Genomic DNA, 67,932 nt, shown 5'->3' on the forward strand with positions numbered 1-67,932 from the left:
TGAATCTGTGCACCAGGAGTAAAGGCATAAAGTTATCCAAAAGCAGTGTGTAAGACTGGTGGAGGAGAACATGCCAAGATACATGAAAACTGTGATTAAAAACCAGGGTTATTCCTCCAAAAATTGATTTATGAACTCTTAAAACTTTATGAATATGAATTTGTTTTTTTTTTTTTGCATTATTTGAGGTCTGAAATTTCTTCATCTTTTTTGTTTTTTCAGACATTTCTCATTTTCTACAAATACATGCTCTAAATGATAATATTTGTATTTGGAATTTGGGAGAAATGCCTGTAGTTTATAGAATAAAATAACAATGTTCTTTTTACACAAACATAAACCTATAAATAACAAAATCAGAGAAACTGATTCAGAAACTGAAGTGGTCTCTTCATTTTTTCCAGAGCTGTCTGTATTGTAAACATGGTAAATAAATGTGATGGATTTTTGCTAAAACTGTACTAAAATGTAATAAAGCGCTCCCTGATTTAATGCTATAAAGTAGCCTTCCTCTGACAGTGAGGAGAACTCCTCCACAGCGAGGTTAGCTCATATCGGGCTGAGGTCAATGGAAATCCAGCGATAATAACACAGTTCTGGAGCCGTTTCCATTCCGGTCAAGTGGGACTTCTTATCTAGGCTTGTCTGTACTTACTGAGTCTTTGAGGCCTGTGATCACAGGCTGCTATTCTCCAGAATACATCACAGAACAGTGTGTGTGGTGTCTGTGTGTGTGTGTGTGTGTGTGTGTGTGTGTGTGTGTGTGTGTGTGTGTGTGTGTGGTGGGGTGTGCATATGTGTGTTGGGGTAATACCATTTGCAGTAATACCTGCGGTTTTCCCAAGGAGAAAACATTTAGTTAGAACAATGGAGACTATGAGAAAAAAAGACTGAGTTTTAAAGAAACAGACATGCATGAAGTCACCAGTTCATACAGCTGCAGAGGGAGAGAGAGAGAGAGAGAGAGGGAGAGGGAGAGAGAGAGAGAGAGAGACTGTCTGGTTGAGGCCAAACCAAAAGTTCTTTGAACTCTCAGAAACCAAACCCGGAGTCAGTCGGAACGTTTCTCGTCCATATGGTGACACAGTTATCATAACTGCTAAATGAAGGGCTGCGTCTTCACAGGAAATTACACTCTTCTCCCTCAGACAATCTTACATTTACAAACCTTTATATACTGTATATAAGCTAAATATTGCATTTGTTTTGTTTGTTTTCTGTAAAAAAAATGTTGTTGTTTTTTTTTAATAAACAATTTCTGTATTTTAACAATATATTACAAAATGTGGCTGTAAAAATCACTCTTAACATGAAAAAAAAAGATATATATATATATATATATATATATATATATATATATATAATATATATATATATTAACAATATATTTAGAAGATTACCAGGGATAGCAAGTAATATTTATTAATACACAAAGAAAACAAATAAACACACATATAAACCCAATAAACCAATACTAAAACAACAACAGATACACAGAGTACACTTTAGACTGAAAAAAACAAAGAAACACGCAACTTGACTGACCTTTAACCCGAACAAGAATCGACAACGGAACACAGAAACAAAAGGGCTATATGTACACAGAAGGAGACAGTAAAGAGGAAACACCTAGGAACAGGTAACTAGGGGGCGGAGCAACCTATAGTCACAAGGGAAACACAGGGCTGGGAAAAGCAGAGGAACACGCAGGGCCACGTGCAGGGGAGCATGTGGGGAAAGAACACATAAGCTGTGTCCTAATTCAGGGGATGCATCCTTTTAAAGAACGCAGCCTACAAAGACGTTTCCTTCAAAGGATGGGTAGGCCGTGACGGCAGTACTGAAACGGGACCCTACAGAATATTTCCTGTTTCCTGTTTGAGATTCTACCCACCGCTACCGAAGTCAAAACTGAGAAATGATGGAGCCAGAGATTTTGATTCTCGTTTTGCTTCAGACCACAAAATCACAAATTACTTACGTCCATGTTAATTAACTGTGCAATTATTTAAATGTTTCAAACGTGAACTGGCGGAAGTGAACATAAACAAATTCAAGAGCATTTGAAATTAAGTAAAAAAAAAAAGAAAAAATGCATATTTATTACCTTCATAAAACTGTCTGATCAGCACAACCTAAATATGTTTATGTTGTTTATTTCAAGTGTGTATACATATGCACACACTCGTTTCTGAGGAAAAGTAGAGCGCATTCGTCGGCCGCATTCGAAGAAGCCTTCGAAACGGGACAGCCTAGTCGCACTGCTGTGATGTAATCTGGCCTTAAAAAACGAGTCTAGTGAAGGATGCAGCCCCTGAATTTGGACACAGCTATAGACACAGAGGAAGCAGGTAAATAAACATGAAAAAAATAATCAAAAAGACAGGGAACAGGGTGCGGATATGACACTTTTATTTTTTTCCTGCAAAATCAACATAAAAAATTAGGTACCACTTTAAAATAAGACTACTTTATAAAGGGTTTATAAATGGTTTACAATTAGTTTATTAATGGTTACTAATTAGGTTGTAAATGCCTTAAAAATCATTAATAATCAGTTATAACACATACGTAGAAAGGGCAACAATGACCTGTTGTTTGCCAAATAGTGAACCCATAACCATCTATATTGTTGCCCTTTCTACGTATATGTGTTATAACTGATTATTGATGATTTTTAAGGCATTTACAACCTAATTAATAACCAATATAACTTTATAAAGGTAGTCTTATTTTAAAATGGTACCAAAAATTACATTTACTATTTTAAATTGTTAGAAAATAAATAGCTACAAAATAAATAGCATTTCAAACTGGATACAAACATAAAACAGCTTTCCTTGAGTCTGAACTAGTAGCCAATCCCAGTGCTAGAGGGCGGAGCTTTCCTAAAAAGGTTGGGAAACGAAAAAAGCAAAACAATGCTTTTACCGACTCACACAGACTCTTACACTCATACACACACAGCTCTCAGTCACTCATACACTCATACACACACTCACACACGCGGTTCAGTGCTGCACGAGCGCAGGAGGTAGCAGCAGTGTGTGAGAGGCAGTGTGTGTGAGGCAGTGTGTGAGAGGCAGTGTGTGTGAGGCAGTGTGTGAGAGGCAGTGTGTGTGAGGCAGTGTGTGAGGGTGTCTTGTGGAGGAGTGTATCGGGGTTTTTATCTCTATCGGGCTGAAACAGTGTTATTTTTCTGCGCGTGGAACCTCAGAGCGCGCTCGAGCCCGGGCTGAGTTGTGCGCGCGGGGCTGCAGGCATGGCTGTGTGGATGCAGATATATTAATTTATCAGAATTTGAGCTGAAAAACTCTCTGTTTCCTCATTTTATACTGAATAAAGTCTGAGGATGGGCTTCTCTACACTACTGCTGCTGCTACTACTGACACCCGGTGAGTCCTGCTCTTCATTCAGCACTCCACTGCTTAATAACTGCACTGCCTGATAGCAGAGAACGTTTAATAAACGTTTATGTTTTTGTTGCATTACATTTTATAATGTTGATGATGATGATAGAAGAAAACAAACAAAAATAAAAAGCATTTCTAACTGGATACAAACGAATACAAAACCAACAACATATCAACATCTAACAATATTAGACGTTTTTAACGTTGTGATAATGTTAACATTGTCAAATATAACAGGTGTTGATTCTGGTCACCATACACCAAAGCTAAAAGTTCCTCTTTTTGGCTTGGAAACATAGTAACGTTTGGTTACTACATTTGGTTTTATGTCTAACGCAGGAATTGAGCTAAACGTTCAATATTCCATCGCTAATGCATTGAAACTACGTTGATCTCACATGTCAGAATTGTTTTATTTGTGCATTGAACGTTGATTCAACGTTATGTTTTTATGTGTTTTGATACATGTTTTATATGTAACATTTTGCCTCATAGGCATCAGTTTGTATTATAATTCTGACACTGAATCAACGTTTATTTAAATGTTTTAATTGGTTGGACTGAGCTCTGAAACTACACTCACATTAATTAATGCTTTTATATGAAAGGTGCTTTCTTCTGCACTGCAAAACCAACACTGCACAGTCTATAAGAATAGGATATAAACAATATGTATGTTTATATTATATGATATTTAATGCAAGTAAAGTTTAATACAAACTATACAAACAAAAATATAATGTTGAATCAATGTTGTAAAATCCATATGCACAAATTAAACAATTCTAAAATGTGAGATCAATGTAGTTCCAATGCACAATTAGCTTTAGCTCAATTCTAACATTAAACATTAACCAAATTTAGTTACACCAAAATCCAGTGTTTTACAAACTACAAGCCAAAAAGAAGAACTTTTAGCTGTGTTGTATGGTGACCAGAACCAACCTTTGTTATATCTGAGAATGTTAACATCAACACAATGTTAAATTCAAACACAATGTTGTTAGATGTTGATATGTTGTTGGTTTTAGGTCATGGTGTTAAGTAACTAAAATTAAATAGTGGAAGTTGATGTCAACTACATGTTTGTGTTGACCGTTTGTGTTGACCGGATAGGTATACAGTCTGATGTGTTGATTTTTGATGGATATGTGACTTTATTTCCCAACAAAAATGTAACATCTGTCTAACTCTGGGTTTTGAGGTCAATCCGATTTTATTTTCAACCTAAATTCAACATCTGTCTAATGTTAAGAGTCTGGTGTCTTTTTCAAGTTGATGTGTGGTGCCTGTTAAGGGTGTTTGTACATTTGTGCTCTTTTTCTTTTTACATTATTTATTTTTAACAAATCATGTCACTACACACTTTAAAGAGAACGTATAATCTTCATTTGCCTCTTTTTACTGTTTGCTGTTTTTAAAGTTCCTTTAGACTAAGACCTAGAAAGCAGCCCTTTCCTTCCAGAATTCACTTAATGCAGTGTTATTACCTATATTGAAACTTCCTTTTTAAAAAGGTTTTGGGGGATGAATGAATTTATGAAAAATCTAACTTTGGTTTACCTTACCCTTTTTTATTTTACTTTATTTTATTTGAAAGCCTTTTAGATTCTGATTTCTTAGTTTTCTTCCTTTACAGTATTACTTTCTTTATAGTTTTATGAAATCGGTTCATTGTTTTGTTGCATGTTTGTCTTTATATCTAAAATTGTTTTAAGGTTTAGTTCCATAAGTCCACTGATGTTCTCCACACCACACACACCACAAGACCTTACAAATGTGAAAAACAAGACAACTGTCAAACCATGTTTTTCAATGCTTGTGTTAATGTGGTACTAATTGTATCATATTTCCTGCTCATGTGTTACAAAAACAGTGTACATAGGTACAAATCGTCGCCGTCCAATGAAAAACAAGTATCTCCAAAAAAGCAACTTTACAGAAGAGAGAAAAAAACTTCTAAACTTTCAGTGGAAGTCAATGTAAAAATGATTTATTTTAGGTCATTTTGAAGTATTTCCATTGGTCTGTTCATTAAGAAAGTTTGGCACAGTTCAAATTATGTAGTAAACTAAAAATCGACAAAAACAGAGATACTTATTTTTCATTGCACAGCGACAATGGAGAATTTGAATTCATTGTACTTTATTTGGACATTTTGATGTCTGGACTGGCACATTAGTATTTTGATATGTGTCAGTAGCTTTAATTGTGTATTCAGCTTCAATAGCTAAATTTATCTAAAGAAAGAAAAAAATGTCTTTTTTAATGGAAAAAATAACTCTTGCAGATTGCAGAAGTTCTGCAGTTGCACAGATGTAGCTGCAAGTGTGTGTGTGAGTATATATGTGTGTGTGTGAGTGACCTTTGCCATTGACCCATGTTTAATTTTTCTCCCAGTGGAGGTATTAATCACAGGTTGCACAAAGCAGATTATTTCAATAATCGTTATTTTCCCATATGGTTGCTGGGGCCTGTTTTTTTCTTCTTGCCCGGGTTCAGAAGGAGAATGTTAGGTTCTGTTGTAGTGTGTAGGTTCTGTGGTAAGAGTGCTATTATATTTAAATCATTTCTGTGTGAGAGAGAGTGTAATAAAGTGCACTCCCTGGGGCTCCTGGGCAGATGAGGGCTGTTCTGGCACTGAGGGGAAGCGTAGATTACTGGACTGCCCCTGACCCGTTCCATCTGCCAGAAATGACAGTGGACGCCAACGCCTGGTCGCCACTTCAAATGGGGCCCGGAGATAAAAACGATATTTTCAAATCCACTTAAACTCTCGAGTGTGTTTAAACGAATCTAACGTTCAATTAAGTGGCGCGTTATTGCAGCCTTTCCTAGCAGCCATAAAACTGCCGACGTCAGGCCAGATTAGAGCGTGCTGTAAATTTATGAGGGGGAAAACCTCAGGATGAGGTCAAAGGAAAACCAAAGCAGGAACCTAAAGCTCGGCATCGTGTTGTGCTGAGAGATTCTAGTGCAAACTGCAGCTCGCTGCGTGAAGCCAGGCCTAGCGCCCGGTCTATACCTGCTAAACACCAGAGCTGCTAAAGCTGCTAGCATCTACAGAACAGGCAGATCTACACAGAGCAAGATGTCAAAAATCGTTTTCTAATAAAGCTCTTTGTAGATTTTCCACTTGGCCACTAAAAAAAAACACATTAGTCATAAATGCACTCCATGCTTCAGTGCTAATGTAAGCTAGGGCTGCACGATATTGGAAAAATTTTAAATTGCAAATGTTCTTTTTTTCGGCGATGTACTGTATAGCGCAATATTAAACAACGCAGGGCCAATGACGTCACCAGCCCCCACCCACGCCCTTGGGGAGCATGTGTAGGGTAGTCTACCGTTGCTAGCAACACAGTGCTAATCGTTTGTGCTTCTCTTTGATGCATTTAAATTAATCAGCTCAAAATGTCGTTCTGTGCTTTCTGTTGCATAACAGGGTTTCGATAAGTAAGAAATGCAGACAGAAAACATTTCAACTACTTGTATTTGCTGCACTTACACTTTATTATTCCATTTTATATTATACTGCACTATATCACATAATCTGTATAAACTACTGTATACACTACTGTCTTCCACAGAGTTACTGCAGTAAGCGCTTAATGCACTTTACCATATATTATACACTTTGCATACTTAAAATACTTACTTGTATTTCATACTGTTGTTTGCTTGTTTATTTTGAGCTTATATATAATTCTGATTGGTTTTATCCATCTATCAATATATTCTATTTATATGTTGATACCTGCACCGAGAAAAACATCCTGTACCTTTCTGTACTTGGTAAATAAAGATTCTGATTCTGATGAAAGTTAAGAGGTATTTAATGCTATTACGAATAAAAAACAGCCAAAAAACCAACATGGACAAGACTTTGTCGACTGAAGGTTCTGAATGATGGATTCATTCATTCATTAGACTTTATTAGAAGACTAATAAGCAGTTATTTAAGATTCAAGATTCAAGAAACAAGTTTTCTTGTACAAGAAAAAAGCAGAACATATACAATAAAGCAAAAAATGATAACTACAATTAAAAATAAATGGTGTTAAATTTACATCCAGGATGGAAATATGTACATGATAACAGTAATGTGTTGTGGATATTATTTACAAGTAAGTACGTGATTATCTACAGCAGTGAAATATATGCCATTATAACATTTTTGCAGTAAAGTGAACATGTGCCTCTGAGAAATGTCCTTGTTTCTGAGGTAGCTTCAAGAGTCTGGTAGCAGTGAGGAATAGCCTTCATAGCCTTTATAAGCAAGTTAATGATTGATTATTTAGATGGGTTCCTGCTCTAGTACCATATAATAATCAGATTTAAAGAAATGAGTCTCAGTAGTATCAGTATTGGACTGATATCAACAAAAAAATTTTTAATTGAATAGGGAAAACTAAATGTGAATCTGTAATACATCACAAACAAAAGGTTATTATCTGTGTGCAGTGGTAGAGTGCTGGACTAGTTGCAGCATGAGAGCCTAATTTTAGATCGTAAGTGAAGCCCTTCATCTATCAGAAAAGAGGAGTGGAGATGGTTTAGTGTCATCTCTGTATCTTCGCTTGGCTGGCACCCAGCGGCTGTTTAAAGCGAGTGTTCCTGTGCCAGTGTTTGTTCTCTGTTATTCTGCTGTTTCTTTATCTGTGGAGGCATGTTAAACTCTCTTCTCTTTACGCTGTTTATTTGTCTGTGTTTGTTTCTAATGACCTGTTATCATCAGTGGCATGTCTTTTGGTTTTTCTACGCATGTTTGTGCCAAGTCTCATGCCCGGAATGAGCCGGATTCCTCCTGTAATTTGGGATTTGGCACAGGCAGTTACTCTCTGTGAATGGAAGGACGTGTTCTCTTAAATACGGCTTAGAAAGAACAAAGTGTTTCGAGGGGAAATCTAATCAGACACCTCTTGTAATTGAATGAATGAATGCAGCGCTTGTAAGTGAATACATATACTTACTCCTGTGCACATTAAACTCCATTTCTTTTCATTTATGTATCCATTTAAATGCCTCCGGGCTTATAAAAGCCGTGTATATAATCTGTATTAACGAGGGGCTAGTAAAAGCCGCTCTGCGAGCGCTCGCTCTCTCTCTGGCTCTCTCTGGCTCTTGGACGGAGCAGATATGGAGAAAGAGCGAGACATGGTAAAGAACTTTAGGACTGGATGGAAGCGGCTTGTCACTGAGGTCCTGCTTTCCTCCGACTCTGGGCCATTCTGGAGCCTGTCTGTTTGTCAGCCGTCCCAGAACCGTTAGCTCACCGATGGGACCCGGCCAACTGGAAATGTTCTTGGTGGTTGGAGCGTGGGGAGCTGAGTGGGTTCTTTGAATTAGATAGGCTAAAGCAAAGGCTTGGGAAAAAAAGGGTAATGGACCTCAGGTTGGAGCAGACAGGGTGGCTAAGCTCTTGGCTCTGGAGGTTTTGAGGTTTGTCGGGCTGATTTGTGTAATGCTGATAAATGTTAGGAATACAGTGAACAAAGTAGATTGTCAGGGCACTAATGAATAATTATATGTCTATTAAAACTGAGGCCCACACTGTAGATTCTCTCAATACTAGAATTTTCAGTACATTTTTGATACAGCTTCTAAGCCTCTTAAGCCATCACTGTGATTAATACTAGAGGTGGGCGATACTGGGAATTTTGGTATCGATCCGATACCAAGTAAATGCAGGGCCAGTATTGCCTATATCAATACCGATACAAATACTTTTTTTAATATTTTAAGCTTTATAGATCCAAAGGATCCTAAATTTCCTTCTGGATAAATAAAGTATCTATCTATCTATCTACCCACCTACCTACCCACCCACCCACCCACCCACCTACCTACCTACCTACTTACCTACCTACCCACCTACCTACCTACCTACCCACCTACCTACCCACCTACCCACCCACCTACCCACCCACCAAAGAGAGCAAACTGAGGGGTATTTATACTCAAAAGGCCAGGTGCAGTAATCAGTAGCTAGGCGAACCATAACGTCGTAATGTCACATGATCCAATGAGTCATTGTAGTCCTGAGTGAGAGAATTCTGGGAAATGGAGTCTTTGTGTCCTTCAAGAAATTAATCAGATCTCTGACACATTAGGCACAAAATCAGATTTGAGTCACTTCAGTCTGGTAATGTGAACATGTAGAGATTGAGCCAGCACCAGGAGAATGCAGATTGGCCAGTGATCTGAGGCTTTCATTAACATTCTTCAAAAGCTGTACACTGAGCTGAGGATGTTTTGGTGGAAATATTTCATTTAGTTATCAGTTCTTCCTTCCAGTGACTCATCAGTGCACTATTTTTACTACGTCCACATGCTCAGCCTCATACAGTATATCACTTTACATTAATATGGCTAGGCTGCGTCCCAGCTTCCAGTCAGCTTGGTTTAAATTCAGCGTTTGGCCTTGGATAAGCAGCCTCCGTCTAACCTCAGAACTGTATCCACCTCCGGAGCGGCCTCTCTCTCTCCAGAACGTCACGCTGCATAAATCCTGAGCTCTCCATAAAATCACGGAGAGGCTGTTTTGCTTGGGAATGAGAAAGGCCCGGGTGCTAACATGAGGTTCACCAGCCATTAGGAAGTCTCTGGACAGGAGACATGTCAGGTTGCTGTTGTTTACATAACAGAACTCTCTGTGTTTTCCGGGACTGGGCCGATCCGGGCTGGTTTTGGGTGTCGGAGACTGAAAACACTTGGCAGGCGATCAGTGTTTTGAGTGCAGGTGCAAAATGCAAACAAATAAGTCATCACTTCAGTTTTTGAATCAGTTTTTCTGATTTTGCTATTTATATGTGTATGTTTCAGGAACAAGAATTTTTAGTTTTATTCTATAAACTACGGACAATATTTCTACCAAATTCCAAATTCAAATATTGTTATATAGAGCATTTATTTGCTGCAATAACAAAAAAAGATGCAGAGCTTTAAGGTCTGAAAGCTCTGCATCTTTTTTGTTATTGCAGCAAATAAATGCTCTATAATAAATGCTCTATAAGACTGGTGGAGGAGAACATGCCAAGATGCATTAAAACTGTGATTTAAAAAACAGGTTTATTCCACCAAATAAACCTGGTTTTAATCACAGTTTTAATGCATCTTGGCATGTTCTCCTCCACCAGTCTTACACATTGCTTTTGGATAACTTTATGCCACTCCTGGTGCAAAAAATCAAGCAGTTCAGCTTGGTTTGGTGGCTTGTGATCATCCATCTTCCTCTTCCAGAAGTTTTCAATTTGGTAAAATAAAAATAAAAAACTATTTTCCAGAGCTGTATATCAAGATCTCAAGATCATGATGATCAATAGTCTATGATACTTCACAGCATCTGTACTAAAGAGGATAAAATACTCCTAAATTATGAAATACCAGGAATTATTTAGGATTTATTGGTGTCCGTTTTACAAAATTAAACAACCAGTATTCTTCACTGCAAGTTTACCTTTTATTTGATTATAGCGCCACCATGTGGAGTAATTTAGCCGTAACTTTAGTAAGTCTGATTGGTTGGTGAGTCTTATATAGTTTATAGTGCCTATGTTTTAATTAAAAATATTGATATTTGATGCCACATATTGCTAATATATATATTGCAATATTAATAGTTTGTCCCACCCCAATTTTTATGCACTATATTCTTATACTGGGGATGCATTGATGTGTAAAGGTGGATATACATACAATTCAGAATTCAATCACATTGGAACTTATGTGTATAATAATTAGTTCTGTCTACATAAGCACACATAATTAATTTAGAAAATGTTTAGAAAGTGCTTTTTATCAGTTTTTACTGGTATTTATGTCAACACAATGTGTTCAGAAGGTAGATTAATTTATTTTATTGAGGTTAAAATATGGATTAAATCTCATAACAAACTCTTTTAGAGTTAAACATATTTGAATATACACTAAATCCCATTTACATCCCGAATGCCATGTATTTTTAAACACCCTGTTCACTCTATAAGACACTTCTACTTAGTTGTTCTGCCTTGTAGACACAGTACAGTCAGAGACAGAAGTTCTGAATCTGTTGCTGCACAGTTTACAGTGTTGGTCATCCTCTAGTTCTTCATCAGAGCCCACAGGACATTATTGATCGACTATTCATAGTCCAGCAGTGACACTGTGGTGTTTAAGAATTCCAGCAGCACTGCTGTGTCTGAACCACCCCCAAACACTATGAAAGAACAAGGTAAAAAGGAGAAGAATAAAGTGAGCAGAGAAACACATACAGAGGACTACAGTCTGTAATTAAAGAACTACACAATGTCCTAAATGATCACTGAAGCAGAAAAAAAATCAGATTCAGCATAAAAAATTGTGTCTGTACATTTTGTTTCCCAATTCTTGCTGGCTGTCTTGCTTGGTGCGATGGCTGTTTTGAACATTTGACACTATCTGGGTATTATTTCCCAGTGTTTGTACTAGGTTTGAGACACAGCAAGCCATTCAGTATTACTGAAACCTCTGTGGAGCAGAGAAGTGATTCAATCGATTCCAGTTGAGAACTTTACACCACACTGTTTCCACAGAGAACTCAGTGTGACCAGCGGACTTTGAAAAACAATAAAAACAGAGCCCAAAATGGAGCAAAGTCAAGCTTTAGATGTTTATGGATGTCCCAGAAGTGGCTAAATGACGCTTTTAACCCTGGTTCTGACCTATGACTGTTTTGTTTGAAGGGCTAATCCCAGAAGAACACACTGTTTGTCCATATTGCCTTGAAGCAGCAAAGATAGAATAACACTGTTTTTGTATGGCAATGGCAACAATTCTTAATGATGACTCCCATTCTGAAAATGATCAGGGCGTGTGAGAGAAATCCTCACTTGGCTTGGAGGAGCGCCCGAGTGCCTCAGGCTCTGGAAATTGTTTTAATTTTGGATGGCCTGTGAAGATCTGTGCAGCTTTTGTTGTTTCATATGGAGACCTTATGTGAGACGTGAAGGTGCTTTCAAAACCCACCTTGTTTGGTCCAGAGCTTCAGACTTATCAGTTTGGTCTAATCTAAAATAGCAGGTGCTGTGATCCACACTCTGGATGAAAGGATTAAAAAAAGGGATGGTCTCAATTGGGATTAACTGAACCATGATTTGGTTGGTTTGTCGTATGAAAACACATTTTTGAATGGTTTGCACTTTCAAACCACACACAATCTTCTTCTGTAGAACAATAGAAAAAGAAAAGAAACAACCAGTGTTGCCCTTCAATAGCAAAACCAGCAGTTTGAGCACAACAGATTATGCCATATTTATTCTTGAATATATTGTAAAGGCTATTTTATGCTTCTTCTTTGTAGGACTAGTTTAGTTTACGATACATATTACGATCCACATGTGGATCTGGCCTATTTCCATATTGTACTCGGCAATTGGGGTGTTGGAATATGTTGCTCGAACTGATTCCCATATTATACTTAGCAACCGGGGTGTTGGCACATGTGGCTTGGGCTGATTCTCATATTATACTCAGTAACCAGGGTGTTGGCACATGTGGCTCAGACCGATTTCCATATTATACTCAGCAACTGGGGTGTTGGCACATGTGTTTTGGACCGATTCTCATTCTCAACCAGGATGTTGGTACATGTGGCTTGGGCCTATTCCCATATTATACTCAGCAACAAGGGTTTTGGCATTTGTGGCTTGGGCTGATTACCATATTATGGGGTGTAGGCACATGTTACTCATCATGATTCTCATATTATAGTCAGCAACCGGGGTGTTGGCATATGTGGCTTTGGCTGAATCCCATATTATACTAGGCAATTGGGGTGTTGGCACAAGCAGCTCTGGATGATGGTCATATTATACTCAGCAACTGGGGCAATTAGTTGCCAAGCTGCAGTGTGAAACCAAAACTTACTGAACTAAATGCAAACATAATGTAACTAACTCATCAACCTTGGTTCAGACTTGCTTTCTTCTGGTCTTTTAGCTATAAAAAGGTCCTAATCATGTGGCTATTTCTATATATATTTATATTTGTATTATTATGACATTATTATATTACACTGTCTTTCATATGAACACCTTTCTACATCAGTGAACAGGGAGCATCAGAGCACCAGCATATGTTGAAGTGAGTAGCTGATGACCCTAATTTTCTCAGTTTGAGACTTTCAGTGAATGTGAATGTTCTCCTACGAGATCATTAAAAAGTGTTGCTTGCATAATCTCCCAGTGGGAAGAAGCTCCAGTGCCAATTTACCCAACAAACAGCCTAATCAGGATTACATTCCAGCGCATACAAAGGAAGCTGGCGTAGAAATCAACTCTAACACAAATGAGTGTATCATCTGGTGAGAAAACTGGAACAGGCTTCGATCAGAGGGGTCTGGTGGTGTTAGAACAATTAGAATTGCTCCACAAAACTTCAATGTTTAATCAAACTGCAGTTAATTAACATTGGGATGCACTAGAGGTTTAAACATCATTGCATTCGGGAGTAGCCAAAATGAATATGAATATTTCTTAATTTTGGTCGATACCTTTAGTGTTTAACTAATTAAATATTAAAGGATTGTTTGAAATGTAAGTAAGGATTGATGGTTCACATGAACAGACATCAAACATCCTACTAAATGTGTTCTTTCTGTATGTGTGATTTCTATATTTCCAGGCTGGACGGAGAGTTTGTCTCTCTATGCATCGAACGGTCGTTCTCCTCGGCTGGCCCTGGAGAAGAGTCTCAGCTGGCCCTCCAAAGACATGCAGTGCCAACATATGCTGAAGCATCTTCACAATGGTGCACGCATCACTGTCCAGATGCCCCCCAACATAGAGGGTCATTGGGTTTCTACCAGGTAAGCACTAAGTACAGTATATTTGTAATTTGTTTTCCCACATATCATATTTACATATTTACAAAAAACTTAAATGAATATATTTAGGCTTTGGAATCACACTTGGCACATTATTCATTCAAACATGGTACAGATCTCAGTGTGTTTTAAGGAGGAGTATATTAAGTTTTCTACATATGCTTTGTTAGCTACATTAGCCTCTATTAACAATAACCCATTATAACAATATAATAACAGTAATAACAGTGCCTCGATTACTTCAACAGCTGTGAGGTACGTCCCGGCCCGGAGTTCATCACACGCTCCTACCGCTTCCACCACAACCACACCTTCCAGGCTCACCAGTTCTACTACACCGACAACCACTGCACGTCTCCCGCCTACACGCTGGTGATCCACGGCCGCGTGCGCCTGCGTCAGGCGTCCTGGATCATCCGCGGCGGAACGGAGGCCGACTACCAGATCTACCGCATCCAGGCCGTGTTCCACTCCCTGACCACGGCTAAGGAGCTGAGCCAGAGGCTGGAGAGGAGCTGCGGAGGCTCCAAAGAGCCCGGCCCCTGGGAGCCCAACGTCCTGTACGAGCTGTGCAGCGAGGAGGGCGGCTGCGACTGCTCACGGGGGCTCAACTTCGCCATGCATGAGCTGCAGCTGCTCAGAGTGGAGAAGCAGTACCTCCATCACAACCTGGACCATCTGATAGAGGAGCTGTTCCTGGGGGATATCCACACAGAGCCGGCACAGCGGCTGTACTACAGACCCTCCAGCTATCAGCCGGCACTGCAGAACGCTAAGGTAAATAAAATGTAAAAAAGTGATTTTTTAAAATAATTTTATTTCAAATTTTTCACGTCTTCTCCACAATTTACACGGCCAATTACCCAACCCACTCATTAGGACTCCCTCCTATTATTAGTAATGCCCCAACACACCCAGGAGGGTGAAGACTAACATGCCTCTCCGATACATGTGAAGTCAGCCATCAATTCTTTTCGAGCTGCTGCTGATGCAGCATTGCTGAGCAGCATCACAGCGCACTTGGAGGAAAGCGCAGCGACTCGGTTCCGATACATCAGCTCACAGACGCCCTGTGCTGCAGACATCTCCCAAGGAGTGATGTGGGGAGAGAGCGCCATCTACCCACCCAGAGGGAGCAGGGCCAATTTTGCTCCCTCTGAGCGCTGGAAGCTTGATAGCAAAGCTGCATGAGTCGGAGTTCGAACCTGTGACCTCAGGCTCATAGTGGCAGCGCTTTAGACCACTGGACCACTCGGCGCCCCAATTTTGGGTGTTTTAATGGAAAATGGTTCATAGGCGTCGATAAGAAAATCAATGTTATATTGTGATATTTTGTTTTGCTGTGCCGTATCTATTTCACTATCAAGGCACAGTATTGATTTTTAATTATTAGTTTAGATGTAAAGACTGGTGTCAGACTGCATCACAATATGTTGCGATATATTAAATTGGAACCCTTTATTGTGGTACAATATAATGTCTACAACACAAACACTATTATATACTTATTATACTGTTGTAAACAGTTGTATAATTATATGTATAATTGTATAACCTCTATGCTTCTTTCGGCATTTTACACACAGTATTTAGTCTTGTAAAATTGGGATAAATCCAAAAAGACTAGGTTTTATTTTGCCTCTCGATGAACCTTTCCACCACAAACAGATTGCAAGAGATATCAAAACTGAAAAAATTAAAAATAAAATATTACAAAACAACAATTTAAAAACATTTGTTAAACATGTAAACATTTACCTTATCCATGCTAGTAATATTCTAGTTGTGAATTTACTTCAGGTACACAGATAAAAGCAGTCAGTCCTTTGTTAAACAAATAAATGCATTACAATGCAGAGCTTTCAGACCTCTAATAATTCAAAGAAAACAAGTTTATATCATAAAGTTTAAGAGTTCAGAAATCAATATTTGGTGGAACAACCCTGGTTTTAATCACAGTTTTCATGCATCTTGGCATCATGTTCTCCTCCACCAGTCTTACACACTGCTTGTGGATAAATGTATGACACTTTGTATAAGAAACTCATCACTTTTAAGTGGTCTCTTTTATCCAGACCTGTATTTGCAGACTGAAACATGCATTTATTTCAAATGCAAATGAATGACAGGATATACTACACCAGATCCGGATCTGTCTTTCAGACACTGTCTGCTTTAAGCACATGCACTCATTTCTTCTTTCCATATGCTTATAAAACGCTGGAGGGGGGAATTAGAGACTGCCTTGACTCTGCATCAGTCAGAGTGCATGAAATTGTTTTAATATTGCAGACCAGATTAAATTCACATGTATGTGTCTGTGCATGTGTGTGTGTTTCTGTGCATGTGTGTGTGTGTGTGTGTGTGATAGTGGAAAATATGACTTTCCCTACTGAACTAAGGGCTGATGCAATTACTTGAGGGTGGTGTCCACCGCACGTCATATGAGTAGATGGTGCGCGTACTGTATGTGCATGTCTAGACAGTGAAATTGATCAGCATTGTAATGTATTGTATCATAATGAATAAATTGATTCACTCCTAATGGCATCTCATAAAGAACACTTTGACCAAGCCCTCCGAAATTCCCCCACAAATATGAGTGAAATTGTTCTGTTTGGAGATTAGATGAGCATTTCAGTGGGCTTTGGTCTTGGCACGTGCATCTGTCGCCCATGATGAGCTCCATATCTAGTTCCTCGCCCTCCTACGCCAGTGTGTGAATTCCAGACCGGCTGCCTCACTTTGAGAAATAGTGCAGGTCACAGTGCACGCCAGCAGAGTGTAAACAGCTGCGTAAATACACCATACCGTTTCCATACACTTATTTAGGAAATGATGTCGGAGCAAACGATATAGCAAAAATATTACATCATGATACTTAAGCGAAAAAGAAGTTTTCTTCTCCTATTTTCTCCCCTACACCAGGAGGGTGAAGACTAGCACAATACTCCTTTGACACATGTGAAGTCAGCCACCACCTCTTTTCCAACTGCTGCTGATGCAGCATTGCAGAGTAGCATCACAGCGCTAAAACTCTGAGAAAAGCGCAAGGACTCGGTTCTGATACATCAGCTCACAGATGCAGCCTTGTGCTGATCGACATCACCCTAGGAGTGATGAGGGGAAAGAGCGCCATCTACTGTACCCACCCAGAGATAGCAAGGCCAATTGTGCTCTCTCAGGGCTCCAGCAGCTGATGGCAAGCTGCATGACCGGGATTCAAACCAGCAATATCCCCTAAATTTGTATTTGTTTTAATCCCCTAGCAGGCTTTGGCCAGTACGGGCAACAAGTGTATATGATACAAAACCTTTTTTCTCTGCAGTAAAATAAGTTCTTTACATTCTGAAAACTTTGAGAGCTTTGGAGATGATTCCTACAGGACACTTGGAGAAGCTGTTAGTCCATTATCCACTCAATTAAAGATTTCAGATCTGGAACAGGAACTAAGTATAGCTAAGCTAACTAAAGAAAACTGTAATTATTTAAAGTCAAATGAGCACTGGATGTTAATCTACACAGATTTCTCTCCTGAAAACTGTTTTAATTGGGTGAGTAAAGCATTAGCATTAGCAGCTATCCACTAGTGCTAACTTAGGTTAGTGCTACACTGAGGAACCCTGAGTGTTTCGGTAAGCCATGGTGATATTAGAGGTGTGTCCCACGTAGCTTGTTTTAACACGGTAAACTCTGAACGAAACTCTTTAACACTCTCCTCTGAACGACAAACGAGCTAGCACTTAGCTTGGTTAGCAGCACGCTACTATGGCACTATGTATGTTTTCTAACTGTGAGGGAGCATCCAAAAGGCTTTTAGAAACATAGGATTGCTGACACCAAACTCTTTTAGTTGATTCACAGAAAACAGATAGATGTTTGCCATGTAAACAGCAATAATGATGGACTTAAAACATAATTAAACAGTGCATTTGGGCAGCGTTCTTAAAATAATGGCAATATCAGCATGATGCAGAAAAGCATATTATTTATCACAATACCAACAGTTATAATAAAATGTCACCTGTCATTTTAGTGTGGGAGGTTTCATGGCTAAATTGGAGCACCCTGGTGGCCAATCTTCATTAATTACACATTGCACCAGTAAGAGCAGAGTGTGAAGGTTCAATTAGCAGGGTAAGAGCACAGTTCTGCTCAAAATATTGCAATGCACACAACATTATGGGTGACATACCAGAGTTCAAAAGAGGACAAATTGTTGGTGCACGTCTTGCTGGTGCATCTGTGACCAAGAGAGCAAATCTTTGTGATGTATCAAGAGCCACGGTATCCAGGGTAATGTCAGCATACCACCAATAAGAACCAACCACATCCAACAGGATTAACTGTGGACGCTGTAAGAGGAAGCTGTCTGAAAGGGATTTTATCCAAAAAACATCAGGGCAGAATTCAATGTGCATCTCAACTCTCCTGTTTCCACCAGAACTGTCCGTTAGGACAATAAATTATTGTGGTCTAAAACCAGGTGTTTCAGTTTCATTGTCCAACCCCTGTATATGTTCTTTATATTTTGTCCTAAAAGGCCCTATTATGGTTAACTGCTCTGTGATGTGGTGTTAGGGGTTAATGACTGAGCGTTACAGTGTTAAGCCCTTTCACAACCTCACAATGAAACATGAAACGGGATCTATCTCCATGAATGATCAACATGAGGTATTCCCAGAATTCGGAATCACGCAGCCTTATGAATTATTTGGACGAGTGCATTCCAGGACTGATTTCATGCATGCCTGAGGCAGTATCGGAAAGTTCACTTGAGCCGTGGCTTCTCTGTTCCTCAGCCCTTTTTTCTTTCCTTTTCTTTTTTTTCCTTTTCTTTTCTTTCACCCTCTCTCTCTCTCTCTCCCTTTTTTCTCATTTCTCCACAACAGCAAATAATAGCACCCTTTCAGACAGCGCCTCTGGTTTACAGTGCACAGCCTCCTTTCATGTGTTCAGTGAGGGAAGCTTCAGAAACAAAGCAGAGATGCAGAGATTGACCACAAACGAGCTTTTAAAAAGATCTTTTTTTAATATGTGGAACACTTTTAAAGGAAAGCACATTCACTGTAACATGTTTCTTCATTTAAGTTTGCACTCGCCTAAAAAGACGCAGCTTTGGTGCTACACGTCTGCTGTAACTGCAGACAGTTCTGCTCCACTGAGGCCATAAAAGACTTTAATATAGAAAAGCCTCCTGACATGAAGAATTTCACTTAAACCCTCGCTATTAAAAACGGATTGCTGTGATCGAGCCGCAGAGCATTCCGAACAACTGTGCCTGCTCTGTCATAGTTTATGCAGGCCTCAGTTTTGCACATTAAGGGTGTACAATATGGACAAAAGATGTGATGTGTGATATAACTATGTTGGATATGATGATATTAATGTGAAACCTGAAAAAAAAATAAGATCCTAAATTAGGATCTCATTAAAGGTGTTTCATCACTTAGCCTGGCTGAATTTGTTTTTCCCTGGATACAAAGTAGTTTGGTGTGTCCATTTACTGTGGACCTCTACCTCATTCTGCCTCACTCTACCTCCCTCTACCGTACTCTGCCTTGCTGTACCTAACAATACCTTGCTTTACCCCACTTTATCTTACTCTACTTTGCACTACCTAACCATACCCCACTCTGCCTCATTCTACCACACTTTACCTCACTCTGCCTTGCTGTACCTAGAACTGCCTCACTCTATCTTGCTCTAACTTGCTGTACTTCACATAACCTCACTCTGACTCATGCTACCTCGCTCTGCCTCACTCTTACTTTTTTAGCCTTGTTCTGCCTTACTCTGCCTCACTTTACCACACTCTAACTTGCTCTGCCTCACTCTTATTGGCTATGCCACGCTCTACCTCACTCAAACTGGCACTGCCTCACTCTCATTGGCTATGCCACGCTCTACCTCACTCTGCTTCACTCTAACTGGCTCTGCCTCACTCTAATTGGCTATGCCACGCTCTACCTCACTCTGCCTCACTCTTATTGGCTATGCCACGCTCTACCTCACTCTAACTTGCTCTGCCTCACTCTAACTGGCTCTGCCTCACTCTTATTGGCTATGCCACGCTCTACCTCACTAACTTGCTGTGTCTCACTCTGCCTCACTCTGTCTTGCTCTGACTGGTGCTACCTCAGTCTGCATTGCTCTACCTGTAAATTTTGATGAATGTTGCCCCTTTTTCAGCACAGTATAAATTAAATAGCCCAAATGTATTTTTGTCTACAAGAGTAAAATTTTAAAATATTTATTCAACACTTATTGAACATTATGACTATCTGAGCTGGCTGTGATTTGATCACATCATCAAAATGTCATTGTACGGTATAAATTTAATGATCTTTTCACTGAAAAATGTTTTGCACATTATTTTTGTTTATTTAAACATTTCTTTATTTAGTATGTTTGTTTAATTTAGTATGAGAGTTACTTTGTTTGTAATATTGTTTATAATTTGTCGTGATTATTTTTGGGCCAGTAAAAATGATTGTTTTGTGATTTATTGTGACGGGCCCAGTCGCCGCAGGTTTACATTTGCACAACAACAGGAAAAGAGCAGGGAAGCATGTGGCCCTCATTTCATTCTAATCAAGCCCGAGATTTAGTCTACACTTTGATGCATTGCGACCACATCAGCCGAACACGGCTCTGAAAAAACTTTAATTAACAACTCCGGCGTCCAGGGGAGGAGTGATCCTTCCTTATTTAGATGCTTTATTGCCATGATGACAATTCCATCCATAAATCACAAATAGCAGCTCGTGCCCAGCAGCTGGGCCTCAGCCAGAGGACTGCAGAGTGCCAGTCTGTTCATTTGTGGTTATTGGGTGGATCTGAGCTGCGTGCTTGTAGACCAGCATCAACCATCATGTTTTTCTCTTCTTTCCAACTTCCCCACCACAGTTTTCCATCTTCCCATCCCAGAATCCGGTTCAGACCAGTCTGAGGCGGCGAATGCCTTTATTGATTGTCGCAGTTGGGTAGGCGGCAGATTAAATAGCTGTGCTTTTGTAGTGATTGTTTGCTTTTGAAAACACAAGTACAGTATAGACTTTTACAGGCTTTGATTGGAGGATCTTCATTCTTTTAATTCAGGATTAGCTCACGTAATGATGAACTTTTGAACTATTAACAACAATATAAAAGCAGTTAAGCCACAGGGGAGGGCAGTACTGGATAGCAGCTTGGCTTAAGGAGCAGTAAGAAATAGGAGAGGGGGGTGGGGTCTCTTTGATCCAGTCTCTTTCTCATCAATTGCTTTTACCTACAACTTTATAGACTGTATGTATCTTACCTTTGATGCGTTGAATACACTGCCTGGCCAAAATAAAGTTACCACAAGGTCACACACTGTAATATTTGCTTGGATCACCTTTACGCATCTTTACAGCTTTACGCATTCACTGTGGTATTGTTTCAATAAGCTTCTGCAATGTTACAAAATGTATTTCAATCCAGTGTTGCATTAATTTTTCACCAAGATCTTGCAGCAGCCTTGATGATGGTAGAGTCTGTCCACTGCACAAAACCTTCTCCATCCAGCACATCCCAAAGATTCTCAATGAGGTTAAGTTCTGGACTTATGATGATCTTATGATGCTCCCTGAATCACTCTTTCACAATTCCAGCCCCATGAATCCTGACATTGTCATCTTGGAATATGGCCGTGCCATCAGGGAAGAAAAAATCCATTGATGGAATAACCTGGTCTATATTCAGTATATTCAGGAAGTCAGCTGACCTCATTTTTTCAGCACATACTGTTGCTGAATCTAGACCTGACCAACTGCAGCATCAACCCCACATCATTTGCTTACTTAAAAGCAACATTACCAGAACGTTTAAAAACATTAAATAAAATCATTCTAAGAATATCAGGAACGTTCTTAGAATGTTAACTGTAATGTTCAGAATCTAACCAAAAAACGTTAGCTGGGAAGGTAACAGTTCTGTTACCTTCCGTAAATACAAGGAAAGATAGTGAAAGATTTGAATAAGAATAAGAGGGATAACATAAGGTGAAGAGAATAAGTAAAAGAGAAAAGAGACACAAAGAAAAAGTAAATAGAAAGAATTGAGTGGGATAAACGAGAGGAGAGTAGAGGAGAGGAGAGGTAAGTGTAAGATAAAGAGGAAGAGTCAGAAAAAGAGATAGACAGGGTGAGAGAAACTGAAAGGGAGGAAAATTTAATAGTGTGTGGGTTAAAAGGGGTATAAGAGAGAGTAAAAAAGAGAGAGAGAGAGAAAGTGAGAGAGTGGTGAATATGTTACTTTACTAAGCCTGAGGGCAGTCAGGAGGTCAGGGCCTCATAAAGTGAAATCTTCAGCAGACACTGCAGGGTGAAAACATCTTGTCCACACATGCAGTCCATCCACACATCCCTCTTTCTTTTCTCTTTCTTTTTTCCTATTCGAGTCTTCAGTGGAGCCTCAGAGTCATCTCCGTTTCAGCAGATCTTTCGGTCCATGCTCCTCTTCTTTCATTTAATTTTAAACTCACTGTATCTTCATAATCATAATCATCATCATCATCATTATAATCATCCAGCGAGAGATTATATTTTCATCTCTACAAACCGCACGGCCGCAGCGAGGAGCAGATCTGATATCAGCTCTGAACGCCCCGCTGACTCTTATTAAAATACTTCATAAATGGGAAACACACCGAGGCTCAGAGTGTTTGATTCCAGCTCTCTGGCAGGCCGGGCTGTAATTAGCTGAAGATAAGCTAGACGGAGGAACCCTAACACAATCCAGAAGTGGAAAAGGGGCGAGGCCCAGCCCGCTCCAGGGCATTCTCAGCTCAGATAACCTATCTCAAAATCAGACTTCTCCTAGACTCCTCTCAGACGCAGCACGTAATCCATTGGATACACAGCTATGCGTGTCTGTCCTACTGAGCGGCATGCTGAAGCGTTTTAGCAAAAAGTAGCCAGTCATTCTGCTTCCCGGGGCTTAGAGGGATCTGCAGCTTTCAGATGCTGGTTAAACACTGCCTGAATATCTTCTGCCTGAACATGTGGCAGCTTTCATCTGATCCAAATCTGCTGCACACTGATATTCCCTGCTGCTTATTAGCTGCACCACAGCAAGACCTGTGGCCTGCTCCCAAATACTGTACACACAGACATGCATGAAGGAGAATCAGCGACTATTGTTCAGCACCTCCAGAAACTCCTTCCTTCAAGACGCTGAGAAAACTATTACAGGTGACTCTCCCTCATGAAGACACTGAGATTAAAATACCAAGAGTGTGCAGATCTGTCCTCAAAGATAAATGTGATACTTAGAAGAATCTAAAGCATAAAACTTATTATGGATTGTTTAACACTTTTTGTTTACTAAATAATTCTGCATGTGATATTTAAAAACACAGTATTGATATTTAAGAATGTTTTATATGGAAAGATTGATTTTAGCGCCAGTGGTTCATTTAACGTTTTTTTTAAAGAGACACTAAACCCCAAACCATATATTTTTATACATTTATTTTAATGACTAATAAAGTTTAAAAAAATAGTAATAAAGCATACCAGTCCTGTTTAAATTTTTGTGAACATTTAACATTAAAAAAATGCTTTTATTGTGATCATTTTCGTCTTTGCTGCACCCTCTCAGGTTCAACTTTATTCATTATGATATGCAGATCAGACTATTATTAATACCGCCCCACTGCTGACATCCAACCCTCTGCGTCTCACCGCTATCAGAGGCACACTGCTGCTGCTGCAGCTCAGCCAATTACCTCTCTCCCTCCCGCCATGCCTCTAAACCCATACGTCACCCAAACTACCACTCCCATTTTTTAACCTTTCTCAGATTTGAGCTGAGGGTGGATTAAACTCTGCCCAATAGATAGCAATGCTGTACTCCCATTAGATCCCACTGTTCTGATTGGATACAAACTTTTATTTAACTAAGATTTTATAAATATGATTGTGTTTTTTATGCAGTTCCAACTGTTTGTCAAAAAATACTATATTGACTTGATCACAATATATTGCAATGCATTTTTTTTTTTTTTGCTTTCCAAGGTTTGCCTGTGAACTCTGACTCTGTATATTTCTCTCAACTGCTCTAAATCCACTCTGAATGCCTTTGTTTAAATCTAGAGGATTTAATTATGCTGTTTTTTTACAGTCAATGGAATTGTCTGTAAGGTAATGCATTCTGACAGCATCTGAACTCTTGCTCCATCTTGTGACGCCTTTTGTGCTTCACACTTTCCACAGAACCCTGCTGATCTCTCTCTGTATCTCTCTCTCTCTCTGTAGAGTCATGATCAGAGTTGTATAGCATGCAGAATCATCTCTCGCTCAGACGAGTTCCACCCGCCCATCCTTCCCCCCCGGGCGGACCTCACGGTAGGGCTGCACGGTCAGTGGGTGTCTCAGCGCTGCGAGGTGCGGCCGGAGGTGCTCTTCCTCACCCGCCACTTCATCTTCCACGATAACAACAACACCTGGGAGGGACACTACTACCACTACTCTGACCCCGTCTGTAAACATCCCACCTTCACCATCTACGCCAAGGGCCGCTACAGCCGCGGGGTGCACTCCACACGCGTGATGGGCGGGACCGAGTTTGTGTTTAAGGGTAAGTGTGGGTTATTTATATTTGTTTGCCAGAAGCACGTAATTCAAATTCAAGGTCAATAAGTATTTGGACCCTCTTAGTACAACATAAGTAGAATTAAGTCAAGTGTGGGTCAATGTGACTGAGGATTAGACCTTCAGGTGTTTCCTGAATAAGTATATAGAGCTTAGTTGCTGTCGGGTAAATAAAACTCTAGGCCTTGGCTACGAATAGGAGTTAATGGGGAAAACAAGGGATGAAAAAAAAAACAACAGATGAATGTTGTTCAGTTGGTCAGTTTTGCTTTTCTTTGCATATTCACAGAACTATTCTAAGCTGATTTAATGCGGTGTACAGTAACTTGCAAAATTTTTCAAACACCTTGAACCTTTCAACATTTTGTCATCTTACAAATAATACATGGTTTTCCCAAATTTTCTGAATATTCACTATTCTGGAAATCAGTTGCCTTCAGAAGAACAACCACTCTGTCTCTTTCTGTACACAGTGAACCACATGCATGTGATGCCAATGGACCTGGCCACCACGTCCCTACTGAACGTCTTCAATACGAACGAATGCGGTGCTCAAGGCTCGTGGCAGGTCGGAGTGGAGCAGGACGTCACGCTGACCAACGGCTGCGTGGCTCTGGGGATCCGCCTCCCTCATACAGAGTACGAGCTGTTCCGCATGGAGCAGGACGTCCATGGACGCTACCTGCTCTTCAACGGCCAGAGGCCCAGCGACGGCTCCAGCCCCGACCGGCCGGAGAAGCGAGCCACCTCCTACCAGATGCCGCTGGTCCAGTGCTCTGCCAGCAGCCACAGGCCAGAGATCAACCTGGGCCACCACCCGGACCGGCCGCGGAAACTGAACAACGGCTGCAGGGGGCAAGCTGTAGCTCCTCTTGTGGTATTACATGTGCTGGTGGTGGCACTGGGTTTATACGGCTGACTCTAGGGAAAAACTTTTCTTTTTTTTTTTTTTTTCAACGAAAGCTAACGAAACTGATGCTACGGTCTTTTCCGTACAGCTCCATAATTGTATATACTGACGCAAATATGACCAGAGAAGCTCCGGGAAGCTTTCCGGCGGACTGAGAGGAAGTTGTTTACTTGACGCACTTGGGCATTCAGCTCCTTCATTTTCCTGGGCTCCGGCCTACAGACGCTTGGTGAAACGGAGATGGAGAAAGCAGCAGAAAGACAAAGTTTACTTTCTTTAGTTCTTCCTCTACTCTGATCTGCGATCCAGACTCCAGGGAACTCAAACTGCTGCACCACATTAACGGCACTTTAGTAAAACATGGAACTGAAAACTCACGCTTTTTCCAAGTTCTAAGCCAGTCTCAACTCAAACAAGAGTGTTTCTGCTTATTTTCTCACAGGTCTTTCCCCTTTCCTGTATAAAGGCTCTTTCACACCAAGTAAAATTTTTGGACAGAAAAAAACGGATGCAGATTTTAACTTAGCGGAACCTTCACACCAAGTCAGAGGCATTTTTGGCATTTTTTCCTCTTTAAAATAGGACTACAACCTCATTTTTTATGTCCATTCTTTCTTTTTCTCTGCTCACTGTCTACTTCTACTCCCGTCAGTTTCCCACCTCCATCCGATTTGTACTGATTAGCAAGGATACCTATAGTTTTTATTTGTATTAAATACAGTAATTGCCACAATTCATCAGTTTTGGATTTGGTGTGAAAGACACTACACATTAAGATAAATGTAATAATTATTTGGTGTGAAAGGGCCTTAAGATGAAGATTATATATATATGTTGTACACATACACACTAGCTAACAAAAAGAGGTATTTTTCTACAGTGTGTATAAAGTGAGGGAGTGTGTGAGTGCATTTGAGATGACAAAATGAATTATTTCAGAGCTCAAGAATAGAAGGAAATTTCTATATCATACTTCAGTTTATTACCATGGACAGATGCTCTGAAGTGAAATAAAGGACAGAACTTTCTTTTGTAATTATTTGGATACAAATGTCTGAGGAAAAAGGGACCTTTATAAACCTGTATGACACAATGTTCATTAAAGAGCTCCCTTTATGGAAAATGGATATAAATGTGTATTGCTTATTGAGATAATGATGTAGCAGTGATTTTCCTTTGTCCTTGCCGTTCATATTTGTACAATATTTAAATTACTCCACCACTTACCCTTCCACTGTTTAGTCATCCATGTCACATTCATGTGACTACATTATATTGGCAAAAGTATTCGCTCATCTGCATGCCATTCTTAATCCATAAGGTTTAAAATTATGTCAGACCACCCTTCACTACTTTAACAGCCTTAACTCTTCTGGGAAGCCTTTCCACAAGGTTTAGGAGTGTGTTTATTGGAACTTTTCAGCTCATATTCTGTCTTTACTCTAATTTATCGCAAAGGTGTTCTAACTCATTGAGGTCAGGACTCTGCACAGGCCAGTCAGGTTCTTCTTCCACTCTTAATGGACCTTGCTTTGTGCACTGGTGCCCAGTCATGGTGAAACAAAAAGGACACGTCCACAAACTGTTCCCCTAAAGTTGGGAGCATGAAATTGTCCTTAATCTCTTAGTATGTTAAAGCATTAGAAGATGCTTTTACTGCAACTAAGAGGCCGAGCCCCACTTCTGAAAACCAACCTCTCACCCTAATCCCCCCTCAACCAAACTTTACACTTGGCACAATGCAGTTATACTAGTACTTCAGGCATTCTCACTCCAGAGAACACATCTCCACTGCTCTAGAGCTGCTCGGCCATGGAAATCCATTCTATGAAGCCCTCTGTTTACTTTACCATGCTGGAATTCACTGAGCTCCTGAGAGTGACCCACTCTTTCACTAATGTAGAGGCAGTCTGCATGCTAAGGTGACTAGGTTTAATACACCTGTGGCCATGGAAGAGGTTTAAACACCTAAATGAAATGATTTGAATGAGTGACTGGATACTTTTATAATATAGTCAATATAGTGCATTTGCAAGAAACAGAAAGAGGAAAGTTCTGTTTTAAATCTGGATACATGTGGACATGGTCAAAGAAAGAGGTCAGGTAGAAAACGACCCTTTGTGGAACACATTCTGACCCCACATACAGGTTGTAAGTCCCACAATAGAGGCGAAGCGTAGGATATAGGCTCTTTAATGCTCAGTTTGAGTCTACGTGGGGGAGCAGAATGGTGCCAGTCTTGATTTCCTGACGGTTTCCTTCACAAACAAATCCGCATGTGTGCTGTAAGCCATCAGTTCTGCTTGCTGTGTTGAGCTACGGCATGCAGAATAATTCAAAGCAATTGTGGTTTCGTTCGGCCCACCAGGAACCAATGTTCTCTCTCCATGCCAGTCAAGAGTCTGATCCAGAACTGAACTGAAAACAAAATGGAAATATTCTTCATTTCCTTCAGTGGCACGGATTCTGTTTCCAATGCGAGAGTAAAACAGAGTTTTGTTTAAAGCAGATGGCTTCAGATGTGTGTGTGTGTGTTGTGTTAATCAGAGTACTGCAGTTCTACTAAAGACTATTTAGGTTTAAAGTAGGACATGATGTGCCTAATTCCTGGTGCCTTAAAGATGCTGGATTGTACAAAATATATGAATAATTCATATGTACGGAGTCTCCTGCCTTTTTTTAAAATCATAAATCAGCAGTGTCTTAAAATGACACAAATTGAGTTACATCATATAGTTTACAGAATTTTAACATTTTGTATCTTTTTATTAACAGTTTACTATCTTCTAATATAAGCTTACTTTTGGCTTCTTACAAAAATGGCACTATATTTGTTTTATTAATTTGAATGTATTACTAAAATGTAGCTAAAGAAATTCAGACACTTGTAGATAACTGTGCATATCCACAGACTTATAGATCTATTAGTTTAGCAGATTCTCCATAGGATGACAGAAGTGGCTCTCAGTTTTGGTGTGCACATTTTAAAATTAGTGAAATACACCTCTAACAAATGTTCGCAGCCACAAAACTGTACAATAAAATTACTCAGAAAGTAAGAATTTAATCAGAATATCAGTTAAATTAATCAAATTACAATAATCCCAAACAAGTGTTTGTAGAAAACATTAATCATGGATTTTTTTTAGAGCTGCATCCATGTGTTGTAAAACACAAGAAGAGACTGACAATTATTCATTTTAATAATTTAATTTTTTGTGTTTCTGCAAATCTCTAGTAGTAAGTTCAGGTAATGATGGCAAAAGTGTAGCTTTTGCTAGATCTAAACAAATGAAACAAAAAATGATTTGGTCTTATGAATTTGATTGAATTGTTGCACTGTAGAGACATCTGGTGGCTGATTAGTAATCAAAACAACCACCTTCCTCTTTCAGACAACCAAAAGAAGTGTTTTGATGATGATGCCTAAGCAGCACTAAGCTTCTTCAAGATCCTTACACTTAACAAATGCTGTGATTTGACAGTGGCTCAGAGTTGTGGTCTCAGGTTCAAGTCCTTATCAGGTGAAGTTACTTGGGTTCTCTATATAAGAGTAACTTCATTTATTTAATGTGTTGAAACGTGCATTTTAAAAATTTATGTATTGATTTACATAATTTCCATCCTTATATCTGAAATCTATCTTTTTTCTAAATTATTTACTTTAAATAAATATTTTTTATCCCATTTTCTCCTAATTCCCATGAACTACTTCTATCACTAGGAAAGTAAAAACTAGCACATGCCTTCTCCGACACACTTAAAGCCAGACCCCGCCTCTTTTCTAACTGGTAGTGACACAGCTTTACTGTGTAGCCAGTGCACTTAACATGAAAGTTTTACACCAGAATTCACCCAGTATTCTGAATTTCTGGAAACTCTAAACACTGTGTGTGTGTGTGTGTGTGTGTGTGTGTGGGACAATACAAAGGAAAAATAGAGCCACAGCTGTACAAATGGACATTTTATTTTTTTTTTACAATTTTTTATTATTTATTATTTCTTCAATGTTGGATAGCATGGGACAGAACAGGAGAGGTGTAGACTCGAACTTCAGTCAACGTTTGCCTCAAGTAGGGATAAATGCTTTGTATTGAGGGAAAATAAAGAACATTAATAATATTAATAATAATAATATGATAACAGTAATAAAAGTCTGCATTGGTATCATTAGGGACAGGAAAAAAGACAAAATGTACAAAAGGAGGCATCTTTGTTCCCAGCCCAACTGTTGACATGGAGAGGCAGCGAAGGGTAGAAATATCCGCCATGTTGCCGCTTTTTGTTTTTGCGTGTTCTTTTTTTTTTTTCTTTATTTTTTTCCGAGGCCACCCAGCAAAAAAAGGGTCACGAGGTTTATTTCTCTGTTTTGATGGAAGTTTCATTTTTCCTTTCCGTGAAAAGGACTTAAAATTACATTTACAAGACACCTAACATTCCATTGAACTCTTAATAAAACGAGAAAGAGAGAGTGTGTGAGGAGTGCGGAGGGGCGATTGATCAAAAATGGATCAGAAACATTTACGTTACGCACGTTTATGGTCAGGATGTCTCGGATGCTCTGGTCTTCTGGGTGTGATAGTCTGTAGTGCATCGCCCTCTATACTGTAGCACTGCTGAGTATTCAGTATGTATTTCTCCTTCTGATCGTCGCACAAAAGAAAGACCGAAACCAATAAAAAGCAAAGCAAAATCAGAAAGACAGAGAGAGAAAAGAACCTGCATTACATTAAGCTTTCCCATACTTCTCTCTCTCCCTCCTTCCCTTATTTCTCCCTATCTCTCTCTCTCTCTCTCTCTCTCTCGTTGGACTAACCGTATGTGTCTGTGTGTGTGTGTGGCTGAAGAAGGTGAGGCCCACGCTATGATGCCACGAAGATAGATGTGCGTGCTGCCGCTGGCCCAACTACCAATGATATGGCAAAGTCAACAGAAAGACATCCTCCTTTCATCCAGGCGATCCATGTGATTTCTCTTTCTTTCTTCCTCCCGCTCTCTTCCTCACTCTCTCTTTTTCTCTCCGGAACCGGTTGACAGGCAGGCAGACATGTTAAGACTTCCCCCCCAAAACCCGATCCACCTACAGGATGAACTTGCCGAGGAAGAATCCGATGAAGATGGCGGCTATGACGACCAGAAGCGAGGGCAGGGAGCTGGTGCTCACGTCTCGGCCCATCAGGGAGCTGGAGTTGGAGGCTATGTGATCGGGCCGCTGGGCCTTCCTCAATCTCAAACCGTCGTCCTGCAGAGAGAAACCAAAGCAAACGAGTGAAACACAATATCTAATATTCAACTCGATGTGTTACAGAATTCTGCTGCTAACCTTTAAACCCCTGAACATTCTTCATATCAATTCCCACATATTTTTTAATTTAAGTGCTGGGCAATATGACCTAAAATAAATATCACGATTAATATTTTGTCTCAATATTCATATTATAACAAATGTAAAATTCCTAAAAAATTTAAAAATGAGAAATGGCTGAATAAGCAAAAAAAGCAGTGGTTTCAAACTTCTAATAATGCAAAAAAATAAAGTTCAGAAATCAATATTTGGTGGAATAACCCTGAGTTTAATCAGAGTTTTCATGCTTCTTTTTGCACGGACAGTTCAAGCCAGATGCAGCTGGTCATGATCATTTCCACCCACTGCACTGTCTACTGTGGATCGTAATGTTTTCTATGGTGTTATTACTGGTGAAATTATATATTATACATTATCAATTATGATGGTTACTGTCCGTCTTGACATGAGTATGCTGGGTAGTGTTTAGGCTCACCAACAAAATGTGTACTTTGTAACTATTGAACTAAACCACAAAATATTTATATTAGTAAATCAATTATGGAGTATAACCAAAAAAAAAGTACAAGCACAGTATAAAATATAAAACTATAGAAGATGCTAACTGACGCTCGAAAATTTAACTATACCTTATAAGATATAAATAAAAAAAATGCTGTAACCTCAAGTATCTCACATACTACAGTGGTCAAAGAATATATTTAAGAAGATATAGATAAATACAAAACAATACAAAACTATACAATGTATTAAAGTAACCTAACCATAGATAGGTGGTTTGTTTGGGTTTTGTGCCATATCAGCAACATTTGGCTATTTTATGGCATCAACAGTGTTTATAACTTGAGCATCACAGATTTAAATCAGTGTCTTCACATGAAGGACAGTTCTTTCACATTTGCAGATAGATATGTGGTAGTGCAGTAATACAGAATAAATAAGGTGAAAGTGAAAGCAGGTGTCAGCAGATACAATACTGAATATCAATTAAACTAAACCAAAAAAAAAATAAATTCAAAGATATTTTGCAGAATACCAATCCAATATTGTAATCTCATAAATCAGCTCAATAGCAATCCAATCCAATAGGTTTTCTATACAAACTAGGTTTGCTTTAAAATAATCGGGTTTTAATAAAAAGAAAAAAAAATGTTTGACCTGTGCCCATGTACATTTTATTTCATACAGATAGACAGATACATGGACAGATACATAGACAGACAGACAGACAGACAGACAGACAGACAGACAGACAGACAGACAGACAGACAGACAGATAGATAGGAAATAAAATTTTGTAAATGGGATCGGTCTGGGCTATATTGATCTGATACAATACTAACTGATACAAACAATCCTTCCTGAATTCATATCAACACCCTACATGTACCTCTCTGCTATGAAATCTGTTTTAAGTCCAAATCCTGATCATCTCTGGCATCAGACAAAGTACTGTGAGCCATTTCAGACAATAGCTTTCTGCAGTGTAGCTCTCAGAGGCTCCACAGCAGAAACTCCTCAGACATCTGGACCCCATCACTCCTGCTGTGAACAGTTCAGATCCTAGAAGTTTATCTACAACGGAGCATCACATCAACAACTCTAAAAGACTATTTACATCATAATTAAATTATGTAGATATTTAGAAACTTCCAGAATTCTGAACTTCCAAAACACTGAGCAGAGACATGAAGACCATCTCTGAATGGCTACAGAGCTGTGGGCACGCTACAAGCTACAAACCATGCCTTTGTGCCAACCAGGCCTACCAGAAATGTTATGATGTACGAGGGCCCCATTTCATAAACCTTCAAATGCCAATTTCACAGTGCACTAAGCCTGTCAAACAGGGTTCCTGGCCAGGTTCTTTGTGAACGAAACACTGTCTGTATGGTACCATAAACAGCACCAAAGCAGCTTTGATTCTCTAGCATGTCCAAAGCTCAATGAGCTATTCATGTTTTTCAGTCAAGCTTTGCATACATCAGGCAGGGGACGGGCGTTTTAACCGCGAGATGGTATTCCAACATCTGCATCAACTAGGAACCGTGATGTCATTCATATAAATGTAAATATACACAAAATTGGAGTCACACCCAGAAGGAATCAACAGACATAAATGAAACTTGGTGGGTATTTGTGCCCGACTGTCTTGAAGTGATACAGAATGACAGCGGGTCTCCTTTAGTGACTGTGGGGTCCCTGTGGGGTGCATGATATATGATGTCAGGTCACTTTTGTCTTCATTACACGTACTTTGACATAACAAATGAGGTCCTGCAACCAGTGGCCTTACTTATTCTGAATACACATCAGGGATGGGCAAAAAGGCCCTAAATTAATATCACGATATTTCATGGTATTTTCGCGATAACGATACTCTTGGCGATAGGAAAAAAAACCATAGGATTAAAAAAAATATTTCAAGAATACAGTGCTGCAACAAAATTAAAATGAAGAAAAAAAGAATGAACTGATATATAAAAATACAAGAGCTTTATCAGATTATAACAGAAGTCAATGATCCAGAGTGTCATGATACTAATAATGCACTCCAAATCTCTCTATATATCCAAGATTAAAGCAAAATAATTGATACTGAACAGATATAATCTGTCTCTAGTAGATATATAATAAGAAATGAGAACAGTGTGCATTTTTTCTGTTGCTAAAAACAACAAAAAGGGGAGAAAAAAACCCCCACCCTGATGTGATAATTAGGGGTGGATAATATGGCACTATATTTCAGGGTATAATGTCTTTCACAATATTCATAAATGTTGGTGATATTATTGCGTACGATGCGATATGGCACACCCCTGATGCATATTCCGGTGTGCTATTTCAACAGGACAATGCTCCCCCACAAATACTATGCCATGGTCAGCTGCATCACCAGACCTGCCCTGCTATAGGGGTGCATCCAACCCAACCACAAAATCTGAAGGAACTGTGTGAAAACCTGAGCTGAATGGGATGGATTATTGCTGAACATCATTAGGTACAGCTACAACTCCATGCTAAGCCATTTGGCATGTGAACGTGTTACATTCTACTTCTGTATGTGTATCTCAATACATACGACCAAGAGTAGAGTGTAAGGAGTGTAGAAATGTAAGACATGGTTACCTTCAGCTGCCTGTTCTCCTCCTGCAGCTTTCCCACTTCCGTCTGCAGCCACTTGCACTCTTCAAAAACCTTCTTCATCTCCGTGTCGTCGAGGGCAGCGCTGGTCGGCTTGGCTGCCACTGGCCCGTCCACTTTGGAGGAGTTGAGCATGGGCGCGGCCTTGCTGACTGCATCTACGTCATTCTGCGATTACCGTCAAAACCACAGCGTTAGTTGTGTGATCCAACACCACAAAAAACATGGAGACGCAATCATTTAGCACTCATTTCAGCACAGAGACCTTAACCGCTTAAAAATGAGGGATATAGCATCTTGGAAAATCTTAGGATGGGATGAGAACCACCAACTGCCTGCTTAAAACATTGAGCAGAAATGTGGGCCAAGCCAAAATGCAGAGGAGTATGAGACGATGGCTACTGTCATCAGAAATGCAACGCAACCTCATCTAGGAGAGACCAAGGCCTAGTCCCATTTATCTTTTGTACACCTACCCCTTGTTTTCAAATGTAATTCTTCCCCTTGGAACAGAGTTACAAGAGGAAGGGTTGAAATCCTCCCCCTAAGAATGGGACAACCCTTCAAGCAGCCCATACAGATACAGCTATAGCAGTGAAGCGCTAAAGTTCAGCAACCTAGCTCCAGCTGCTGGATAACAAGTTAATTTTAGGGCTTTAAAATGGGGGCAGGTGGTGCAGCAACTCATTATTATTGTCTATTCCTTAATTCCTCTGTGATGGGAAGCTAAAATAGCTTTTATTAGCTTTCATTTGTTCCAATGCAAAGAAAACAAGTTCATATTCATAAAGTTTTAAGAGTTCAGAAATCAATATTTGGTGGAATAACCCTGTTTTTTAATCACAGTTTTCATGCATCTTGGCATGTTCTCCTCCACCAGTTTTACACACTTCTTTTAGATAACTAAATTCAAGAACTTCAGCTTGGGTTGATGGCCTGTGATTATTCAGCTTCCTCTTGATTATATTCCAGAGGTTTTCAATTTGGTAAAATAAAAGAAACAATTTTTCCTAGAGCTGTATACATTAACCTATGGAAATATAGTGGTTATCATACTTTTTAAAAAGAAAAATACTGAAATTTGTGGTTTTCCTTAGTCAAGTGTGCCACTTGCCAGTGATTCTCATTTCCCTCTTCTTTTAGTGTGCCTCTAAAAAATCTGTTTAAAAAGTGATATATGATATATATACACTTCACCCTACCCCTCCAGCCTAACAAGAATCAGGACACCCTACTCCTATGTGTGCAGACACAAAACAGAGGGGTAGGGCTAAGGGGGTATTACCAAGGGGTGAAATGGGATTGGGCACAAGTATTCCACACATTAATGAGGACAGCCTCTAGGGATGACGACTGTCCTGACATTGTAAGACCTTGTAAGATGTCATAAGACCTCACCAAAGAGGCCTTAGAAGCAACAATGGATGAATTATGTAAGTCCAAGCGTGTCCCTATCATACGTGCCTACCTCAAGAAAGACTGTCCTGCGAAACACTTTGTAGAGAAGTCCCTGCTCTGATCTCACTCGCTTCCTGCCCTGTCTGATCCTCACCCACCTGGGCTCTCCTGACCTGTAGCTCTGATCTATGTGCAGACTTGAAGCCCTGTAGGTCATTTCTGTTGCTAAAACTGCTGGGAGTAAGGGGGAACTGGGGCGAGACTGCAGAGGGGTGCAGAACTCACTTACACACTCAATGACCTCGCAAAAATAAAAAATAAATAAAAAATCTCCCCTAATAGTAATATGAGGGCAAACTGGGGTCACAAGTGCAATTTTGAACAGGACAATGCTCACCCACACAAAGCAAGGATTTCCCAGAACCTGCAATTGCAACCCTTTCTTGGCCTGCACAGTTGCTAGATTTATTGCCAATTAAGCATTTAAGAGACCAGTTGCAACACCAGCTTTAATGACCTATAAGTGCAAAATCTACAGGTGTGTATTGTCAATTATTTTTCAATGAGAAATGGTCTGTTAACGCCCAGTGCTGTAACTATAGGGGTTTCAGGATATAGAAAAAACAGCCATTGCAATATTTAGCTATTCAGCGTTATCTATTGTTGTAATAAAAAATATTTTTTACCAGATTTTCATGATTCAGCGCTTAGTGATATTATCAAAAATGGGAGCAATCAAATAAAGTCTGCTTTTGGTAGATATGTCGTGTAAAATGAATATGGTGCTAGATTAAGCAAGTTGTGGCATGATTAGTATGATAAAATGATGTGCATTATGTGACCTTGCCATATCCATGTGACTTATTTCTTTTATTTCTTTTAATGATTTGATTAGGACTTTTCATCTTTATATGATTGTCCATGCTCTTTGCATTGCAAAAATCGTAGGGCCCTAAATAGCCTGTCCTGTGATGTGACTATTGTGCTTGTGTACACTGCAAAGGAGATGCTCAAACGATGTATTGTGCAACCCTACTAAACAGCCATCGAATGGCCAACTAATGTTCTGTGCACTGTGATGCCTAACATCCTATTTACATGCAATAATTTAGTATTTATAGTACTTTATTTAAAGTAAATACATAATTACACTAAGCTTTAAAAATTTGGGAGTATACACAAGTCCAAATTCTTTCATTCATTCATCCCTCCATCAAATATTTTCAAATATCTTCTCTGTATCCGTCTCCTCCACCCTGTACTCACCATTTTATCGTTTTCAGAAGGCAGCTCAAACACGCATCTGAGTTTGGAATCCATGAGCTCATCGGGTTTCGCGTCTTTCCACTGTGGGGATGAAAAATAGGCATGCGATTCATCAGCCTAAACGACTAGCAGCTGGAGCTTCATCCCACACAAACACACACTCAGACACGCACACACACAAGCTGTACAGATAGACAGTCTAGTAGTGAAGACAGTAGTAACATATCAGGGACCTACTGTGTGTTTACACATGAGCCAAGATGTCAATGTGAGGCATTACAGGGCAAATCTCTCGCTTATCTCTATTTTACCTTAAATTAAATTAAATCAGCAAGTAAAAACATGCCATTCGGAGAGGTTTGGTGTAAAATGCTCTATTCCAGTGAACCTGAGTCAGAATTATTCACACTGGTGGTAAACGGAAACATGCATCTGAGGCCCATCCACACATATCCAGACAGTGGTTTTTGACTGCATTTTGCCTCCCGCCCACACAAAAATGATACTTTCCTTCAAGCATTTTTAAAATGCGCTCTCCAATGTGTAGATTCAGGAAAATTCTGTTTTCAGAGTAGTCATGTAAAAATAGAAAAATTAGCTTTATAAAAGAAAATCTGGCACCAATGCATGTACGCTTCTGACTCAGTAAGGGAAATTCTGTAATTTCCAGACTTGCATATTACACTACTTGGAATTAAACCTCTGATTTCTGCTACTGGCTAAAACTTAAATACCTTCTTACTCCTCTACATGTAGACAGTATTAGATTTTGGATTTACACAGAGAAAATTAGAAAGCTTATTTGTTTTTTTATTTGTAATGCCTTTATGTACAGAAAAAAAAAAACAGAGGACAGAATTATTTAATTTGTGCTGTATTCATGGAAAACCCAGTTTGTGAAGTAATGTCAGCCAGTTAAGTTTCCTATAATTAAAACATTTAGCTTTAGCCTCTCTGAAATGTTTAAATATTTCAGAGAATATACTGTGTAATTGGTAATTTATTATTATTTTTTATTAATTTTGCCATATCCACAAGTCACTGACATATTGCTCCCAGTTACACATGACTTAAATAAAACACTCCAGCAACAATGCCAGAGTCTTTGCTGCCCTCTACTGACAACACACCAGGACCTACCACACCATGTCAATATTCAGTCAGTTACTGCATAATTTTAGTGCAGACATAAGTATTATAATCTCTTCATGTCTGAATGTACAGTAGTGACTCTTACCATGCTCTCTGTGTCTGCGACAGCGGCTGGTGCAAAGATGGTCTGCACCATAAATTTGTGTTTACTTTTCTCATTGGGATCGTAGTCAAATGGCTGTAGCATTACTGCAACACACAATAAATAAAACAAATAATTATCATCCTCTTACTGGCTTTTTGTCATCAACATATACAGCTTCACTTTTTAAAGCTGAGGAATAAAAGAGGCAGCTTCACTGTAACTTGTAGGATCCGTTGCATAATTAAATGGTACATGGCTGGTAGAAAAGTCAGATTTTTTTAGGTAAACCAAAATATTTAGAGTACAGATTTATTCTAAAACAGTCTGCAATAAATATGTAAATTAGGGCTGGGTGATATGGGGAAAAAAGGGGGAAAAAGAATCCTAATATTATTTAAATATATGAGCAATCAGCACCAATTAAAGTGACGTACAAGCTATTGTTTCATTTAATTTATTAATCAATTAATTAATTAATTTATAGATCACTATTGACAATCTATATAATAGTAGTATCGCATTTTAAAATAAAGTAACTTTTCAATGATATTCAAGTTTTTTAAAGATGTAATAGTATATCTACTGTTGTCCATCTACCCTCTGGCAGCTTCTATGTGTAAAGATGTACAATTTTGGTTATCCGATTTGAAAATAGCATTAAAACAGTAATTTTATTAATCAAACTAATTTGATAAACTTTCCAGCCCTAATTTACATGTATTAGAAGAAGCATGTGCTTCTCTTTACCCTCCTTGTGTTGGGAGCACCAATATTGATATATGGGAAGCCTAATTGGTGGGATGGATAATAGGACAAAATATAAATAAACTACAAGAAAAACAAAAGTGAAAAGCTCAACTCTGTCTTTTACAAAATAGGAACTCTTATTGCTTAATGCAGAAATGAGTAAATGTGATGTACTGAATTACACACTGCACTGAAAACGAAAGCACAGCAGCTACAGCAGCTACACATCCAACCCTCCTGTTAGCTCATGCAGCTGAGAGAGAGCCTGAGAGAGAGCCACTGCACCAACAATGGACTTTCTCAGTCATACCATACAAGGCTACCATAAAAAAAAGGTTGGGCTTTATTAACTCCAGTGAACAGTACTGAAAGTCTGCTGTGTTTCCTTGCATATTGTTTTTCCTGGTTTATTCATTATCCATTTACTAGGAGTGCACAGTAGCATGCAGTGCATTGTAAGTACAGGTTTAGAGTTAAAGCCTGTAAACAGAATGTTTTGGACTTCTTTACAGATTAAACAAACTGCCACCAGATGTGTATTCCCACTGCATGACCACACCTGGCCTTGCTGAGCCCACAGCTCACCTGAGATAATGATGGAGGCGCCTGGGTCGATAGCGCCACTGTTGGGCCGTACGCAGTACCTGCGTGGTGCTGTGGTCTTCACTTTGAAACATACTTTCTTGTCTGACGGGTTCGTCAGCTTCAGGTTGGCTGTGACGACGTCTGTGAATGGACCTGCAGTAAAAATAGACAGAGAGAAGGGTAGAAACAGAGAGAAAGAGAGAGTTTAGTTTAGAAACACTCTTTATTTTTTAATCTAAACATGGGGCTTTTAAATGATCCAGATGTACATATTTTGTTATTACTTTAAAAAGTAGATCTACCATCAAGATCAGTGATATAGTCTCAGACCAGTGAGGGTGTCAAGAGGCGGAGCTTTGTGAGAAGCAGCCAATCAAAGGCTTTACCGCTTTGCACGTCACTCCGGCAAATCTTTAGTAGTAATGAGTGATGCAACCTCATATATTAAATCATGATTAATATAATATGTTGTCTTAGTTACGATTCATGAATGACATTTACAGCATTTACTTTTGAATTTTTGAGGCCATAACATGAACATAACTAATTTGCAATGAATTGCCCAGCCCTAATCAGCTGGAGCTTTATTATTCGTCTCAATAATCGTGTGCCACTATGTAAAAGAGGAAAAAAAATCCCCTCTGCTTCATTATCAACTGAAGTGGAGTAACTTGCACAGCAAAAAAAGGCAGAAGTGTTTTCGCCTCTTGCATAAAAACATGTCTCAGATCAGTTCCTATTACTGGACGGGTGAATGTGGTGAGACAGGTTTGGATTGAATGGCAGCTCCACACATATGTTTCATAGTGCCACTTCAAGAGTCTCTCACAAACATTTCTTTCCTTCAAAGCAACTATGTAAAACAACTTCTGTCACATAGGTCACTTCTGGAGCTTTAATAGGTATAGAAGGTCTACAGTTCGGATATTTAAAAAAACAAAAAAGCAATACTAGGCTTAGTACCTGTCTATTTTCCAACCTTTCTTCATCCCTTTGAGTTAAGATTAAAGAGAACATGTTAGGCAGAACTCATATTTGGCATGCTTTTGTATGTCCGTATTTCCCTGCCCTATAAACACTCCAAACTCTTTTAGCTGATTCACAGAAAACATCTTGCTGTCAGGCATCATATGATTCTATAAGCCGTTTTGTATGGCTCCCTTTACTGTGACATCAGCGTAAGAAAACCTGCACAGAACCACCCTGGCACCCGTCAGGCTATAAACAGGTTAGCAGCAATGCTAGCTACTAGCCATTTTCCTAAAATGCATTACTTACTCCCAGTTGTTGACAGGCCATAGGCCATATTGGAAATATAGGGTTCATATTTGTTATATGTGCATCATGTCTGTAGGTTATACTGAACTTGCATTAGCAAGAAGACCGGCATGTAGCTGTCCAGTGTTTGGTTTGGGTTTAGTGAATGAATTGGTCCCATGGATCAGCCTAATTATCTGATACCCAAGCCAAGATATTTTTGCTAATATCGGGACCAGTATCTGATACTAAAATTGAATTCATGAATCCATTTTTTGGGATTTTTGGCCACATCTGATCTGGATATTTGTGTTACTGTGCATTCACTCATTGAGAAGTCCAGATTTAACCCCTTTTTGGAACATTTGGGTGAATGGATCAAGGTTAAATGCAGCAAACTGGAAGAGTAAATGTGTGTACCATCACAAAAATTATACTGAATTAAAAGGCATTAAAAGGCTCAGCTTTAAATGTCAGGGGGAAAAAAGGTAAATGTTCACATGCAACAGTACCTTCTACATTAAGAACAAAGCAGTAACAAAATGCAGCCTTTGAAATGCACAAGTGGATTAGTGTAGAAATGCCATTCCAGAACTCCCTTAGATTACCTGGGCTCTAGAACATGATCACAGCAGGCTCTACACTACAAGTCAAAGGAGTAAGCACAGTCCACTCTTTCAGGGTGAAACAGTGCACTTTCAGCTTAAGGATACTGAGGCCGTTGTTCTTTAACGCATCACAACTGACCATGAATATTGAATTACATAGCGTAATTACATCTCGGCTGTGAAATCTCAATTTTATGCCAATTCATTTCAGTGCTTCCATTCTGAGCACTTCAAAACAGGTGTAATGGTTAAATGTTAAATGTCCTCATGCAAGCAGTCTGGGCTTCTCCTAGTCACACCACATGAGGAACCAATAGGAGTAAAATAAAAGATTGGGGTGTGGTTAGTTGACAGAAAACCAGCAAAATGGATCAGACTTAACATGAAACAGGCAAACATGAGCCTACAGGAGTTGTGTGTGAGGTCACCCACTGGCTGAAGTGGTATAATGCTCCTGAAGATTGAGCTGTGAAATAGACAAAGCACATTATTTAGAGTGATGGAGCTCCATTTAATACACGTGTACTGATAAACATCAGTATGTTCCCACACAAATGTGGTGATGGTGATGACAGTGGACAGAAGTACAATGGTGGTGGCCCAAACTATGTTGGTGATGGTAGAAATAGTCCAAACTTTGGCGGGGTGGACCAAACTATGGCAGTGCTGGCAGTAGCCCAAAATATGGCGGAGGTGTTGGTATCGGCCCAAACTGCAGAGGTGATTGATGTAGTGGCAAGCACTTGTGATGGCACAGCTGGTGGGGGTGATAGTGACCCAAATTATGGCAGAGGTGTTAGTAGTAGCCATAACTGAGGTGATGGGAGTGAAGGCTACATGGTTGCCCAACCTGTGGCAGTGGTGGCCCAAACTACAGTGGTATTGGTGTTGGTGCTGGTGGCAGCACTGGCCCACCACAATCATAGTTTTAGGTGCCATTCGGTGATGGTAGACCAAGCTATTGTGGTAGTAGCAAAAGAGGAAACTCATACAATGGTGGTGGTGGTGGCAGTAGTGGCCATCCGAACTACAGTTACAGTTAGTAAAGGACTGTGAACAAGCTTTAAGCCAGCAACATCACACCTCGTCATCAATAAGCCCTCAAAGCCAGATCAGACAGTATTATAAAGCAATATGGAGTTAATGTTCAACAAAAAAGATGTATTAAAAAGCAGAAGATGAAGTTACATTGAGGCCATAATACTCCTTTCAATATATCACTCAGTTTAATATCCCCTCCCGTATTCTAGGTTAAAGGCTACCGGAGGCACTGTGTGGGAGTTCAGTACAGCAGGTTACAGATACGCCTTATCTGCTGTTTGGTTACGGCCCGCCTCATTGTTAGCTTTGCATTTGGGAGTGTCAAAGTAGAGTTGGTTTAAATGTTGACATTCCAACAATGTAGCATTGTGAAAGCAGGTTGACACATCAGTGTGACCCACCTATGTGGCAGCAGTCACCTGACACACCGTGAACACCCGAGAACGCGCACGAGTGAGGGGAATGCAAAATAGTGGTAACAGAGCTTTTCTTACATGTAATATAAGCTGATGTCAATAAGAAGCTTAAAACATGAAATCCCTTCAAAGACGTTTCACGCTGTACTTCCTTACAGTGCCTGCCAGAGACATGTTTGCTTATATGGAACATACACTGTGTGGACAAAAGTGACGGGACTAGATTTTGGAACACTGCTGTGAGGATGTGTAGGTGCATTCAGCAACAAGAGCATTGGCGAAACCAGGATGTTGGATGATTATGACACCGCATCCATCTCAAACTCCCTAACGTATCCCAAAGGTATTGGATGGAGCACCATCATTCCAGAAGACTGATTCACTGCTTCACAGCTCAATGCTGGGAGGCTTCATACACCAGCCATTAGGGCATGGTACCAACAGATGCCAATAGGTTTGTGTTTAACTGTTCTAAAGAGTCCCACTCTAATGGTAATTCTTCTCCACAGGGAACAGACAAGCTGAGTATGTATGCACATTCACACATCTGAGTGCCATCAGCTATCAATGCAATTTAAAGTAGCTGAACGCAGCAATCGATAGACAGAGCGTCCACAAACATTTAGACATGGTCACTAAAATAAAGTGCAGATTAAATCTAATTTAACTAAGGCTGAATCTAGGTCAAAGTAGCATGAGTTCTTAAGAGTTAAAATATGATCCCAGTGTGTTATTGTCTCTATTAATAATTTATACGTTTTACAGGGCAGGTCTCCACGTATCACAATGAACCCTGAACCAGCAGACAAGCTGTCCTGGCACTTGCTATTGGCATCTGTAGTAATTCAGGGTTAACTAAACAGGAGGCAGCTTAGTGCAAATGTCGTACTTAAAACTAAAAAGAAAAGTATTTATGTGTTTTTTTTAGAGTGCATAAATCAGTTCAAATGTAGATTTGATACAGTAATCTAACTGCATGAGAAACAGGGAAGTCAAACGAAAAAAACTAAAATGAGGCAAATGAGGCATTTATCACAATCATTGGTGCTGCTGCTTTTAATTTAAAACAAGGGATATGCTACAGATATAATGATGAGCTACAGCCTCATAGGGTACCTCAGAAATGTCATAACACGCCATGCAGCTTTTTAACAATACTATATTAAATTAAAAGATGAATCAAGTTCCCAGAAGCCACAGAGGAGCACACATGCTATGAAGTTTATACAAAGAAAGGCAGTCAGTCTTATATTAAACAACCAAAGTTACCCCAGTTAATGTTACTATCCTAGCACTGTACAGCTCATATCTTTCAGCTAGATAACAGGTGGTTTGGACAAGGCAGCAAACTAAATAAACAGATACCAAGTGTGACAGGTTTTGCTAAACACTTTATTTAACTCTATTTAATTTAAGCAAGTAAAGTGTAAAAAAAAATTACTTAACATTTATTCTCCCTCATTGATGACATCTTATATTGCAAAGTTTTAATACACAGCATGAAGCAATGCCACTGATGTCCATCTACTAAAGGGAACAAGACATGGTTTACCACTGCTGCTGAAAATCTTTTCAATCGGAAAAACAGCCTTTAAAAGCTTTCATATTTGAAAGAGCGGAAAAAACGCAGAGGAGCTTTTCAGGAATCTGAGAGAAGCAAACACTCAAAAACGATTAAATCAATCTGATAAAGCTACTACTGTTGTTTTCTTAGTGGACTAAACACTTGCAATCCATATATACATGCTTTAGCTTCATTTTTGACAAAAATTAAATTTAACTTGGAAATTAAGTAGCAGTTTTTATCTACATTATGTGGTAGCTTCAAAATAGTAATTTACTTATTTATTATTTTGATTATTATGATTATTATTTATTATTTTTGCCATTTTCTTTCAAATAGTTTTAGTTGCCAAATATTCAGTGCAGACCTAACCATTTTTAAAGGTGGTGCAAAAGTTTCTATTCTGCAGTTTTTTCTTTGTCCATATGGAACTATGCAGTGGTCATTTTTGATTAAACTACTGACTACCCTGATTTTCCAAGATTTTCAGTGGCACCGCCCTTTTCATACTTCTGCAAGTCTACATTCCAAGTCTACGCTCCATTTGTATCCAAACATAACATGAAGTGTAAACATTCTCTTGAAAGTAGGGTGGCATGACATTGGGGAAAAAAAATTGTTACGGCAATATTTTGCTGTTTTGCAATACATATTGCAACATAAATATTTTTAAAGATTGCTATACGTCAATGATCCAACATGTCATTATGTTAATAGTGCAATCTATGCATTAATAACTGACGAAAAAAAATTACTGGGCAAATATAATCATTAATCTGGTAGATTGTCATGCAAAGTAAGAACAGTGTTATTTTTTCTTTGTATAAAGCAACCAGTCCAAAAAATGTGTCGATGTGAATACTGAGCATGTGTACCTTGTGATATCGATGCTTAAAACAATATATTTTGCAGCCCTACCTGACCATAACTTCAATCCCTACACTCTAGCTTCATAAACTCAGACAAACCTAAAGCTCAGCATCCACATTTCCATCATTGTTCACAGGTCATGGCTAAGAGGAGAGAAGAGACAATTAGACTAAAGCTTTGGATCTCATGACCAAGCATGTCTCGTATTAGCATATTAGCCGCCGTCAGGAGTGCTCCAAAATGATCGAGTCAGACTTGTTTTGCAAACACAGAGCAGAAGGCCAGATGTTCAACTGGTCAACTTAACCAGAGAGAACAAGGATAGTGTTGTACTGGAGGAGCTCTAAATGAATGTACTGAAGAAGAACATCAGACACAGTGTAATGGAATCACAGTGTCATATGAGCCTTTCTTGATGCTGGAAGCTTCTTGGTGCTATTTCAATATGCTTTATCATGCTATTTTTGTGGGGGTTTTGTAATACTTATTGTTGTTTTTTAATACAAATCAATTTAATACTAAATCAATTTTGAGAATATGGAAAACACTGCATATGACTATAATTAGAGTTTGGACTTGAAAATTGAACTTTCCGGTTTGTACTGTAATAACATCCGTCCTCCAGGATAAGATCTGTTCAATTGAGCAAATTCAGTTATCTAACCAGGTTTATTGTATTTTTTTAGCAAAATCAATTAGGACATGAAATGTCAGTTGTGAAAGTAAGACTAGATAAGATACAAGGGACGTACCATTACAGAACATCACATATGGGTTATTAATACAAGAAAAACAATATGTACCTTATTGCAGCTGATACCAATAAAGAGAAGAGATTCTTGATAGGAAAGAGCAACAGTACTCAAACACTGATGGAAATTTAATATGCACAAATCAAGCATAACATTATGACTACTGGTTTTAACACACATTAAACATTTTCTCCCCTGAGACAACTTTGTACTTCTACAATGTGCAAAGTGCTCTCTGCAAATCTGCATATTATTCTCCTTTTACTCTGTTCTTTAATGGTCAAGAACCCAAAAAGACCACCACAGAGCAGAGTTGTGGGTCATTCTCGGCACTGCAGTGACTGCACTGATATGCTAGTGGCGGTGTGCTAAAAGAGTTGAGTGTTGTGCCGGTACAAATGATGAATCAGATACAGCAGTGCTGCTAAAGGTTTTAAACACCTCAGTGTCACTGCTTTGCTGAGATTAGTTCACCAACAGTGTCCTATAGGCAGCATCCTGCATGAAAATGCACCAACAAGTTTGTCTAAAAAGGTCAATGTAGCATCCAGCACCGGCTAGAGACCGACCGATATGGGTTTTTCTAAGGCCGATGCCGATACCGATCATTAGTGGTCAGAGTCAGCCGATGGCCGATGTGACCTGCCGATTTTTAGGGCCGATATGCTATCGTATTATACTTATTTGGCATGCTTAAAATCATACTAGTAAGAGGAGGCACAACAGTTGTAAACTTCACACAATTTATTGAAAATAAGGTTAGCATTTTATAGTGACTTTAATGTTACTATATCACTATATGTTAATAAAAAAAAATATTAATTTTATTTAGATTGTATTATCCATAACATTTTATTTTATTCATTATATAACATATGTTCCATATACACTATATTCATGTTTATAGTAGAAATATTATGTTGGCTATTATATAAAATTTACTGTAGGGGCCTACTAATTAACAAATGTATGACTTGTTGCAGTCTGTTAGTCTATTAATTATTCATTTTAATATGTTTAACAGAGTGCAAGAAGACTTCCATAATGTGACAACTTTAGATAGTTACTCCAAAACGGCAAAGCTCATTTCTTCTTCAACTCCATGCAGTTGAAAACGAATGGACATGGGAGGACAATGTTATAAAATGTTCACATTAGGGCTGCAGCTATTATTTTACAAAAATGGGTGACGTTTAAATTAAGAATAAAATTATAAATAATGCAAAAACAGACAGGTGCTGTAATTTAAATATAGCTTTATCTGTTTTTTTTTTTCTTCTTCAAATGAGCTCCTTAGCCAGAGAAACGCGTCTCATCAGCTGTACTGGAGGTTCGGTGCGTGAGCGGAAAATGAGTTGAGAAAGCTGAAGAGCGCGGACTTTATAGGTTCAGGATAAAATGAGCTTTTATCAGAAAAGTCTGGAGGGGGTTCTAAAGTAGAACCCGACAAAACAGAAAATTCTGCTCATCGTTTCATTTAATATCTAACAGCGCAAACCGCTTTAAACGGGTGAGTTTTACAGCAGAACAGCAGGAGGCGGCATGATTTAATGTCTGTTTGTAGTGAAGGAAAAAGAGATGTTTTATTTTAACTCCATTATTTTAGAAACTATTTGTTTTATTAATTCGTTTACAATAAAGCTTATTTATATATAAGGAGAAGTACAGTCCTCTAATAATCCTGACTAACCAGTAATTATTATTTCAGCGCAGCTGATGCTGCGAATATCCTTAAACAGTTTTAGTCCTGCCCTTTTTCATTTCGTCTAAAAATAATTTAAATACTGAAAATATCAAGTGTTAATTTTATTTTATTTACTTAGATTTTCGTTTCTGAAGAAGAGACGTCAGTTATTTTATACTAGAGCTTATAGATAGGGCTTGCCTTGCATAGTCAGGGCGCATTCCAAATGCACTCCTGCCATCAACGCTAAGCATAGTTTCGTTTGGAGAGAAATGCTACAACACCGATGCAGTTGAAATTCTATTCTTTTTCAGTAAATGAAGCAACATCACAGATTACTAATCATGAGAGAAAATATAGACTTTGGGACACTGGATTGTAAAAATGGATGCCTTACCCGTTGTCTTGCTCACTTACCAGTCTTGCTCACTCTTGAACAGTGTTGGGAGTAACGGCGTTAAAACTAACTTTTTTCCAGTAACGAGTAATCTAACTAATTACTATGACTGTAACTATAACGCCGTTACCATTTCCGACACCCCGTTACTGCACGTTACTTTAGCAGCTCTATGAACTTTTTTTCTTTACTTCGCTTTGCCCTGGTTAACCCCTCCTCTGTCCGGTGAACTTGAGCTTCTGGCCGCTGTGCCTGTGGTTTGGCGTGGTGAAGTGAGGCACAATTGTGACGATTTGCGTGCTCTAATCAATTCAGTGATTGCCGTGGACAACCCAAGTTCCGAATTAAGGACGTTAAGCTCTTTTTAGCTGCTCCGGTTTTTGTGGTGCTGCTGTTTTCTCTTTTAGAGCTTAGATTCTCTGCCCGAACCCGACCTGACCCGAGGACCGACCCGAAATCGGGCTCCTATTTTTATTTTATATAAAGCTCTGGTGTGATAATCACAATGTTGCTAAGTAACCAATTATTATTGTTCACTAAAGCGAACGAAATAGCGAAAACTGAAAGTGAAAAACATTTGTGTTAACTGAATCTAATAAAAACAGTAATTAAAAGGAAAAACATAACTATCTCGAACTGTATTTTGTGTTTATAAAACTAACTAAAACGAACTGAAATTACTGATAGAATACCCTCATTTTTGTGTTTAATTTATTTATAAGCGCTGTTGTACAGAGTTGTACAGCGGGAGTTGTTGTGCCGAGCGCGCGGCACTCGTGGTCCGTTAGTTCTTGTGTAAAGCGCTCGCGCTAGCAAGCCCACCCTAAAATGAACAGAAAAAATAAAAACAAAATAAAATTAAACTATAATAAAAATGAAAAATGTAATCACGTAGCTCTGGGCGCACGTGAACGCCTCCGCGTTTGACTTGCAGCATTGTGTGTAGCTGTTCTTTAAAATAATTTAAATTAAATAATAGTTCTATGCTTCTATGTTACAGTGTTAATTAACATAATTCTGATTATATTTCGCTCATTCAATCAGCCCGAAAACAGGGGCGGATCGGGACGGGCTCATAATGACAGTTTATGGTTCGGGCTTGGGCAGAATGTGCACGGGCTCCGGCTGGGTCGGATTTTTTGGGCAGGATCTAAGCTCTATTCTCTTTTGGTGAAGCTGTTATATTAATACCATTTTAACGGGCATTAAATTGTTGTTTTTGTCCATTATTTTGTTTTATATATACATATTTCTTTTGAGTGTGGCTTGGTTTGTTTAATTTCATCCCCAGACGCGTTTTTCTGCTTTTTTCAGTATTACAAGTTTTAGTAATTTTCTTTGGTTGTGTGGAGAATTTCGTTTTATTTTTTTGAAATTCGTTAGATTATATTTTTGTCAACATTTTGGGTTTATTTTCGTTTGTTATTTTTTGTTATTTTTCTAATAATAATAGTAAATGCATAATTGATTTCCTTTTTTTGACGGGCAAATAATAAAAAGTAACGCGATAGTTACTTTTACTGGTAACTAATTACTTTTATAGTGGAGTAACTCCGTTAGTAACTCAGTTACTTTTTTGGAGACGTAAGGAGTAACTATAACTAATTACTTTTTCAAAGTAAGGTGCCCAACACTGCTCTTGAAACCTTGCTGCGTTCCAAGTAGCTGCCCGCAGATGTGCCGGATTAAAATCGGCGCGGCCAAATAAGAAAATCGGCCGATGCCGATTGATAAAAAAAATAACAAAAATCGGCCGATTAAATCGGCTGGCCGATCGATCGGTCGGCCTCTAGCACCGGCCTCAACTGATTTCAGACATCAGCCGATTATACTATCAGTATTGGCCCACAAAACACTGATTGGTTCATCGACACTACTTACGATGTGTTCACACCAAGCACGGTTTGGTTGAATCGTGCTGCAGCCCAAATCCAGTGCTTGTAAACAATATTAGCCTAGCATTTCTCAGACTAAAACACACATCAGATAGCCAACAAGCTTCCTGACTGCATCTGAACTGTTCCTTTGGATGAGCATCTAGCAGTATATTAAACACTGTAATACATCACACAACATGCAGATAACATGATATCACATCGCAAGAGTGTGAGCTGCTTCAGGCTGGATTTAGTACAGGATTCGATTAGATGTTTTCATTCTTCCCCCACTAATATCCAATCCAGCATTTTTTACAGTATCTACCCGACAGTGATGCACATTGATACCGATAGGACTTCAGGGCTACAGGGATATTGCTTTTTGCTAAGGGTGCAGGAGGTGTCTAGCGTTTACACAGCAAAAGCAAGTTCTCAGCACTTTTCCATGCTTAGTCATTAACTCAATGCCTAGCAGATGAGATAAACAAATAGGCATGCATTAATGTGGGAATGCCATCTGCCAATGCAGATAAACATATTTATAACAGAGACACTAGACAGTACAATATAACTTCATAACATGAACGAATGAACAAATGAACAGCATAGATTTAAAGGCTCCCTGTAATCAACATCAGTCAGTAACAGATGTTGTACATACTGTATACCTCTTACAACTCTATGCAAAATGTTTGAGTTTAATACTAATATAAATCTGATAGCACTGTGCATCCCTACAAACAAATAAAACTTTATAAAGAAGACGTCTTTAGAAACACTGCACTGAAGAGCATTGCTTAAACACTCAGACTGCACCAGGGCTAACCACGGGTTGTCCAACTTTCAGTCACCATTCCAACCATCCATCCATCCATCAGCCTGTTTGTTCATCAGTCTGTCTGCCCATCAGCCAGCTCACCATACTTTCCTCTGTACATCAGCCAATCTTTCAGCCCATCCTCCCACTTCTAAGCCAGGCACTCAGTCCACCCATCTGTCAGCCATTCCATCTGTGCACTCGTCCACCTATCAGTCTGCCAGTCTGTCCATCGGTCAGCCAGCCAGTCCATCTGTCCGCCTATCAGTCTGTCAGCCCATCAGACAGCCGACCAGTCAGACCACCCCTCTGTCCATCAACCAGTCTGCCTATCCGTCAGTCAATCAACCTGCCAGCTAGCCAGTCTGCCCATCCAGCAGTCAGTCAGCAAGCCCGCCTGTCTGTCAGCCAGCCAATCTGCCAATCAACCAGTCTGTCCATTTACTCATCCATCAGTCGGCCCCCTGTCCACCCGCCTATCAACCAGCCTGCCTGTCAGTCAGTCAGCTTGTTTGTCCATCAGTCAGAACGCCTGCCAATCATCCATTGAGAGTTCTTTTGAAGCAAAGTTTTTGGCCTTTCAATCTAAACCTGAAGTGCCCCTGACCACTTTCACATAAAATGCTTTGATGTGTCCCTACAGTAAAACACAATTACAGATCTGATACTATCTCCGAGGATCAAAACAAATTACTCATTTTTATATCAGGTTTACAAAAACTGCATTGTTTACTGTCAGCCAGAATCATGTGATTACTTTACATATTTGGGGGGAAAAAAAGTAACATTTAGGTCACTTTTAGCTTCAGGAAGACTGTAATAAGAGCACAGCTTTGAAACTTTTTTTTTTCCTTAATGGAGTTGTAATTAAATTCAGTTTCCATTTCTAAATTCAATTCCTAAACGGGCCCCTAAAAAGGTCACAAGTCCCTGTTTACCAATGACTGTTCCCACGCCCAAAAAAGATAAATAAATACATCAACATCTTGAGCTGCATCCAAGACCTTGTTTGGAGCTTGTTGGGTTTCTGTAGCATGAGCACTCTGTCCATTTTGGATATGGGCAACAGTATCAGCTAATCAGAGATGAGATGATCACATTGTGATGTGAGGATCAGCTAGACTTTCGCTTTCGTCATGAGTGCAATTAGAAAGATCTGATATCCATGCTTAAGTGTAGCTGATGGATAATCAATAATGGCTTTTACTGTACATTTAGTCCAATAGTGAATCTGACAGAGGAAGATTCATACTATGATGACCTGACCCGGGCTTTCCCCCTCTTTCCCTCCGTACCAGGCTCTCAGACCTCCCTGCCACTATAAATAACAGCAGTGAGGAGAGGGAGACAGCTAGAGACAGAAATAGGGAGAGGCAGAAACACAGAGTGTGAGAGAGAGAGAGAGAGAGAGAGAGAGAGAGAGAGAGAGAGAGAGCAGGAGTGAGAGAGGGAGCAAGAGTGAGAGAAAGAAACAGAAAAAGATAGCAGTGGAGAGAGATATCTGTGGTCTGTCTGTTTTATAGTGTAAGAATCCCAACAGAGTTGGAGCAGTGGAGCAGTGCTCTGGTGCTGGTGGCTGTTTTTAGCTCAGCAGAGGCACGGTTTCGTCCTGCTGTGGCCTTTACGAGGCCTGAAGCTTCACTATAATCTCCATGGCTCTCTTTACCACTCTGGCCAATTAGTTTAAGCACTGATAGAACAGAGTAAAAAGGCTGCTTGGGTTCGGGTGCTGGGGTGAACTCTGCACGGGTCCAACAGGTTCAGGTTTCTGAATGATTCAGGGAGAACTTGGGGTGACTTGAAGTCATACGGGCTTGTGACACTACTGTAAGGATTCACAGATTCAACTCATTCCCTGAGCGCAGATTACTGACACCTGAATTGAAAGAATCAGCCAACACAGAGTACCAAACCTAGTTATAGTGATACAAGTGCCTCATATAGGTAGTTATGCAATAAAGGTATAACTATAAATTATAAACAAAATAGAATGAATGAACCATTCTGGTCTAATTCAGTAACAAATCAAGACCGAAATTACAAATAGGTGTGATGATTATAGCTGTGTATTTTCTTTTGTGATGTAACCAAGCTCTAAAAAAAAAAGTCTGATCCAGGTAACAAAGGCCGTCAAAGGCATCTGAATAAAGTTAGGTGTGTTAGGCTGCATTCCATTTACCTCAGAAGGCAGAGACAGGAATAACATCACACCAAATTTGACTTGCTGAATTGAATTGCAGTAGCAGAAGCTACAGATCCAAGGATCTCCAGGAATCAGGGCAGAGTATCACTATATACAATGTCCTGTAGTACAGAGTTTCTCTTAAGAAGAGCTTGTTTTAAACCTTCCAGGATCAGTATTAGATCAATATTCAATGTCTCAATATTGAGATTAGAAAACATTAATATCATAAATCATTTAGAGGTTAAACGGTTAACTCAACTTGATCTCCCTCCTTAAATACAGTGTTTTTCAGAGTTGTTGTTCCAAGTCTGGTTAAAAGTCAGCTTCTAAAATAAAACATCGGCACAAAAATGACCTCCAGAGGCTTCTACTAAACACAGAATCAAAAGTAACAACTGCTATTAGCTCCAACTTCAACACAATCCACTCAGTTTTAGCTGCTATTGTATGTAGTATGCCAAAAAAAATGGACCAACTCGAGAGCAACGCAGACACACAAATGCACAAGTGTAAACACTCACAATGGATCAGGCCACCTGTGCAGGATATGGCACAGACTCTGCACTGTTCCCGAGCTGGAGCATAAATAATAAGCCTTTAGTAACAATAAACTGAAACAATTGCTTCCAGTATTATTTAAATGATACACAGGATGTAGGAATCCACAGATGCCAATTTATCGGCCAATGCAGAGTACCAATACAAATAGGTGCCTAAAATTTATAAATTCTGATTTCAGCACAGTATGTATTTAGATTTTTGTGCACTCCAAAACCCACTGGCAAAGATTAGAACATTGAATTAATAGAGGCCATAAGCAACAACAGCTGTAGGATTGCAATGAAATCTTGTTTACATGCTTTTGGAGTTTGGATCTGTTCAGTATTACTTTTAGTCACTAGTTTCATTACTATTTCATTCTGCTGACAGCAACCATTTCTCAAAACTTTGGAGACGTGCATAAAAACCTAAAGTGAACAAGTGTGAACACAAGAATCTTAAACTTAGATATGTACATACAACTTCAAATGAACAATTTCATTCAGGAACTAGGTCAGTGTTTTGTGCCTTTACTGTTTTTATATCCCACAGGCCAGTTCAGTCCTCTCATAAACTAGCTGACGGCTTAACAGAGATGTCTAGAGGTGGAGATCAGGCTACAAAGCTGGAACATAAGAACTATCCTGCAGCAAATAAACCGAGGTCATGACTCAAGAGGACGATGCAGCAACATTTGACTTCTAATCCTCTCCTCATGATGTTGGTTGTGAATGACAAACCGGAAAAGTTTTCCAAAACCTTTCCTTCCACAGACATGATATCTTCACATCAACTGGCAATAGGAGTCAAACCCCCAAATCTGGCACTGCAAAAACATGGCAAAACAATTTAGACATGGTATGATCTGTGCCCTTATATCCAGGTCAGTGGGCATTCATGGAAAAGCATTAAAAACTCAGCCCTGATTCTGATTATAGAATTAGCTGTCTAATAAGGTGTTATCAAATCTGTTTCATTAGACAAACATTTCTAATGCGAAGGGAACTGTGTGTCTCATGAGACCTAATCAAGTGTATCAAAGAGACATCACTGGCCTCAGCTGCCCTTTTACATAAGGAACCCAAAGTATGTGATCAACAACATGAAAAACAACTGGCCAAAAAAGCATACAGATTCACCAACAATGCAGTTACTTATATAGTAGTTGGTTTGTATGAGGCATGCTAACACCTTATTACTTGGACCAGAATTTCACTTGTTGGATACCCCAGAGCCGCATCCAAGGCTGATACCTAATCCTAGGTCTGTCACATTAACAAAACCATCAGCATATCGTACAGTATACACATAGGAAGCAAACACTATGACCACCTTCTTGTTCCTACACTCATTATCTGTCGTTTCAGCTCAATTGATCACATAGTAAAACTTTTGAAGTTCTACAATAATTACAGACTACAGTCCTGTAGCATCTGTTTCTCTGTATACTTTATTATTATACTATATACTTTCATCGTGTTCATTAAATGGTCAGGACCCCACAGGATAGACCACCACAGAGCAGTTATTATTTTCATTATTTGAGTGGTGCATCATTCTCCGCATTGCACTGATTGAAATAGTGGTGTTGTGTTAGTAGTGTGTTGTGCTGTGTGTGTACGACAGAGTGGATCGGACACAGCAGTGCTGCTGGAGTTTTTAAACACTGTGTCTGCTCACTGTCCACTCTATTAGATGGATAACAGGCGTATACACAATAAGGTGGTCATAATGTTTTGCTTGATCAGTGCATATAAATAACCTCAATATTGCCTATTGTGTTGATTTACCAAGGAAATTTCATTTATGTGAATGATCTTGTATACGGACTACGTAAAACGTATTTTAATTTTAGTAAGTCAGAATATTGTTATTGATTAAAAGTGAATTGCTCTTTAAAAGGGTGTAACTTCACTGTTTTGAACCAACCCTTAAGTGCTTTCCAGGCATTTCCACAGTCACATCATGCATTAAACAAAAAAACAAACAGGTTGATATGTGAACCAGGCATTGTATCTGTGGCTAAACTAAGGTAAATTTATTCTTAAAAGTATGCAGAACCACAAGAAATCTGCAGATATCTGTGCCAGGATAAAAGCTAGCCTTAGCCAAGTGGACTAACCATGTCATTAGGTATCTAATCGTACATTGCAGGTCCTGATTGAAACCATATCTGGTCAATTTTGGATATAATTATAAAATTACAATTACAATTTCTTGTTACAATGCTAAACACTAAACTATGCTGTGTGGTTTCTGTGTGTGTTAGCCACATCAGTCCAAAAACGTAAAATAGAGAAGCAGTACAGCCATCTATTGAGCTGTTTTTTACTTTTTCATAATTTGAGTCGTGTGTTCTTTACATGGTGTCAATTTCAGGATTAACAGAGCAATAAAAATGCTCCAAAATGTAAAATACTAATCATATTGACAACCATTAAGAAGTAAAGAGTGCCATCCTTTTTTTTTTTTTATAAAGTTGTCATTTAAGAGATACAAGGCTTTTTGCATGATAATAATAATATGGAACATTTATAAATTCTGTACTAAACTGAATTAAATAAATTCATTCTGATAACCAGTTTTAATTAAGTGCATGTCAATTGTTAAACAATTTAAAAAGTATTAAACTCTACTAAATCATTTCTTCCACAGCAATATGCCCTCATTAAAGTTAATGTGTACATTACTGTATATAGCTAATGGTGATTTAAACCACCTTGACAGTCCCATGTCCACCCTAAACACGCATTTTACGCTGACAAACCTCAGCGTTTATAGATTATTGCATAATTCAAGCCTCCTACGGAAATAAGCTCCTGTTAATGGGGGCTGGGACCCTTTAATGAAGTTTTACTGCTCATCGTAAGTTCACACGCCTGCGTGGGTTTTTTTCCAGAATGCATGTCCTGCATAATTTAACAGCACTCCTGAGGCTGCTGATAGTACAGTGAGTGAGTAGTCTGAAGGACACAGCTGATAGCTGAGAGTGCAAAATTGATTTTTGTACACGCCCACATTCTATGCTAGACCCATTTAGCTGAAGACCCCCCACCCATACTACTCTGAGGTGAGCTTCACTTTAAAGCATATTCTCTCTCAATGGAACACTAAACTCAGTACTTCAGATCAATTTAACAAGTGTGACTCAAAAATTAATATTTAAAGACATTATCCATTTTGTTAATTTAATAAACTGTTTTCTCAATTTAAAAAAATTACCTCAGTTCCTCCATTTAACTGAAGTACAGAGCCCCTAACGTATCAAGCTGAAAAAATAATCAATCAATTAATTCCCTCCATTTAACAAATCATTTCACTAGTTAAACTAAAGTGCAAAGCTCTTGAATTATCATGGTGGGAAACTATTAAATCGATGGCATGTATAATTCCATCTTGTAAATATTTAACAGTTTTCTCACTATATATAATATATATAATATATATATATATATATATATATATATATATATATATATATATATATATATATATCCCAAAGTTTAACTAAAGTATCAACATACCGGGAGTATCTGTGGGAGCGTTTTTTTTTCCCCTCAATTTAATACATAATTTAATCAAGTTAACAAGTCAGTTTCAATCATTTTCTTGATTTCTTTTTTTTGTTTGTTTTGTTTAACATATCCCTCAACTTTAAAATCAAACAAATATTTTCCTTTTTTTATATTTTCCCTGAATTTAACAAATTAAATCGTTCTAGTCAGTCTTTTGGCTAGTCAGAATTACAATTTCTATTCATAAAAAAAGCATGAATATCTTGATCAGGAAACCAGGATACAGCTGGAGTTTAAATAAGTAAGATTAAAGTAATTATAAACAAGACATGAAATTACATGTAAATCAATAATAAATCTGATATTACTACTAGTAGTTAAACATGTCAGTCGATCTCTAAAACATGAGTAGCTTAAAACTACTAACGTTAGTGGCTAAAAGCAAAATTACAGAGATCATAAATTACAGCTTTTACCAGTAAAAACTAAGTTAGAATTTGTGTCTCTAGTGTCATTTCAGGCTAAGATTGCTTGCTTATAGCAAAGCTAATATTAAGAGCTTGTTAGTAAACATTTCACAGATAGTTAATATGTGAAATGGGAGCAGCTAAAATCCTTAGTAGCTAAAAACTACATTACATAGATTTTAAATGACAGAATTGACCAGTAACGAGTTACAGTGTGTGTCCCTTGTGTCATTTAAGGCTCATTATGATAATATTATTATTTAGCTAGCTAGTAAATATGTTTTACAGCTGATATCTGGAATGAGAGTAGCTAAAAACTAAATAACGAAGATCTTAGATTACAGTTTTAACCAGTATAAAGTAGTAAAAAGGGTTGACGTTTGTTTCTTTAGTGTAATATTAGGCTAAAGAGGCTTGTCCATACAGATATCTAGCTATCAATTCAGTTTGACGACTGAAGTTGCGCAGCTATCCAGCCCTAACTCAGCTCCACAGCACCTGCTAGCTAACGAGTTATAGCTTAGCAACACCAAATCCACGTCGTCAATAGCAGCCAATGCTAATAGCCGTGCTAATGCTAGGCTAGCTAGATAGCTAACTAACTAGCTACCAGGGCAGCGTGAAAAATGTGTGAAAAAGACACCGGGCTCTAGGTAAAGTCACAGAAAGGAGTATAATGGAATGATATGGAATGGAATTATTCACACGGCAAAGCCGTAATACCGTAACATCCCCTAATGTCACAAACTAAGGCGGGATGAATACAGTAACCGGAAGCTACGCTGCTACTAAGCCGGGAGGGTCTACCTCCTGCCGGCCTCCTCCGCTCACTCGAGCTCGGGGATGAGCCGCGGCCTACGCTCTCTGCCTCAAAATGGCCGGCGCTGCGGTGGGGGAACTCGCCGCGATGGAAGTGTGAAATCTCTGCCCGCTCCCGGGTTAACTTTACTCTGTTCTCTACCAAACCCCGACTAAACCCCGTCAGCCGCCCGCAGCGTTCAGGTCTTACCTCTGAATTTGAGGTCGGCCGGAGGGTCGAGGATGAGGATCTGCTCCAGTTTGGACATGTTTGCAACGCTGGATCAGCGGAGAGATCCAAACCTGCTCGGGGGCGCGCGCACACACACACACACACGGCCGCGCGCCGCTGCCAGCCAGGCGCGCTCACGATGACACTTACTGGCAGTGGTCCACCTCCACGCCGCTGCTTTCTAGTTTGCCTGGATCAATCCAGCCCAAACTCAATTTATTAGTTTTAAGGGTCGAAATTCAATCTAGCAATATAGGGCTAATTGTGTGTGGCTAGGAACATTATTTCCTATTAAAATGTTTCAGGATGTAAAGTGTTTCAAGAGTCAGGGATTCTAAGGTCTTACCATGACATAATCAAATTTATATTTACTGAAAAAAAAATAGCAAGAAGGAAGGAGTTGAAATGAAATAAAAATGTTGAAAACTTTATATGTGGGTAACACAACATTAGAGTGAAAACTGTACAACATAAAAGTTTCTTGGGAAACTCTTGCTGTGTGTGGGTGAGCATTATCCTGCTGAAAATGCCAGATGGAAGTAGAGATCTGCACCCATCAGAATTTTTTTGTTATTATTAATGGGAGCGGGAGTTTAATCAATCCAGGCATTATCCCTTCTTTCAGTGTACAGAAATTTGATTCTAAAATGAACTTCATAAGTATAACAGACGCACAACTGGCACTCATGGAAAGCTGTAAAGAAAAAAGGAAGCAGTTGATAGCCAATGCAAGCAACAACAAAAAACCCTAAATATATAACTGATAAATATCAAAGCAGAGGATGGACCGGCAGACACACACACACACACACACACACACTCCGATGGGAAAATTTCAGTTCAATCTCCAATTCACCAATTCACTGTGAGCTTTGGTAAGAAATGGGACAATGCTTTCCGGCACTATATTGCTGTTTCAATAAATATGCATATTAGGACTGCGGGATCATATATCCCTAAAACCCCTTGCTTTTACCCAAAGTCCAATATGAGGATGTCACATCTTTTGCCTGTTTTCTGTCTATTCTCATGTCTGTTATTTTCACGTGACCCGGCTTCTCTGTGTTTCTTCCCTGGTGTTTTTCCACTCACCTGTGTCCATTTGTAGCTCTGCCCCTCATTAGTCAGTCCCCAGGTGTTACCTGTTCTCTTTCCCGCCTTGTGTGTGTATTTAAGCGTCTCTGTCAGTGTTAGTTTGTCGGTTCTTGTGCGTTTACACGTCTGTCACGGCTGTGTTAATCCCGTCTGTTAGTTGGTCTCCCTGTGTATGAGTTTCTGTTTGGTTTATGTTTTGTTTTCAGTTCTTAAATAAATATTACTTGCATTAGCGTCCGCTCTCCTCGTCCCGTCCTTCACACAGCGTTACAGAGGACTGCAGGCAAAACAGTCCATATTCTTTCTCCTGCCACAGCCATGCATTTGTAATGTGTGCAGCATGTGGTTTAGCCTTGTCTTTTTGAAAGCTGCAAAGACATCCACTTCCTTCATAAATTAAATTAAATGAAGTACATCAATGTTGTTTATGATGTAATAAACACACTTTTAAAATACATTTAATCTTGCAGGTTTTTCACACAGCAACTCAATTTTCTCCAGTATTTCCATTTTATTGTGGGAGCTGATAAAGAATGTAGGCCAACACATGTAATCTTATAACTCGGCTGGGATGATTTTACTGCTCTCTGCTTGTTTGAATGCTGTGGGCAGTAGCCTGTTTATATAAGTAAAACCACTATCAAATTTCCCTGTTCTCTGCTAGAGGAACACAGAGGACTAAAGTGCAGCTCGGATACGTGCTAACCACTAATAGGGATTAGGTAAATAATGACTTACTGATAAAAAAAAATGTGGATACTTTAAAAGTATTGCCAATTGAATAGAACTGTCTGGGGCGGGTAAACATTAACCTATTGGCACCTAATGTTTAATAAAAGGCATGGGTCAGATAGGAGTGAGCCGTGGAGCAGTGGAACCGTGTTCTCTGGAATGATGGTTCTCTATTTAATAGTTTTGAGATGAGTTGGGGAATTAGCTGGCTTTGATCAGAGCTTCACTTTGTAGTTCCTATTGATTCCTATTGTATTTTCATTTTAAATGAAATTTTTATTGTCTTTTTAATTAAAGTTTGATTCAGCTTCATCCAGCTCATTGACTTTTGACAATTGTAGCATTGGCTTTTATTACATATATATTGATATATTGATCAAACATAACATTATAATCACCCCATTGTTTCTACACCTGTTATCCATTTTTTAGTCCTTCTGTTTCTCTGCATACTTTATTTTCCTTCTTTCACCCTGTTCTTCAATGTTCAGGAGGACCCCACAGGAAAGACCACCATAGAGCAGCTATTATTTGGGAGATGGCTAATTCTCAGCATCAGTGACACTGACATGGTGGTGGTGGTGGTGTATTAGTACAGTGTGTTGTGTTGGTATGAATGGTGAATCAGACACAGCAGAGCTACTGGAGTTTTTAAACACCTCACTGAGAAAAGTCTACCAACAGCAGCATCCTGTGGGCAGCATCCTTGGACCACTGATAAAAGGCTACAAAATGGCAAACTGTCACAGCTGCGGAAGGAGAGGACACGGAGAGTGGACGCAAACGCAAATAATATTTATTTACAAAGAGAAACAAAGAAACAATAAACCATAAACAGGAAAACTAGAATAAACAGAAACATTAACAAAGCTGAAATAGATGCAAACAGCGTACAAGAACCGAAAAACAGGTAACACCTGGGGACTGGTAATAAGGGGGCATAGCTACAAATTAACACAGGTGAAAACAGTACAGGTGGAGACACGGAGGAACACAGGACCACATGGAGCATGACAGGCAAGACGGAGTAAAAGGTAAACAAACACAGAGAAACACAAACACAGAAAGGAAACAACATAAAAAAAACTGAGCAAGGACGTGACACAAACATAAACTGTGCAGCAACAGATTCAGAGATTCTTTCTTTGATTTTACTGTATCTACAAGGTGGAGCACTGTCACTGCAGTGCTAAGAATGATCCACCACCCAAATAATTTTATTAGCTGCTCTGTGGTGGTACTATGTGGTTGTTACCATGGATGAACAGGGTGAAAAGAACTAAAAAAAAAGTGCTTTTATATGGACAATGAGTGTAGAAATAAGGAGGTGGTCAATATTATGCTTAATCTGTGTACATTTTTATTTACAATATTAAGCAGACGATATGTAAATTAAGCAGACTAAACTAAGACAGATATCTCCTTGAAAGAAGGTGAGGAGAGTTCATTAATCACACAATAACCCGTTATCCGTGCAGCGTGTAGGCTAGGTGCTGTTGACCTTTGTGGTTGCTGAAAATAGCTTGAATATGATGGAGTGAGGGGCCTTCCACAGGCTCACTTACAGTCAGTTTTAAGAACTGCTTCTTACCTGGGACCCTCAGAGTGGTCCAAAGCAGAGCTGTGGTGTTAATAATAATGAGATAATGATGATGAGATAATGATAAAATTAACCAAAATCAATCAGTCAGTCAATCAGAATCTGTCATCTGCAATTGACTGTTTTTATTGTTATTAATGTCTACTATTATGGCTGCCAAATATACAGTACACTGCTCAAGCATAACATTATGTCCACTTCCTTGTTTCCTTTGTAGTTCAATAATTACAGAGTGTAGTCCTGTATCTGTTTCTCTTTATTCTCATTTTTTACTCTGTTCTTCAATGGTCAGGACCCCATAGCATAGACCACCAGAGAGCAGCTATTATTATTTGTGTAGTAGGTAATTCTCAGCTGACTGATGGTGTGTTCGTAGTGTGGAAGAGACACAGCAGTGCTGCTGGAGTTTTTAAACACCTCAGTGGCACTGTTGAATTGAGAATAGTCCACCAACAGCATCCAGTGGGCAGTATCCTGTGGCCACTGATGACTGTGCATTAACAGATTTAGAGCTTCTGTCTCTGACTTTACACATCTACAATGTGCAGCTCTCTGTCTAAAAGAATGGACAGTGAGGATATGTGCACAGCTACCTCTTAAACAGAACCTACAGTTTAGAGACTTTGCACTGGTGAGAAGCTACAGTACATCACTTAAGTAATTTCCTCTTCCTGCTTAATATGATAAGCATAGGAGGAACTTGCTATACCATGTAGTACAGTGCAATTTACCGGTAGAAAACATCAGAAAATACCACCACAGGTCACAACAAATGAGTACAGACCAGCAAAGAGTTGGGAAAAAGAAAAGCTACTAAAGCTGCAGGTGTTCTTAGAACAATGGACTGACCCAGGAGTCCAGACCACAACATGATAGAATAAGTTTGAAATTACGTAAATGATGAAAATTAGGTGGTAGTGGTCCAGCGGGCAAAGCACTGCCACTATGATCGGGAGATCGCCGGTTCGAATCCTGTTCATGCAGCTTGCCATCAGTTACCGGAGCCCTGAGAGAGCACAATTGGCCTTGCTCTCACTGGGTGGGTAGATGGCGCTTTCTCCCCACATTACTCCAAAGGGTGATGTCACTTATAGCACAAGGCGTCTGTGAGCTGATGTATCTGAACCGAGTCGCTGTGCTTTCCTTCTAATGTGCTGTGATGCTACTCAGCAATGCTGCATCAGCAGCAGTTCAGAAAGAGGCAGTGGCTGACTTCACATGTATCAAAGGAGGCATGTGCTAGTCTTCATCCTCCTGGTGTTGGGGCATCACTAGTGATAGGGGGAGTCCTACTGAGTGGGTTGGGTAATTGGCCATGGTAATTAGAGAGAAAATGGGGGAAAAAATCTGAAATAAAATAAAAAATAGAAAATGCCAATCTTAAAACTAAACTTTAGAGTTGTAAACATCTCCCTGGTGGCTATGATATGCTTGCTATTGTGTTGTTAAGTGGTTGCTAGGTGACTGCTAAGGTATTGATAGGTTGTTGCAATGGTATTCCAGGTTGCTATGGTGTTGCTAAGAGGCTTCTAAATGAATGCTGTTGTATCTATGGTGGTTGCTATGGGGTTGCAAAGGGGGTTTTAAATTATTCTTCAGGATTTCGCCATGATTTTGCCTAGTTGTTGCCAGGGTGTGTTGCTAGGTGTTACCAGGCTGTTGCAAGTATATTTGCTACACGTTTACTTGTCGTATTGCTGCATTTGAAAGGTGCCAAACCTTTTGCACTCCATTCATCTTTATAGTGGGGGGTTCTTTAACCTTTTCTGCAGCAAAAGAAAAAGTCTGTCTGTGTAAAAAATGTCTGTGGGAAACATCTGTATAGTTGCAGTTGGTAAGGATGAGGGCGGGAAATGCTGGTGCACTCCTTCCGCTGATTGTGTCCCTCCTCTCTCTGATCACAGAGAGTAAAGTATGTTCAAACTGCTGTTTGTGATTTCCTCATTCACTGGGAAATGTCTCCATCTAGTGATTGTGCAAAACCTCAAAATTATTCATCCAATACTTACCTTGTAATAGCAGTGTAGTAGTCACATTCTGTCATAAACATACTGTATAAAACCATAGGTATGCATTATTATCTACATCTCTGTGTTTAGCCAGGATGAGGTGATCAGAACACACTACTCAGGTTCTTCAATTCAATTCAATTTCAATACAATTTTATTTATACAGTGCTTTTTACAACAGAAGTTACAAGTCACAAAGCAAATTCGTACATTACGAATTTCATAATTTCCTTTGGCAGCAGAAGTAAGCTAGAAAAGTTCTAACTCTCTTGTTGCATATGCTTCCATATCTTTTATTCAAAACAGAGGCAAATGCAATGGGAGAGGCAAGACCTCATCACACAGAGACTGATTATAACAAATAACTATGGCCTTTAGCAGATCACTCAGAACTCCTGACGTCATACATCATTTACACTATCTTCACTCTAAAAACCGTGGGCTGCTTAAAAATCACGTCCAGAATAAACTCTGACCACCTGCCAGAACCTCTGTGTTCTCCAGCTCAGACTCCCAGCAGATCTACAGTAGCAGCTGGCAAGAAACACATATACAGACCCAGAGTTCAAAGAACTGTGTTCACTCACACAGAGCAGCAGCAGCAGACCTTAAAAGGGCTGTTTTTCTGTTTAGCTCTGTACTGACGCACTGCACATGCTAAGTCATGATTGTAAAAAAAAGGAAGGATATGTTTGTTTATAACCATTTATTAGCATTGTGTTATTATTGTGTTATTACATGTTATTGCAATGTTGTTACTATTCTGTTATTAGAGTGCTATTACCACATTATAACTATAGTGTTATTACATCTTATTGTTGGGTTATTACAATGTTATAATATTATATAAAATTATATATAATGTGTATTTATTATTGTGTTAGTACGTGTTATTGCAGTGTTATTATCATTGTTTGGGTACTGTGCTATTACAATGTTATTACTATCATGTTATAATGTATGATTATGTACTTACTGTGTTGTTACTGTGTTATTACAGTGTTATTATTATTGTATTATTACATTTTAATGCTTTGTAATTACTATTCTATTATTCCAGTGCTATTACCACATTATAATTAGTGTTATTACATCTTATTGCAGGGTTATTACCATTGTTATGGTGCTGTGTTATTACCATGTTATTACTATTGTTACTACATATTTTTTCCGAAGTTATTACTATGTTATTATGAATGTTTTATTAAGATGTTCTTAGTGTTGTTACTGTGTTTTTATTGTTTTATTAATATTATGGTTTTACAGTGTTATTATTATTGTATTATTACATATTATTGCATTGTAATTACTATTCTGTTATTACAGTGCTTTTCTACATTATAACTATGGTGTTATTACATCTTTTTTGCTGGGTTATTACCATATTATTACAATTGTGTGTTTATTATTGTGTTGTTACATGTTATTGCAGTTGTTTGGGTACTGTGCAATTACCATGTTATTACAAATGTATTATTAGTGCTATGTCATCACTGTGTTGTTACTATGTTATTACTATTGTGTTAATGTACTGTACAGTCATGAGGGCTGTTTAGGCTTAAATGGCTAGAATACCCATATCGAAAATAAATATATGTACATTTATAAGTACATTTTACATAGTAGATGAAAGCCAAAATATATTTTTCATCGTTACTGCAAGAGTTTTAAAACTATTTGAAACTATTTTTTACATATGAAGAAATAAATATCCATACAGTTTTTTTCTACTATATGGGTATGAACTTTCTTATGGAAGTCTTGCCAATCCTTCTGCACAGTGGAGCTTAATTTTAGACATGACTTTGATGCACTGAAATGAGCGCAGTGCCGCAGCCTGCAGTGCTACTGCAGCATGAACCACCCCTAGAGGGAGACAGATGTGAGAGATCAAAAGTGAAGCTGAGAGGAGGAGAGGAAACACAAGGGCAGATACTTACTGAGTAATAAAGTGGACGGCACATGGGGATTTGTAAAGGGATTACTGACTGAATCAAAACTGTTCTTTGGCCTAGGGCTACATATGTGTTTATTCTGAGCTCAAAGACCTGTAAAGCCTTCTATCAATCATAAAAGCCTTCAGAATAACCATAATATGTAACATATCTCTAAGTGGTTGATGTATTGAAACAAGATTCAGGGCAATCCCTTTATTTGACATTAAAATATTTCAACATTTCAGCTTTTGTTTCCAGGTATTTATATAGCTGAATCTAATACACAGTTTAGAAGACAGCACCTTTTACTTGAACCCAACCATTTTTCTTGTGAGAAAACTGATCGGGAGATCCTTCATCATGCAGCAAGATAATAACTCAAAAACACAATGTGAAAACTACAGAGGAGTTTATTAGGGGCAATAATTGAAAGGTTTTATTCCTATTAGATGTAGACCTATTCAATATTCAGATTTAAACCCTACTGAGGATGCTTGGAAAAGCATCACAAAAGAAGAATGAAAAAGTTAGTGAAAACTGCAATGGAATATGAAGTCGTATTCAATTTTATACATTTTATGTATACAAGTTAATACAAGTTTATACAGATATACAAGTTTATATGTTCCAAAACTTTTGCTTATAAGAAAAATGTATGTGTTCAGATAAAAAGTGTTATCTTATGAACTTTGTCAGATTAGATTCAGATGTCAATTCCTGGAAATAAAAGCACATATTACTCATTACATCATTGTTTATCAAACAAATTAATGAATGAATGAGCGAGGCTAGATGATCTCCAATTAGGATTTGCCTCATTTCCATCCTAAGCTCTTAAGCAAGTCAGGCCTACTTCATACCACCCCACAAGGTCCTGCCAACTGACCTGCAGCCTGCCCAGCAGAGGCCACAGTGTGGCCTATCTCCCCAAAGACTGCACTCTATGAAGAAAGGGAGCGCAGGCCTGTAATTGGAGCTTTGGCGTGCCATTCCCCAGGGTTTACACTTGTTAAATATAACCCAGGTTGGCCAGCTAAGCAAAAGGAGCAGGCAGAAGAGCAGCAACGAATGTGGGCTTGGCAGAGCCAGCACAGCTGCTCAATCCTGGCAGTGAAATGGCAGGTTAATAATGACTCTGCAACTCTTAGCTGATGTATCAGTTGAAGCTCTGATCTCTCAGGTCCAGCCTGAGAGAAGAATAATGCTCTTTTTCAGCAGAATTTGTAATATTCTAACCCTCTGTTTACCTTATCTTATCTTAAACTTTTAATTATTAAACACAGGTAAATAACATATAAATAACTTACAATTAAAATAATCTTATTCATCAATTGTGGTCATGCTTTTCAAACTGGTCAACCAGCTTGGTCATAATGCTTGACGGTAGTAGCCTGGACAATTTAACTGGTGTTCTATCGAGTTGTGCTACCTTGTCAAACAGTGCTTCCCTAGTGTATATTTAAGATCTCGTTAAACATGGAATCAACCGGAGATCTAAACTTATAGTTACACAAGATAGCTAAGGCTAACTAGCTCTGTAAACAGAAACTGTTAGCTCCTGAGCCGAAGTGGGCGAGGCCATGAACTCACTAGTATATATAATTCAAATGCATTTAATTATCTCATTCCCTTACATTAGTATCTTGTTCCTACGCTTTATTAAGTTGTGGCCACACCTTTATCTCATTCACACGCCATAATTCTCTCAATCTCACACCTGGTCATGGTCACGACACAGCTTCACTTTGACCAACATTAACAGTGAAGTGAGCCAGCTTATCAGAATAGCTGGTTTATCTGAGCTTTATGAAAACAGACACGTTAGTCTGAAAACTGTTTAACATTTTATGGCTAAAAATTAACCTTATAAACATTTAAAACACATAATTTTTGTCTTACTTTTTTCTCAACAACACTGTCAAACAAGTTCTGCTGGCTGCTTTAACTAACTAGTTAAATAGCGAACGCTAGCTAGCTAGCCAAGCAAGCTAACTAGCTAACTAGCATAACACAGCTGCTAGCATTACACAGCTGCCTAATTAATACGAATAAACACGTAATACATAACACGT

At 38.9% G+C, this 67,932-nt stretch overlaps 2 protein-coding genes across 4 annotated transcripts; one reads left to right on the top strand and one right to left on the bottom strand.

Annotated features, from left to right (window-relative positions):
* Positions 1-2,939: 2,939 nt before the first annotated feature.
* Positions 2,940-26,918, top strand: LOC103025453 (protein APCDD1). Its single transcript, XM_022678924.2, has 5 exons — positions 2,940-3,395; positions 14,058-14,241; positions 14,508-15,036; positions 24,540-24,861; positions 25,349-26,918. Exons 1-5 carry the CDS (start codon positions 3,353-3,355, stop codon positions 25,792-25,794), a joined length of 1,524 nt encoding a protein of 507 aa, XP_022534645.1. The 5' UTR covers positions 2,940-3,352; the 3' UTR covers positions 25,795-26,918.
* Positions 26,919-30,080: 3,162 nt separating this feature from the next.
* vapal (VAMP (vesicle-associated membrane protein)-associated protein A, like) lies at positions 30,081-58,617 on the bottom strand. Of its 3 annotated transcripts, XM_022678925.2 has the most exons (7): positions 58,467-58,617; positions 39,468-39,620; positions 38,136-38,239; positions 36,899-36,979; positions 35,703-35,894; positions 34,220-34,402; positions 30,081-31,027 (listed from the first exon to the last, which is right to left on the bottom strand). In XM_022678925.2, the coding sequence occupies exons 1-7, from the start codon at positions 58,522-58,524 to the stop codon at positions 30,866-30,868; spliced, it is 933 nt and encodes a 310-aa protein (XP_022534646.2). In that variant the 5' UTR covers positions 58,525-58,617; the 3' UTR covers positions 30,081-30,865. The 3 variants fall into 3 exon arrangements, with proteins under 3 accessions (XP_022534646.2, XP_022534647.1, XP_049334810.1); XM_022678926.2 differs by lacking the exon at positions 35,703-35,894; XM_049478853.1 differs by lacking the exon at positions 58,467-58,617 and having other exon boundaries at positions 35,703-35,838; positions 39,468-39,607.
* Positions 58,618-67,932: the final 9,315 nt, after the last annotated feature.

Source organism: Astyanax mexicanus, chromosome 4, assembly GCF_023375975.1.
Source record: "Astyanax mexicanus isolate ESR-SI-001 chromosome 4, AstMex3_surface, whole genome shotgun sequence".
In the NCBI taxonomy this organism is placed as follows: Eukaryota; Metazoa; Chordata; class Actinopteri; order Characiformes; family Acestrorhamphidae; genus Astyanax; species Astyanax mexicanus.

Coding starts and splice junctions, on each gene's coding strand:
- LOC103025453 (XM_022678924.2), top strand. CDS start 3,353: ATGGGCTTCTCTACACTACTGCTGCTGCTACTACTGACACCCG. Junction 14,242..14,507: donor GGTCATTGGGTTTCTACCAG/GTAAGCACTAAG, acceptor TTACTTCAACAG/CTGTGAGGTACGTCCCGGCC. Junction 15,037..24,539: donor CGGCACTGCAGAACGCTAAG/GTAAATAAAATG, acceptor CTCTCTCTGTAG/AGTCATGATCAGAGTTGTAT.
- vapal (XM_022678925.2), bottom strand. CDS start 58,524: ATGTCCAAACTGGAGCAGATCCTCATCCTCGACCCTCCGGCCGACCTC. Junction 39,621..58,466: donor GGCCGACCTCAAATTCAGAG/GTAAGACCTGAA, acceptor TTTTTACTGCAG/GTCCATTCACAGACGTCGTC. Junction 35,895..36,898: donor CTTCTGAAAACGATAAAATG/GTGAGTACAGGG, acceptor ACCCCTCTGCAG/TCTCGCCCCAGTTCCCCCTT.